The 67,089-nt window shown below is 35.6% G+C and overlaps 10 protein-coding genes and 2 pseudogenes across 25 annotated transcripts in view; 5 read left to right on the top strand and 7 right to left on the bottom strand.

Annotated features, from left to right (window-relative positions):
* Window positions 1-376, top strand: part of LOC114762460 (signaling peptide TAXIMIN 1) — a 1,011-nt gene extending 635 nt beyond the window's left edge. The window contains exon 2 of the mRNA XM_028951943.1: window positions 1-376. This exon is cut by the window's left edge and continues 166 nt beyond it. The gene's annotated coding sequence lies outside the window, so the exon portion shown is untranslated.
* A 3,831-nt stretch (window positions 377-4,207) lies between these two features.
* LOC114762466 (adenylate-forming reductase 06235-like) lies at window positions 4,208-5,868 on the top strand (annotated as a pseudogene).
* Window positions 5,869-6,371: 503 nt separating this feature from the next.
* LOC114762461 (seed biotin-containing protein SBP65-like) lies at window positions 6,372-9,385 on the bottom strand. Its single transcript, XM_028951944.1, has 5 exons — window positions 8,830-9,385; window positions 8,590-8,685; window positions 8,336-8,511; window positions 7,733-8,236; window positions 6,372-7,140 (listed from the first exon to the last, which is right to left on the bottom strand). The coding sequence occupies exons 1-5, from the start codon at window positions 9,362-9,364 to the stop codon at window positions 6,610-6,612; spliced, it is 1,842 nt and encodes a 613-aa protein (XP_028807777.1). The 5' UTR covers window positions 9,365-9,385; the 3' UTR covers window positions 6,372-6,609.
* A 2,090-nt stretch (window positions 9,386-11,475) lies between these two features.
* LOC114762464 (protein trichome birefringence-like 39) lies at window positions 11,476-15,285 on the bottom strand. The gene is made up of 5 exons (XM_028951946.1): window positions 14,881-15,285; window positions 14,183-14,354; window positions 12,667-12,842; window positions 12,362-12,520; window positions 11,476-11,993 (listed from the first exon to the last, which is right to left on the bottom strand). Exons 1-5 carry the CDS (start codon window positions 15,207-15,209, stop codon window positions 11,705-11,707), a joined length of 1,125 nt encoding a protein of 374 aa, XP_028807779.1. The 5' UTR covers window positions 15,210-15,285; the 3' UTR covers window positions 11,476-11,704.
* Window positions 15,286-23,154: 7,869 nt separating this feature from the next.
* LOC114762469 (transcription factor GTE4) lies at window positions 23,155-28,286 on the top strand. 7 transcript variants are annotated; one of them, XR_003742254.1, is made up of 7 exons: window positions 23,155-25,077; window positions 25,173-25,212; window positions 25,314-25,427; window positions 25,520-25,592; window positions 27,166-27,310; window positions 27,539-27,701; window positions 27,793-28,286. XR_003742254.1 is itself a non-coding variant. In XM_028951951.1 (5 exons), the coding sequence occupies exons 1-4, from the start codon at window positions 23,287-23,289 to the stop codon at window positions 25,576-25,578; spliced, it is 2,004 nt and encodes a 667-aa protein (XP_028807784.1). In that variant the 5' UTR covers window positions 23,155-23,286; the 3' UTR covers window positions 25,579-25,592; window positions 26,583-27,157. The 7 variants fall into 7 exon arrangements, 2 of the variants coding, with proteins under 2 accessions (XP_028807784.1, XP_028807783.1); XR_003742255.1 differs by having other exon boundaries at window positions 27,533-27,701; XR_003742256.1 differs by having other exon boundaries at window positions 25,173-25,207; window positions 25,309-25,427; window positions 27,539-28,286.
* Window positions 27,999-30,684, bottom strand: LOC114762474 (uncharacterized protein At1g03900-like). Of its 7 annotated transcripts, none has more exons than XM_028951963.1 (7): window positions 30,258-30,684; window positions 30,068-30,092; window positions 29,936-29,990; window positions 29,566-29,666; window positions 29,396-29,476; window positions 29,281-29,312; window positions 27,999-28,921 (listed from the first exon to the last, which is right to left on the bottom strand). In XM_028951963.1, exons 1-6 carry the CDS (start codon window positions 30,366-30,368, stop codon window positions 29,293-29,295), a joined length of 393 nt encoding a protein of 130 aa, XP_028807796.1. In that variant the 5' UTR covers window positions 30,369-30,684; the 3' UTR covers window positions 27,999-28,921; window positions 29,281-29,292. The 7 variants fall into 7 exon arrangements, 6 of the variants coding, with proteins under 6 accessions (XP_028807796.1, XP_028807794.1, XP_028807793.1 ...); XM_028951961.1 differs by having other exon boundaries at window positions 27,999-28,960; window positions 29,404-29,476; XM_028951960.1 differs by having other exon boundaries at window positions 29,404-29,476.
* An 803-nt stretch (window positions 30,685-31,487) lies between these two features.
* On the bottom strand, window positions 31,488-35,622 carry LOC114762470 (trans-aconitate 2-methyltransferase-like). 3 transcript variants are annotated; one of them, XM_028951952.1, is made up of 8 exons: window positions 35,299-35,622; window positions 34,668-34,780; window positions 33,920-33,969; window positions 33,066-33,299; window positions 32,808-32,960; window positions 32,433-32,528; window positions 32,305-32,325; window positions 31,488-31,877 (listed from the first exon to the last, which is right to left on the bottom strand). In XM_028951952.1, exons 1-8 carry the CDS (start codon window positions 35,562-35,564, stop codon window positions 31,710-31,712), a joined length of 1,101 nt encoding a protein of 366 aa, XP_028807785.1. In that variant the 5' UTR covers window positions 35,565-35,622; the 3' UTR covers window positions 31,488-31,709. The 3 variants fall into 3 exon arrangements, with proteins under 3 accessions (XP_028807785.1, XP_028807787.1, XP_028807786.1); XM_028951954.1 differs by having other exon boundaries at window positions 34,668-34,775; window positions 35,299-35,418; XM_028951953.1 differs by lacking the exon at window positions 33,920-33,969 and having other exon boundaries at window positions 33,066-33,295.
* A 1,293-nt stretch (window positions 35,623-36,915) lies between these two features.
* On the bottom strand, window positions 36,916-39,564 carry LOC114762473 (putative transcription factor bHLH107). Its single transcript, XM_028951957.1, has 2 exons — window positions 38,862-39,564; window positions 36,916-37,513 (listed from the first exon to the last, which is right to left on the bottom strand). Exons 1-2 carry the CDS (start codon window positions 39,156-39,158, stop codon window positions 37,040-37,042), a joined length of 771 nt encoding a protein of 256 aa, XP_028807790.1. The 5' UTR covers window positions 39,159-39,564; the 3' UTR covers window positions 36,916-37,039.
* A 10,477-nt stretch (window positions 39,565-50,041) lies between these two features.
* Window positions 50,042-53,795, top strand: LOC114762468 (inactive TPR repeat-containing thioredoxin TTL3-like; annotated as a pseudogene).
* Window positions 53,796-55,208: 1,413 nt separating this feature from the next.
* Window positions 55,209-56,298, top strand: LOC114762475 (uncharacterized). The gene is made up of 3 exons (XM_028951965.1): window positions 55,209-55,370; window positions 55,486-55,530; window positions 55,712-56,298. The coding sequence occupies exons 1-3, from the start codon at window positions 55,209-55,211 to the stop codon at window positions 56,126-56,128; spliced, it is 624 nt and encodes a 207-aa protein (XP_028807798.1). The 3' UTR covers window positions 56,129-56,298.
* A 1,160-nt stretch (window positions 56,299-57,458) lies between these two features.
* Window positions 57,459-61,761, bottom strand: LOC114762472 (14-3-3-like protein D). Of its 2 annotated transcripts, none has more exons than XM_028951955.1 (7): window positions 61,574-61,761; window positions 60,416-60,722; window positions 60,238-60,325; window positions 59,926-60,035; window positions 58,815-58,963; window positions 57,862-57,917; window positions 57,459-57,772 (listed from the first exon to the last, which is right to left on the bottom strand). In XM_028951955.1, exons 1-7 carry the CDS (start codon window positions 61,644-61,646, stop codon window positions 57,770-57,772), a joined length of 786 nt encoding a protein of 261 aa, XP_028807788.1. In that variant the 5' UTR covers window positions 61,647-61,761; the 3' UTR covers window positions 57,459-57,769. The 2 variants fall into 2 exon arrangements, with proteins under 2 accessions (XP_028807788.1, XP_028807789.1); XM_028951956.1 differs by having other exon boundaries at window positions 57,862-57,914.
* Window positions 61,762-64,636: 2,875 nt separating this feature from the next.
* LOC114762462 (heavy metal-associated isoprenylated plant protein 28) lies at window positions 64,637-65,673 on the bottom strand. The gene is given in 4 exon segments (XM_028951945.1): window positions 64,637-65,216; window positions 65,219-65,302; window positions 65,415-65,490; window positions 65,597-65,673. Coding segments are annotated over 4 exon segments (429 nt in total). The 5' UTR covers window positions 65,603-65,673; the 3' UTR covers window positions 64,637-64,953.
* Window positions 65,674-67,089: the final 1,416 nt, after the last annotated feature.

Genomic DNA, 67,089 nt, shown 5'->3' with positions numbered 1-67,089 from the left:
CTTGTTCATATATACATGTGTGTGTGTGTTTTTTTTTGGGGGGGGGGGGTTTAAGTTATTGTTGATCTTTGTGGTTTCTGGGTTTATCTGGAAAACTATTGCTTAATTCATCGAATTCCAGTAGCACAATAACGAAATTGCGGATTTCCACTTCGGTTTGTTCTGTCTGTTTTGCATTTGCCATTGCTGACCGAGGAAACAAACGGCCACAGTTTCTGTAACGAACAACTTCCGTTTGATCTTCATCACCAATACAATGATGTGAATCTGTTTCCAAGGGAAAATTGGATATTATTGTATAGAGTCTGCCTTTTTATATGTGTGGGTATATGGGTGTGTGTATAATCTTTCATAATATACGATTGCAAACAGTACATATGGTTGTGAATAGCAAGCCCCGTGCTTTGTTTCCTACTTGCAAGCTGCGCCAAGTGTGATGATATCTTATTTGGTTAAAAAAAAAAAAATCTGAGATAATTTAATTGATAAACGAGACCACGATTAAGAAATTGCTCATTTGTTGTCTAAAGGATGAGAATTATGTGCATCACTAATCGTTTTTGGATTTTCAGTCAAATTTTAAATGAGAGCTACAGAAGAGAATCTTATAAAAAGAGATAAACGACGGAAAAGTATTAAATAGAGATAAAATTAGAAAGTTGTTAAATTTTAAATGAGAGTTAATAAAAAATTTTATTAGTACATGTGAAATATGTCAAAAATAGTTTATAGGGATAATTAATCTGCAAGTCCTTATAGTTTCAACCAATTTTGAATCAGGTCCCTATAATTTTTTTTCTTTTTATCAGATCCTTATACTTTCACCTGTTTTTAATTAGGTCCTTGTATTTATTTTTCTTTTTATCAAGTCCTTATAAGATCACCTTATTTTTAAGTAAGTCCCTGAATTTTTATTCTTTATTTTATAAATTCTAATAGTACTATTTTATAAACATAAAATAGTATATATTATGTAATATTAGTTTATAAACAATAATATTCTAAAAATAATGAATTATTATAATAATTTATTTTTTTAGCAAAAAAAATTAATTGTTTTAAAAAAATTTCCTTAATTAATTAATTATATTACTTATCTTTTATTATATAATTATTAATATTTTATATTTCAGTACTAATTTATTTAATTAATAAATAAAAATTAAAACTAGATGGACCTAATTAAAATTTTAGTGAAATTATAATGACTTAATAAAAAGAAAAATAAATGTGAGGACCTAATTAAAAATAGATGAAAGTATAAGGACCTGATAAAAAGAAAAAAAACTATAAGGACCTAATTCAAAATTGGTTAAAACTATAAGGACTTCTAGATTAATTAACCCTAGTTTATAAATAAGCCCAGAGTAGTATAAGATAAGTGGGAAAACCATATTAGAGGTACTTATACTTTTTTTCAATTTTTAATTTGGTACCTATGTATTTTTTGTTCTTAACTAAATCTTTATTTTTCCTCTATTAACATCATTAATCTTTATGTAGAGACTAAAAATATCAATAGAACAAATTTATAAGAGCTAATGTTGCTAAAAAGATAAAATTAAATGTTTAATTAAAAAAAACATATAAATACTAAATTAAAAATTGAGAGAAAATATAGTTACCTTCAATATAGTTTTCCAATCGTGTTTCTATGCATTTCCTAACAAGCAGTCAAGCACGCCGGTCAGGGGGCAAAAAAGAAAAAAAGTAGTCAAGCACTGGAACCAACCAGCACGTCTTTGGAGTTTGTTAGCCAACTATCATCGTCATTCATCAATGCAACACAAATCAAAACCGAGGGGGGCCATGTTTTCGCCCATATATTGTTTTATCTCAATGACATTTGGTTTTTTTTTTGGGGGGGGTCGAAGATAAAAATAATATTGTTTAAATTTATAATACTAAGCAATCATCTACCGTATTATTTTTACATAATATTAAGTTAATCAATTCAAAATTTAAAAAATAAAATAAAATGTTAAAAAGTCTCAATGATAAAGAAGAAATTTATTTATAAATAGCAGCTTCATAAAATCAAGGGAAAATAATAAATAAAGAAGCTAGAAAATGTGATATTTCAAATCAGGAATTTAAGAGTTGAAAAATGATAGAAAAGAAAGTAATGTGTGATATAGTACTTTGTAAATATAATTAAATGACTAAAATACCTTTATATCAAAAAAATTTATTAACAAGTTTTGAAATAGTAATAATAAGTGTTGAATAACAAATGACAAGAATTATATTGACAATAAAAATTTATTTATTAACAAGTTGTAAATTGGTAATAAAGAAGTGTTAAACAATCAATAATAAAAAATATATTGATAATGACAAATGTGATAGGTTTTTTTTTCAAATTTAATACAGTAAAATTTTAGCCATTTAACTATATTTGCAAAATATCTGATTAGGTACTACTTCTTTTTCTGTTATTTTCAATTTTTAGGTGCATGAATTGAGAAATGATAATTTAAAGGTTTTTTCTGGAATTTTCCATAAAATCAATCAATATTAAAATAAAAATTGGAACAACACGCGCGCGCGCGTGCCCGCGCGAAAATGAGTGAATTATTATGCCACTGTCTTTCAAATGTCTAAAATTTTCAAACCCTGTACACACACACACATATATATATTATTTAATGTCCCTGTTCCTCTGTTTTCTTTAATATAAAACAAATATCTAAAGCAGGCAAATTGAGTTATAAACTTTAAATATGTAATAGATAGGACTTTTCCCAGTGATGCATTTGCTTAGGAAAATTAATCAGGTTGACTCATTTATTAGTGAGATTATATCTCTCCTCTAATAAGGACACTAACTGAAAATTATAATAATAAATTCTTTAAACACTAATTATTTTTTAATATATAACAACAAAACTACCCTCCCAAAATTCTCTTATACAATCCCTCCAAACCCACCAATTGACTCATGATGATTGTGCCTTGCCCCTTGAAAGTGCCATGTCTTCTCATCATCGTCCCAGTATCCTTAAAATCCTCTTTTAATGTCCCCCCAAGCAACTCACTTACCCTTTCACCTCTCAAACTTAAAGCTAATAATCTGCAATTTTTTGGTTTCATATACACATACATATAAAGAAATATGAGAGTAGCACACCTCTAAAGTAGACAGTAAAATACATAAAATAATAGTACTTCCTCCAGTCCTTGATATAAGATTTAACTTGTATTGTAATTTATGCTACAGATTAGATCTTATATTAACCATTAAGATAGTATATAAATTTCATCTTTACACCCTTCTCTTTCCCTCTCATTCTCTTCAGCAAGATGGCCTCTTGTTCAATTAAAACACACACACACACACACACCCATATGCGTGTGTATTTATCTATTAGTAGTACAGCACGTCTTGCTGACCAGTGCAGGGAGATGATTCAATAATTCAAATCATCACAATTATAATAAAGAGAAAATATAGTGTTTGTTTTCTGCTCTCAACCTGATCAATCAACGCACAGAATCTAAGCAACAAGTAGGAGGGATAAACAATAATGCATGGTGTGTATATATAAAAGTCTCTACCAGCAATATCACTATGATACTGTGGGTAGGATCCCAAGATTTGAAACATTGATCCTAACACATTCGAACGTGCAAAAATCCTTCAGTTTTTTTCTTTTTCTTCTTTTTTATTATGTACTGTAGAATTAATCTACTCACAGATTTGTCAGTATACGTATATGGAAAGCCGTAAACTAACGTGTGTTAAACATTGATTCTAAGGCTATAGTATGTAATTTCAGCTTGTAGGTGTAGTTCAATCCTTCTGATTTGTATGTTGCTGCTCAATGATCAGCCTGCAATCTATACTAGGCAAATTCCACCTAAATGAATAAGCAGATGAATATTAATTACAACGATGAATTATTTCATTATTAAGAGCTTGTTTCATCTGTAGTTTGAGTAATTAATTTGGTACTATTTTGAGTCTCTTGTTGAAATTAAACTGATATTGACATATGAATTTCCCTGATCTCTTGTAGTTGTGGAGAAGCATGTTTTTATGGCAGGAACATGTTATTTTAATGTTTTTTTCGGAGATGCCAATTTGACTAAGACTGGATACCACTTAATTCCTAATCGATCTCCTTTATTAGAGTAATCATACATGCAAAAGCAATGCAATTTAAAATTCCATACTGGACATGGAATGACCACCTGAGTAGCATCAATGGAAGGCACAGAGATGATGAAGCTTGCCAGATTCTCTAGCTGTCGTGGTGTTGCATTCGAGATCAATCCAAATAGAACCAATCCTTTTGCAATAATGGGGTTGCCGGGTCCGGCGCCGCCGCGGCCACCATCGCCAACGCAAGATAGAATCGGAGCTAACTTGACATGGCTTCCATGGAGTCGGAACAGTTCTTTCAAGATAGTCCCTCGGTCTCACTACTCAGTTAGCCCGAGTCGAAGCCGAGCCAGCAGCCACTTCTGTGACATTGAGATGGATGAAGCAGACGATGAGGTTGAGGTAGAGCTCATAGCAGAAGTTGTGGATGTAGGGACACCAGAGAAGGTTAAGATTGCACCGCCAAAGAATGAGAAAATGTCAAGGTTGTCTGTGATTCTGCTTGATCAGGGCTTCACGGCGTACAAGATCTTATTCTTGGTTTGTTTGAGCTGGAACATGGTTGCTTTGGCTCTTGCAGCTTCAGGCTATTTCCAATATGGGCGAGACAGAGCCACATTCTTCTCCATTGCCAACATTTGGGCTCTAACTTTGTGCAGAAGCGAGGCATCACTAAGATTAATCTTCTGGTTCGTTGTGAAAACTCTTGGTAGGCCCAGTGTTCCTCTCAAAGTCAAAACTTTGATCACTTCCTTACTTCAAAGCGTTGGAGGAATTCACAGTGGTTGTGGGGTTTCTTCCATAGCTTGGCTTGTCTATTCTCTGGTCCTTACAATAAAAAACAAAGAACAAACTTCCCCAGAGATTATCGGATTGGCTTTTGCGATTCTCACTCTGATTTCTCTATCTTCCCTCGCTGCCTTTCCTGTTATTCGCCATCTTCATCACAACTTGTTCGAAAGAACACATCGTTTCGCAGGGTGGATGGCTCTGATTCTTCTCTGGCTCTTCATCATCCTCTTCATGAGCTATGAGCCTAGTTCAAAAACCTACAATGTAAGCATCTCTGTGTTCATAAGAGACAAGAGTTTTGGTTCACCATAGCCATAACCATCCTCATTATCATACCTTGGTTAACTGTAAGAAAAGTTCAAGTAAAAGTGTCAGCAGCATCAAGCCATGCTTCGGTTATAAAATTTGAAGGTGGGGTTAAACCAGGACTACTAGGAAGAATCAGCCCATCTCCATTATCAGAATGGCACGCCTTTGGGATCATATCAGATGGGGAAAATGAACACATAATGCTGGCTGGTGCAGTAGGAGATTACACCACGTCTTTAATCTCAAACCCACCAAGCCACCTTTGGGTTCGAACCATGCACTTCGCTGGCTTGCCTTATCTGATAAACCTGTACCAGAGGGTGGTTTTGGTGGCTACTGGTTCAGGGATTTGTGTGTTCCTATCGTTCCTGTTACAACCATGCCCAGCAAGTGTGTTTCTAGTGTGGGTGGCTAAGGACATTGAGATGAACTTTGGGAAGGAGATTATGGAGTTTCTGGGGAGATATTCAAAAGAGAAGATGATTGTTCATGACACTGCAATTAGTGGGAGGCCTAATGTGGGAGAGATGAGTGTGAATGCCGCAATTAGATGGGATGCTGAAGTGGTAATTGTTACTAGCAATCCTGAAGGAAGTAGAGACGTTGTTAGAGCTTGCAAGAAGGCTAGGATCCCAGCTTTTGGACCTATTTGGGATTCTTGAAGGACAAATGGAAACTAAGCTAAGGCCAGTGTATACGTAATATGTTAGTATTCATTCACTTCCCCCGTCTAGATTGAACAGGGTTTGCTTCATAATAATTATTGCAAGTTTGTAGAATTGGAGCCTTTAATATATATATTACTACTAATTCCTTCATCATTTGTTCAAATTTTTTTTGTTACAATTATCACTACAGAAAATTTACAGTTATTTACTAAGTGAAGAGAAGCAAGAGGCTTTATGCTAAAAAAAAGGCGCCACTTAATACTTTTTATCCTAAATGTGATTTGTTTATATCATCAATGTTTTTATCTTTGGCTTGAAATGGTTGTTAAAAATGTACTGATAAAATAAATAAATAAGCTAAGTAAGCTCAGTTTAGAGTTTACTAAGAATAAACGTATTATACATATTGACATGCTCTTTAACACGACATAAGTAGAACACTTAAAGATACATAATTATTAGCTTATGCAATTGCATAGAGTGGCAGAGGACTACTTTCACACTACTAGTGCAATTGCTTCAGCATGGACTATGTATAACATTGCACAGACAACCCAAAACAAAAGAACATAGTTGCACACATTGAGCCAACAAAACTCAAAAGGACGAGAGGAGTTTACAAATTGACATTCTGCAATCGCCAAAGCGACTTTTATTTATTGACAAACTCCGCAAAACAAACACCAAAACATCAAACATACTGAACGTTTCTGTCTATCAAACCCAAAAAGAACGTCAGGTTTTCCGAGCTTCAGAGGTTTCTCTTCTACGCTCTTCAAGTGCGAATCCCCCTTGGTTGCCACGATCAAACTCTGATCCAATGCTCTGTTTTGAGCCTGCCTCTATTTCATTATCTCCCACAACCATCGTTTTCGTTGTCTGTGCTATTTCTGCTATGGTTTCTCCAATGGCATCGATGACCCCACTTCCTGCTTGACCCTTTGGGACTTGTTCTGAGGCTCTCTCTGCTGGTTTGATCATCGTCTGTCCGATTTCACCCACAGTTTCTCCTACAGCTTCCATAACCTCGCCTCCTCCCTGGGCTACAGTATCTAATGGCTTCTTCATTGTCTGAGCAATATCTCCCACTGTTTCTTTAGTGGATTGTGCATATTGGCCTATAGTTTCTTTAGTGGATTGGGCATATTGGCCTATAGTTTCGCCAATCCCACCACCTTCTTTTGTTTGCCCTCCTCCTTGCTGAAAGGTTCCACTGATGTTTTGGAGCATGCCTCCTTCTCCTCCTCCTCTTTGTTGACCTTGTTCCTGTCCAGATGATGGCCTCCACTCAGTTTCTCAAGTGACACAGGCATAAAGAAGTCTCAATTTTCAGCAGTTATAATTGTACGGTTTTTAATGGTATCATAGCACATTTACTAGAGAAAGGTTGCAAAAATTTTGAAGTACGAAGCCTAAATGAGAAGTGATAAAACGAAAGCTTTTACTACCATTCTCTTCACATTGTAGAAAGCAAAATAACAGAAACACACAAATGCTCATAAATTACTTCTCTTTCCCCCCAGATCCTGACATGACATTAACCTCCATTGTACACTAATTTGAAAACTTGAAGGACAGATATATCAGAGTAAATTTCCTCAGTTTGGAGAGCTGAAATATAAAATTCATAACAAAAAGTATTCTTTTTATGCCCTGAAAAATTCAATCAGAATCTATTTCACAAAAACAATAAAAAGTACTCTCTAAATTTCTTATGACTACATTTTCCAACAAAATTATCAATTCTGAAATGTTCATCACCATTTAAGAAACAAGGAGTGCATGTGAATTTGAAGCTTTAAGCTCAAGCATGCGTAATGAATATATAAATTAGGACTGCGATAAAGCGAATAAAAACCTGTGGCTGAGGCGCTTTTTTGGTCACATAATCCTTCTTTGCCTCCTCCTTCTTCCTCGCAGTATAATCCTTAGCAGTATCCCCAGCTTTAGAAGCTAACCCTTTGACAGCATCCAATGACTTCGATGCAATCTCACCGGCCACATTAGCAGCATATCCCGCCGTTCCCTGAACAATATTAGCCGCCGCTTTCGTCCCCTCCACCGTCATCTCCGTGGAATAATGCGCCGCCGTCCACCCTGCCACAGTCGCCTTGTCCTTCAGATCAGCCGCTACTTTTCCAGCATATTCAGCCGCAGTCTTACCAGTCTCCACAGTGACATCCTTAGCCTGGCCGGCTTTCTCTCCAATGTATTGCGTAGTAGTGCTACCTGCAGATTTCGCCTTCTCTGCTGCTTGAGAGGTGTAATCTGAAGCCGTCCCCGTGGCGCTTGAGATGGCGTCTTTTGCAATAGCATAGCCTTGTTGGCCTTTCTCTAATGTCACGTCTTTGGCTTGAGCAGCCTTCTCTAGTGTGTAATCCTTGGCTTGAGCAGCCATCTGTGCAGCTTGAGCAGCCTTGTCTTGTGTGACGTCTTTGGCTTGAGCAGCTTTCTCCATTGCTGTTTCCCTTGCTTTTGCAGCCTTCTCTTGAGCTGTTTGGGTTGTCGAACCGACTGTTTCACTAGCTGCCTGCTTTGCTCTCTCATACCGATCCTGTGCTGCTCTCATGGCTTCCATTGTGTTCTCTTGAACTTGGCCTCTGTATTTGGAAATATCTCCCAAGGTAGATTGCGATTCTTTCTCCTGATCGCCACCTCTTCCTCTGTTTTCTTCAAGTTTTGCTCTCTCTCTTGCTGCTTCTAATTCTCTTGCACCTCTTCCTATTTCTTCCTTCTCGCCTCCTTCGATTGTACAAGTTATAACAGCAGTAGGACCTTGAGTTTTAACTCCAACCCTTCCTTTAACTTCTCCTTCTGTGCCTCTCCCCAGTTTCTCTTCTCTTGATTCTTCTCTGATTCTAGCCTCCCCTCTGTTCTCCAAGCTTCGTCCCACTTCTGCTCCAACTTGCCCTCTGCTTTCTCTTCTTCCTTTCTCCGCTCCAACTTGCCCTCTGCTGTCTCTTCTTCCTTTCTCCGCTTCAACTTGACCTCTGCTTTCTCTTATCTGTTTCTGCACAGCGCTTTCCGTCGGTCTGCCCGTATTTACCACTCTGGTTCGACTCTCGAGTTCAGATTGATTTCTCCCTCTAGCTTCTCCAGCTGAATCCTTGTTCTCTCCAGCTTTCACTTCGAACTTGCCCACATTTGAATGAGGCGCATTGTTCCTGGCTTTAGCGGCATACGACTCTTTATTCTCCTGCTTGTCTCCCTTCACCTTATCAGCAAGAGATTCAAAATGAGGCCCTAATTCATGAGTCTCCCTTGTTTTCCCAGTCCCACCGATATCCCCAATGGCTCTCCCACCGTGCTGCTTCCTGTACTCCCCGCCCTGTAACTCCTGAATACTCCCTTGCGGAGTGTCCGATCCTTCCTTAACCTGTTCAGCCAAATGCTCGAAGTGGGTGGTCATCTTGGGGACTCGATTCTTCTCAACATGAACGTCCCTCTCGGTCGTCGTATTCTCCCTGCGAGACATTTGCTCCGACGCCATTGTTGTCAACTTCTTCTATAAAAGTGATCGCTTTGTGTTTGATGGAATACTTGTTTGACGAAATGCTTGTGTGAGATGAAACACGCAGAGAGACATGAACGTGTGGGATATAAAAGGGGAAGTGGGTATGGCGGTAGAGAGGAGGTGGGTGGTGGATGGGTATGCATGAGAGAGGACATGTGGTGGCAGAGGTGGCGGCGGTGCGACGTGGATGACGGTGGTAGCGCCATAGGGGTGACTCAGCTTTAAGTTTGCAGAAGTTAACGAGGCATGAAGATGACGATCAGTATGGGAATGATGGAAGGCTCTGTAAGGAAGACACATGGAGACTATGAACGAATGACCCGTGTAACCCCGGGGAGGGGCGAGACCGAGACATCTGGCCCCTGTTTTCTGTTCATCCACAAATCTGGCCAGCCTATTATTTATCCAGTATGATATATATGGCCTATCCAATAATTGGATTTGATTCTTTACTCGTGGAACACACTACACGTGTAGAGTAAGGTTTTTTTTGTATTACTTGGGACTCAAATAATAATTTAAAATGTTTATAAAAATATTTTATATCTAAGCTTGAATTCTTTAGTTATCATTTATCACCCAATTTATCAATTAGAACCAATCAACTTTAGCTTTGAAAAATGGAGTTCAAATGCCATTCAGAATCATCAAATTATTAAACTGAAAAATAAGTTTTTATAGTTTAGTCGTTACTTTGGTTCTACAGCAATCAAGACCACCGTAGGACTAGACGTAAAAAGTTATGGACAACTGAATTATGAAACATCCATCATCAATCAATACAACATATACAAAAGTGGATCGAGTTGCATTACTCATAAGTCACGAGTTCTGACTATCGCATGCCATTTTTCATACGCATATTGCATGGAATTAAAAACAAAAAGACAAAACTTAGATTAAGTTAATTAGCTTCCTTAGGACCATTCCTTCAATCAAAATAAGCCAGCTGGATTAAGTTTTGCCATCAGCATTTAACCCCCAAAGCACATGTTAAACACCGTTAAAGTCTGGAAGTAAGCTTTTTTTTTTTTTTTAAATAATTCCAGCCAGTCATTTTTTACATTAAGTGATGGTATTCGAAGATCAAAATCAAAAGTTAAACGTGATGCTTCCAAGTTCAAACTCTCCTGTTAGTAGCAAATTGAACCTTCATCAATCTATTGCAATCTTCTACCTAAATCAATTGCTGGGGAAATAAACCACTAAAGCCTAAATTATAAAATCAATAAAGAATTTTTGGGCTCACAATGTCACAGACAGTGAACGCAAGGGAAGAGATGGGAAGGTCTGTCTCATTATCCTCCTCGGCAGAGAGTGCCGAACAGAAGACACAAAAACATTGAAGTGTTTCTGCGGTTCCAAATAGAAGATACAATGACTTGGCCAATCCTCTCCTTGGCCTAAATTATTTCGCCGTCCTTCCCGATCGTCGCCAATCCGCTCTTCACCATCGTCCTAAAGCTAATCTTCTTTTTCAAAAAAGAAAAAAGAAGCCTTTTTAACAGGCTCTAATGGTGTTTAACGTATGCTTTGGGGTTAAACGCTGATAGGGCAACTTAATCCAGCTGGCTTATTTTGATTGGAGCAATGTACATAATAAACCTAATTAACTTGACCTAAGTTTTCTTCTTAAAAAAAAAGATAATTGCACGTCATTTTTTGAATTCTATGGAATGGTTGCCTGGTGGAGGTGAGATGGGCTGCAAACTTGCAGCATAAATAGGACTTCCTTTTCCCCCCTGAATAGTAGGGGTTTTTACATATTCCTCCGGTCTTTAATATAAGACTCATTTAACTAATTTGATTAGATTAAGGAAGTTAGGTAAATTAGTTAATTATAAGAAATGTGACACGTTTTTCCTAAAATACAATAATTATCTTTTTTAATACCTCATCTTCTTCTTCTACTTGATTATGGTTGGGAGAATATCTATAGGGATAATTTAGAAAAAATTGATAAATATGATAAATGGGTCATATATTTAGAACCAAAACCAACTTAATAATTAGTTTTTATATTAAGGACCAGAGGAGTACATATAAAGTTCTTCGCTTTATCAAGTAGGGCTTGAACGTAGACTTAATTTGAAGCAATGGACAACAATTGAGAAGGCTAATTAATTATTTGGGAACAAATGAAGGCAAGTTTATGCCAAAAATAGTGTAGCTTTACAATTTTGGAGCATAATAACACCAATGCCTTGCTGGGTTTATTAGCCCCACTTACAGAACCAAATTAAAAATCCCCCTAAGCAAAAGAAAGAGAAGGAAAAAAGAAAGGACTTACCCTGTGGAACAAACAAGTTGAAAATATTAAGAAAAGAGAGCAGCATGAAGAAGAAGATTCCAGGTATCAGGCAAGCCAGGGAGACACCAATGGCTGCAATCAGTTTCCATGACCTTACTGTAAGCTTCTGGATGCGCATCTTTCCTGTACTGAGAGAGTGTGGTCACATCCAGAAAGTATACCGGCTTCTTCATCCTGCTCAACACTTTGTTCACCACCACCCATGCCATTGGTGTCCCTGCTGGGTACTTCAGACCAAAGTATGGCTCTGTCTCCCTCATGCATGACCTTGCTGGTTCATTCCAATCTCTTCCCCTGTGTGCGCACATATAAATATTCATTCACCGTTCACTATTCTAACTCACTCACACAATACATTCTTATGACTGTTTAAAAACCCGTTTGCCTTGGTTTAAAGTAATTTAAGAGTCTTGAAAATTGCAAAAGTTCACTTTTCAATAAATTTCAAGATAGGATATGCATGAAAACTTTTCAATAGATTATAAAAATGCATTTTTTCAATAAATTTAAAGGTGGGTTAATAACTCTGTTTAGTGGTATGAAAACTTCCTTATAAGTGAGAGGTTGTGGGTTCAACATCGCTTATAATTTCTTATGATTAATGCCACATGCTCTTCTAGAGGAAAGAAATGTTTTTGAGGATGGAGAGGGGAAGGACATACTCATAATGTACAGGAGAAATGCCTAAGAAGAAGACTTTGGTCTTGGCAGGATCAACATTGAGGTTGACCCACCTAGCCCAGGTGGTGAGCCCTTTGTAGTAGGCAATGAACCTGTTCATGTCCTTGTACAGTTTCTTATCTGCCTCCATGTATTCCCACCTGCATCCTCCCAGTTAGTCTATTGTCACCAAACGTAATAACCCAACGGACAAACTTGCTTTAATTTTTCAAAGATGTTATTATTAAGGCAAGCATCATGAGCAATAATGTCACGAGATAGACAAAAGCGAGGTCATGGATCGTACGGCTGAGATGTTTCAGTGTGGGTCCACCAATGCCAGGTGTTGAACACCAGAACATCCATTCCTCTCCAGGCATCACCGCTCTTGATGGAATCAAGTTTCAGCACTCGTCCCACACTCTCACGATCAAGATCCACCAAATATGCCGTCCGGTACAGATTCAACTGTAGCCCATACTCCTGTTCACAAATTATCAACAACCCCATCATTTTTCACTTCTCACCTCACCATGTCTTTGTCCCATTTTGTGGTTCAGTTATATAAATTACACGATCTTATTGTACTTTATTAATAATTAAATTTTTAAACAAATTATTAACTTAAAAAGTTTTATGTTAATTCATATCATAAAAAAATCAACAAAAAGTAGTAGCAGTCTCACTTTGTAAGAAGAAAACTACAGATTTGGATTTCAAAAAGCATACTTATTGAAATAGTTATTCATTAACTGTTTCTTCTGACCTAAAAATGATTAATCTCTAAAAGATTCCCAGTTCCACCTTAAAAACAAAGAAGAAGAAAATTATATTGACAATGGAAAGCCTAACACAAACCCTTGAGTTTAAAAATCTCACTTCAATGCTACTATTATTGGTGAAAACTTTAATGTTAATGTATCATCCATCCCTATGCTATGCTCTTTCCTCAATTTTACGCCAACTTTCATTTTAATTAGGGTAAATCTAGGTGTAAGTACTATGATTCATTGCAGTAAATGATTTGTGAGTGTGTTACTTAAGAGTTCATTGTCCCTTCATGATCTAGCTGGAATTACTTAGGAGGACGGTGTGTGTCCAACATCAATCATTGCTAATTTTGACATTAATTTCCCTTTCAAGCATTTGGGTTCTGCCAGCCCAAACATTCAACGCAACAAAATCACGAGTTTCAAATATTTTATTGGAAAAACTATATAATAAACAAAAAAACCCTCTCACACAACTAATCCTTGTGTGCAGCTCTAATAACCAAACATTAAAAACTAATAAATCACCAATATAAAATATTGAAAAAAATATGTATAATCACACCATGCGTAAGGCATGACAAATTTACTTCTATTCAACTCGAAAGTTTGAATCAGATTTCAAGAGCAAGACCCACAAAGTGACACTGTTTTAAACTGTATATGTTTTGTGGAGTAGTATCTAATTAAATTGAGAAACAATAATAATGGGCACGTTGGAATTTGGTGGCAAAAGTGAGGGATTAATAAATTACGCAAAGCCTAAGACAGTATCATTAATTATGCATTACTATGAAAATCAGACATGTTCCCTGAAAAAGGCAAAAGCATCCCACCAATCACGTCCTTAACATTATTGCTCTCACCGTTCGTTGCTTTTCGCGCCGTAACAGACAAAAATATGCTCACCCCCAAGTTTGTATCAAAATCGGATTTTGGGGTTAACAGAAAAATATGATGAAAGTTTGATGTTATATATATGCAACTTTAGGCTGAAAAGAGGAGAAAATGAGAGAGAAAAGGAAAGAAATTTAATTAAATTAAGTAACCCACCTCAAAGGTCACTGATGTAAGAGGGCTCCCCTTGGAGAAGGTGGTCCTAGTGTTCGGCACCCAAGAGTAAATCATACAAGCCAGCGAGTTGAATTGGTTCAAACTCAGTGAGTCACCGACAAACATTATCTTCTTCCCCCTGTATTTCTCCAGGAAATTCGTAGCATTGAATCTGCTCCAAAATTATTCCCACCCACTTATTTAGTATTCACATTTACAAGCCATTGTATAATATATACATTAATATTCGAGGAAAAAAAAACAGAGACTATATAGAGAGACAGAGAGTGTGCTTTGAATTATTGCATGTGTATGTGCTTTGAAATGTGAGCAGAGATAAATTGTTTGTGGCAGAAAATGACTTTGTATAAAACAGGGGAAGAGAAGAAGAAAACAATGAAGTGTCAAGAGAGGACAACGATCCCGTAATGATCAATCTCTCTCTCATATCTCACTTTGAATGCAAAGCTGGATCTTGATAAATAAATGATCCAAATTACTAAAAAAAAAGATCTGAGTCATATTTTTCCCTTCAGAAGATAAATCCACTTTTACTCACTTACTTACTAAAAACTGAAAAAACGCATATAGATAGTAACATTCAAAACAGAGTGAATTCTTAGGCTCTGTGGTAGAAGCAGAGTAAGTGAGAATTGAGGAGGAGAAGGTTGAAGGAGAAGAAGGGAAAGTGGAGTGACCTGGGCAGGGGACATGAAAATGGCTGCCACCTGAATTTCTGGTACAGAGTGTCGGGACGGCCGTACTTTTGACAGTTAAACTGTGGATCTATGAAGGGACAAGAGGAGGGGTCGTAGAGAGGATAAGAAGCGTCGTACACCCATTTTCCTCTGAACCAGTTGCATCTTCTTCTTGCTCCTTCTCCTTCATCTGCCAGATTTCTGTCTGTTCTGTTCCTGATCCTGAGGGAATCCAATTCCTGTGCTTCTGTTTGGCAGCAGCAGGAAAGTAAAGCTAAAAACAGAGCAAGCAGGAACAGAGGTCGGAAATGGAAGGAGGAGGAATCCATTTTCTTGGGGGTTTGATCCCTCCCTGGAATCAGCTTTCCTTGAGGAGGAAATTGATGAGAAGTGAACAAGCTGCTCTGAAAACAATGCCTTATATCATGTTTCTCTTAGAGGGAGGTTTTCAAAGGAATTTCACAAGGCATGTTGAAACTTGAAAGCAATTTTTGTGCTATGGGTTCTTTTAAATGGGGCATGTGGAGTGCCCTTTTTCCGGTCATTACGTAATTATTGAATGTAATATAATTTAATAAAAAGGAAAAAAAAAGAGAGCCGAATACATAATCATAATTTTGGGTATTTATTATCATAAAAGTAAAAGAATTATATAATTACAATTAGCTTTGAAGTTATTATTTGGTGTATTTTTATGTTATAAATACATGATTGTGACCGAATTATATTTAATTACATTGATATTTTATGAATACAAAAATCATCTAAAAAGAGTTAAATTTATATATATTATACTATTATTTACTTGGATATGATATTTTTTAATTATTGGCCAAAATTATATGTCTTTTTTAATTAATTCGTAAATATTGTAATGTTGCGTTCTGAATCGGGAGTTTAGAAAGTGGGCAAACCAAGGTTGACCGCTGGTCTTCGGGGTCCCCTGGCGGTCATGCGGATGCTTAGCCTTTTGTCTATGGATTGGGGTCCTCATCACTGAGCCCTTTTCAGTTAAGTTTTAGCTTGTCATAGTTAATTATCAGATCACGATTTAATAATATTACGCGAGAAGTTGCATTTTTTTAAAAAAACATTTTAAACACCACTAAAGTATGATTTAATTATTAATATTTTTCAATTGAAGATATCAAAATTTCTTGTTTATAATATCACAAGGGTCTCTTATAATTGAGAATGATTGTGCAAAACGAAAAATAAATAAATAATGCCTTCTACTTCTTACCTTTTTCAAGCTAACATCACATTATTCAGATGATTTTAGATATAATACAGATGTAAAGAGGTTTTTGAAAAGATAGTCTTTTAACTGAAAGCTGTAAGAAAAAGATTTTTTTGTTACCCTAAAAAAAAAAATAACTTTTGTATCATTTATTATTTTCATATGTTATTTTCCAAAAAAAAAACGGGGATGCTTTTATCATGATGTACAAAATTTAAAATACGATGCCAAAAAAAGATTAAAATAAACCCCTCTATTTATAATTTATAAAAAAATACAGCTTATTATAAAGCTTATATTTTATATTAATATTGAAACTACATAGCATAAAAATATCAATCATATATATGAGAAACGTCCTCATCAAACATTAAATTGAGGACGGAAAGACAGCATGCATGCCATGCAAATTAAGGGTGTCCTACCCTACCCAAGGGGCACTTGGATATTGACATTATTAACCAAATATACTATCTCACCTATCACTATTTGTTTGTTTATTTATTTTGGAGAGATTATTTCACCTATTTGCTTGGACTGAGATTTAATAAGTCTGTAAAGTTGGTTCAACCATTTAGAGGCATATTTAAGTTTTTTGTGTGTATTGTTTTTTCTCATTGCAATAAAATTTAGTTAGGTGTTTTTAATTTTGGATTTTGCAAAACAGAAGAAATTAAAGTGATGCACGTAATCTAATCACAGTTGCATATAGTTTTCGCGGCAAAAGCGCCTTTACTAAATATTGATGTGTATGTCAGAGAAATAATACTATAATACTGAGATCCTTATCTACTCTTTCTCTTATCTTTAATTTAAGATTTAATTAACTAATTTGATTAGATTAATGATATTAGTTAAATTAATTAATATGATATATTCTTTCTAAAATATCTTATGCATTTTCATTAATCCTTTCCTTCACTCTCCTACTTAATTATTGTTCAAAAAATATCAATAGATTTAATTTTAAAAAAAATTAATAAACATATGAAGTAAGTTTTTTATAGATAAAACTAACGTCAACTTCCCAATTAGATTTTTGTATATTGACTTTAGAACTTCGCTCCTTATTTTAATTTCTTTTTCAGCGTGTGCACATATAATATAATAAAAGAATGAATAATAATTCAAAAATTGATTCGTAATAAGGAAGGAATATATACATATATATATATATATATGTGTGTGTGTGTGTACACATATACAGGCTAATATATTCCCACCAGGCATGAGGAAGATGAAGGGGGTAAAGGAGCCGCAAGGCAAGGGACCACATTCCACAAATTGGGCTGTGTATGGTACCCAAGCTGATAACGACTTTACCCGAAAAACTAATTTCATCATCAATTGTTATTCTTTCATGATCTCTCATTTCCTTTTCTAGCGCCCGCCCCCACCCCCTTCCCAAGCTAATTAAGCATCCTTAGCTTGTAAGCTTCTGCTCAATAGTCAATGCTTGTTGTTGACCCTTCACAATTGAAATAATATCCCATTACTGATGTGCGAGCTGATGATATACGCACACATATACTACCTTCCTTCGTGTAAATTACAAAAGTAAAATAAATTAGTTAATTATTATCATCTTTCTGAAATATCTCTATAATATATACTCTTTCGGTCTTTAATATAAAACTTATTTAACTAATTTGATTAGATTAAGAAAATTAGGTAAGTTAGTTAATTATAAAAAAATATAATATGTTTTTCCTAAAACACCATAATAATCTTTCTTAATATTCTCCCACCCTCTTCTACTTGATTATGTCTGAGGGAGTATCCATGAGGGTAATTATGGAAAAACTGATAAATACGAGAAATATATCTTATATTTAGAACCAAAATCAATTTAATAATTAGGTCTTATATTAAGTATTGGAGGAGTATCAATTTACAAATTACCTAAATTAACTTGAACAAATTATAAATATGAGAGATAAAGTTATTGGTTATCTAAGGGCAGGGAGTACACACACACACACGAGGATAAATGAATCTTCACTTTTGTTGTGGCCGCCACAAAGAATGGAAAAGAAGATGGTGAGCATCTGATGCATATATAGACAACAACACTAGGGTTGGCTTTATGGCTCACCCTTTTTGCTGCGAAAAAAACAAGATAAAAAAGCTAGTTGCTTACCCAGCTTATCCAGTATTGTAAACCTTACCCATTAAGCATTCAATGTTTTCGGACCCATTCCCAAACCACCCCTAACCAACCAGCCTCTCCTATTTTTGATGCAAGATGTATTGTGTAATAGCCATCACCATGCATGCCTGGATGATTCACTCTCTACCACATTTGGCTACAAATAATTTATGAGTAAGTAAGAGGATATTACCTTTAAGTGCAACCAACCCTATAAGCTGTGCGTGTGTGTGTTAGAAACGCGAGGGGAGAATATAATAGGCTAAATTCCTTCCTTAGCTTCCCCCGTTAATATTAACTCCTACTTTATTGGTTTTTAGGGCCGGGACATATTTTTATCATCAATTTTGTCTTTCACTACTACAATTGATGTCCATAATAAAGTTTTACATTAGAATTAAAAGCACGTCAATCACTTGGCATGGTATAAGAGAAGGGCAAGATTGGAAAAAATATAAACATTACATTTGTCTTATATTTTCTATCGAAAAGAACTTTGATAACTTCAACTCATCCTATAATTAGAATCCAATGAAGTACTCTTTTAGCATATTGTACATTTAATGTGCCGAATTAGTGGGCTAAGCGAAGAGGGAAAGTTTGTATAAGCTCACATGCTAATTTATTTAACTCTCACGTAAACTCTTAACTTAACCAGTATTAACATCACTTGTCTATTTTGTGAAACGAACTTCATTTTCCTTCAATGCATGATACAGAGTTTGAGCATCATGAATGAGAAGATTACATTGATGAGAGAGCTACATACTCTCAATTAAACTTTTATAATATTTGAATTAATGTGATCACATAACACTAGATAATATTTTTTTCCCCAAAAAAAGGAATATCCTGCGCATCATGGTTGTTTTAAATCATAGAAAAACACGTAGCAAGTTAAATGGTACTATTTCTGGTTCTTAATATAAGAACTGGTTGATTAATTTGAGTAAGCTAAGAAAACTAGTTAAGTTAGTTATTTGTAATAAACAGGTGTTATATTTCCTAAAATATCCTTGCTAATCAAGTGTATTGGCTAGAACTATCATTATTACATAACCATCTTGATAAAAAATAGATAAATATGGGATAGAAAATGGATTAGAATAGCATATTTAGGACCAAAATAAAAATTAAACGAAATCTTATATTTAAGATCAGAAAAGTATTAAATATGTGAATACAATAATTGATATGACATGGAAGCAATCTACAGCAGCTCAAAGAGACATGCATGTGGTTTGATGATGACATGCGGATTGGTGACTATGATGATTTCGTAGAATCTGATCTAATTAATTACTTCCATTGTGCGTTTATATATTGGTTTGCAACAAATGGAATGATTTGATAGACACATGCAGTTCTTTTTCCGCTGGTTATTATCAAAAATTAAATTTCTGACTCACATATGCTGCTTGAAGCAATCATAGAGCACAACTTCTGCCTAGCTGGTACGTAGGACCCAAACCCCATAATAATCTTGTAACATACAGTTCATAGAATTTAATGTTCCAAGGCCTCTCCATTTCATCTCTAAGGAATATATATATGTCTGTACTCATAGCTAGGGTTTATTGTTTTGTACCAGCGCATTAATTTTCTCTCACTGGATCATGACGATCACCTTGAGAAAATAATTTAAATTTACATGGTTTTCGTTTGATAAGAAAAGATGAAAAACTGTTGAATGGTAGTTTTGTTTAACACGTATGTGTATTTTAATTTATTTAATACAATTGTGAAAATTAAAAGGGGTTCTTATTAGTTGGATTCGACATCCTTTAAGACCTTTTTCTTTCTTTATGGGTGCCACCTTCTTTATCTTTTGCGCAACTTTTAAAAAGAGCTCATTTGATAACAATGAGCTAAACAAATAAAATCTCCAAGCGCACAAGTGTTCCTTTGCAAGTTTATGGCACATGGCGTGTACACATAAAAAGTGAAATTTTTTCACTAAGAAAAAGGCATGTTTATTAGTTGAGCTACAGGTGGCCGGGCTATATCTCCCACCAATATTCATATGGATTATACATTTAGAAAATTGTCATATATAAGCCACCCACGTAATTTTTTAAATTTTTTACTACGAATGAGTAATATGTATTTGTTGTCATTTTTTGTACCGAAACTTGTCATTACGTACTATTAATTTGTTGTGAAACTTTTTAGTAATTAAGTTATTTATGTGGGACTGCATAGTAATACTTTCAATCCTAAATATATAAGCTAATAAGGAGATTTATTTTAGTCTTAAATGTAATATTTTAATATACTTAGTTTGTTTTCAAACTCTCCTTATTTATTATAAATATTAAAGGGGCCGGGTTTGCCACTAAGAGAGTAAGGTATTAAAAGAGATATTTTGAGAAAATCAACACACATTTCTTGTTACAAATAACTAAATTAATTAATTTTTTTTAATTTTTATATATTAATTATCAAGCTCTCACAAAACAGTAAAATATACCAGAATGAATTTTCCTATTGACCATTTGTAAACATTGCATCTTGCCATAATTTTTTCATTTCACATTAACGATGCTAATATAATATCAATGGCCTGCATAAAAATAATACGCGCGCACACATATAATATCAACGGTAAAGTATGATTATTTATTGATTTACATGTATCAATCAAAGGGTGCCCATATTCAAGTATCCCCAAAGACACTTGTTGAGGCCCATTAGGCCATGTGGCCACTAATGTTGTATTCTTTTTGGGCCTTTCTTTTTTTTCCGCGAGATAACCCGTTACATTTTTTTTGGTACAACGGAAATAAAGACAGCAAAACAATCGAACACAAAGCAAAAAGGCTTAGCCAGGTTCGAAAAGAGTTGATTCCTGGAGTTGCTCGGGTCCAAGGATTTGTAATCCATTTGTGCCCTTCAACGCCTGTTTGGCGAGAGAATCCGCAAGGCCATAGGTAGGATATGACCCTAAAAATTGCATGGAAAAAAAAAAAAAGAATATAACCCTAAAATAAGAAATCAGGCTCCTTTTTTTAATGTTTTTTTGGGCCCGGCTGGAAGTCAGGTTTTGAGATGCGTGTGGGGGTGTGAAAAGACTGGTAGATTCCAAGTTCATAATTTTAAGAGAAAATTACATTCAAATTCCACACAAGACAATTAATTCACCAAAAATTTCTTGAAATCTCAAAATAACTCTCAAATCTTCAGGGGACTGTGTGTAATAAATTGTAATTGTGAAATTACCTATTTATTCCCATTCATTTACAACCTCAATAGTGTCTATTGACAACCCGAGGAGAAGTGGTTAACAACCTCAACAGTGCCTCTGGTATAATTGTTGAGGTTGTAAATAGATTACTGCAATAAAATTAATGAGAATAAATAGGTAATTTCATAATTTCAATTTATTATACATAGGTCTTTCGGGATTTAGAAATCATTTTGGAATTTTCAGGAATTTTTATGAATAAGTTGTCTTATGTGAGACCTATGTACAATTTTTCCTAATTTTAAAGTTACTTTCAAGGATCTGGAATGAATGGTTGTTGAATGTTGATTTCCAGAGTAGCAACTGTTTGGCAGAGGGGATCGTGGGATTTATAATCCTATTCTCGTCGGACCCAAAAGAAAATTTCAAAAAAAAAAAAAAAACCATTCTTGGTATGTTGCCACGACGCTTTTGTTCCTTTGTCTTGTTTCAATCCCGTAGGTAGAAATGTAAATCACAGATCCGCCGACAAAATAGAGCTTTCACGGAAACGTCCTCAAAAGTCAAAACTCCAAAGTTAAATAGTAACATTTTTGTTCTTACTTTTTGGTAAAGAACCCGTTTTTTTTTTGGTTCGCCAGATTTCTTGGTAAAGATTTTGGTTCATATTCCTTCCACCTTTTTTGGAAAAAAAAAAATAAATCTTCTCAAATTTTTTTGACCGGGGAAATCTCAAATTTGAATAATATAAAGCCTCTGTAAAGTATAGAAAATGCATCATAAAATAAATATAAAGATTTATAAATTTTATGACTTGCTTCAAAATTTCCATATAGATATAGATAGACAAGGATTTATTTATCGTATATATTGATACAAGTTACAAAGAAAAATCAAATACTATTAATTTATTAATTTAACTTGCTCTTTTTTCCTTAATAAAAACAGCCGGCAAGAACTTGGGGAAAGTTTTAGGCACATTACTATAGGCCGTATTTGCCGAAAATATAAACTTTGGGCTCTTGCCCTGGGTTAGGACCTACCAATTGGCCCAAAAGGGAAAAAGAAAGCAGCAGCACCGATGGCCTCCAGGCGCCGTGCCGGCGCGTGGAAATAGATCCCAACCCAGTTCCCCGCCGAGCGGGCAGGTGTATTCACGCACGATGTCTCCGACTGCGAGAACTCTTCAAATTTTCGCAAACGAAAATCCCCGCCATTAAAGCTTTCCCTCCTTTAATTCGTCGGTCATTTGCACGTTCCAGACTTCTCTCCTTCCCATTGGTGCGTGCTGTGCACATGCCACATACTCGAGTGAGTCCACACCCTTCATTCTTGGTGCTGTGATACTTCCCGGGCACGACTCTAGGAAGTAACCCAAACGCTGCGTCTGGTTCATGGTTCCGCACGAAACCCACCGTTGCCGTACACCTGGTGTCTGATAAAACGATCTCCGTTTAGAGAGAGAGAGAGCGAAAGAGGAAGACGAAGAGTTCTAGAGAGAGAGTGTGTGTAGCGAAGTAGAGAGTGCAAGATCTGATTGAAACAAGGTAGCAAGCTCGAAACCCTACTGTCTATTTTGCAGCCCTAGGTGCCTCTGTTTTGGCCTGTTTCTTCCTCGCTTCGCGCCTAGGTTGGTTGTCTTCGTCTGCAAAGGTGAAAGTCGGTGTATTCGGATTTCGCTGGAGAAGAGTCTGTGGGAGCCCTAGAAATTTAGGTTTTGGGGCTTTTTTCCGTCTTTGGGTCCATAAAACTCTAGTTTTGGTTATTTGGTTGGGATTTGAAATCGGTGTTAGTGAGGCAAGTGTGAAGAGGAAGAATTAGGGTTTTGGATGTATGGCGTCGGGGCCTATAGTGGGAGGAGATGATGGAGCTAAGGTGAAGCAGAGATATAATGAGAACAAGGTGTACACGAGGAAAGCATATAAAGGACCTAAGAACAGAGCTAATGCCTTGTCCGCTGTTGTTCCCAACGCTGCCCCAGCTACGACAACTGCCAACAAAGATGACATCAACAACAACAACAGCATGGTCAAGAACGATAATGTCGTAGAGACCGAGAAGAATGAGAACAACGAGTCGGCTCAGGAACAACCCCAGACTATATTGCCCGAGGATGGAAATTCGGCTCAGCCACTACTAAATCCGAGACCGGACGCGGTTTCAGATGACTCGTCCACCTTAAAACGTCAGCAGAATGAACCTTCTAGCCTCAACTGTCAGCTGGACGAACATTCGAGCCCCCATCATCAGCAGGACGAACCTTCGAGTTCCAATCGACAGGAGGAGGCTACTCCTAGGACTCGGGAGTTGCCATCAGGAAATGGCGCTGTAAAGTCAGGATTGGATAATCGAATTAAGATAAACTTGTCCTCAAGGTCAAAGCAAGAGGTATTGGAGCTCAAGAGGAAGCTTGAAAATGAGCTTGATACAGTGAGAAGTTTGGTCAGAAAAATTGAAGTGAAACTGGGGCAGATTGGTAAGTATGGTAAGTCAAATCCTCTGGTGAGTGATAGAATTGATAATGGCATTGTGCCAAGGCGTGTTCAGTCTGAGGGCGCATCTGTTGTTCCCCAAGAATCTATCAGGCCTTCGCACCGGTTAAATTTGTCAGTGCTAGAGAATAGTCACGGAGCCAGTGAAATAGTTGAGAAGGAAAAGAGAACGCCCAAGGCAAACCAGTTATATAGGAATTCAGAGTTCTTGCTTGGGAAAGATAAATTCCCTCCTGCAGAGAGCAATAAGAAGTCAAAATTAAATGGAAAGAAGCAGGGTGGGGGAGAAATGCGACGTGGTTTTGGGATGGGATCGAAAGTTTTCAAAAGCTGTAGTTCGTTGCTTGAGAAGTTGATGAAACACAAGCATGGTTGGGTGTTTAATGCTCCTGTTGACGTTGAGGGGCTTGGATTGCAGGATTATTTTAGCATAATCTCGCATCCAATGGACCTAGGTACTGTGAAAACTAGGCTTAATAAGAATTGGTACAAATCGCCCAAGGAATTTGCAGAGGATGTGAGACTTACATTTCGCAACGCTATGAAATATAACCCACCAGGCCAAGATGTTCATGTAATGGCAGACCTGCTATCAAAGATATTTGAGGACAAATGGGCTACAATAGAATCAGATTTCAATCGTGAGATAAGATATGCACATGATTATGGGACAGCTCTTCCTTTGCCCTCACCAATGTCTAGAAATGCTACTGGATTCCTTCCACCACCTCTTGATATGAGAAGGATTTTGGATAGATCAGAATCAATGATGCAAACCCCAAAGTCAGTGCGCATTACTCCATCAAGTAGAACCCCTGCTCCAAAGAAGCCAAAGGCAAAGGATCCTTATAAAAGAGACATGACCTATGAGGAAAAGCAGAAACTTAGCACAAACCTCCAGAGTCTCCCTCCAGAGAAGTTAGATGCCATTGTACAGATCATTAAAAAAAGAAATACAGCTCTTTCTCAACATGATGATGAGATTGAAGTGGACATTGATAGTGTTGATACCGAGACTCTTTGGGAGCTTGATAGATTTGTGACCAATTACAAGAAAAGTTTGAGCAAGAACAAGAGGAAGGCTGAACTTGCTATTCAAAGGGCAGAATCTGCAAAGAATGCCCCACAAAAGGTATAGTTTGAGTTCTGACTTGTATTTGTTGGCCTTTTTTGTTACTGATTTCTTATGATTTCTGACTGCAAGTTTATAATTTTTTGCGCGTCCAGGCATCTGATACAGTTGAGGTTCCAAAAGAAAATTTAGCAGGTAGTCTATATCTATAGTTAAGCCAAACTTGTGGTGTTTAAACTATTGTTTATTTCAACTAATTAATAATTAATTGATTGGGACATGTATTTTGTGAGCAGATGAAAGGAATGTACCCCCATCATTGCCTGCGCGAGGGTATAAACCACTGGACAATGGTAGTAGGTCAAGTAGTTCTAGCAGCTCAAGCAGTGATTCAGGCTCCTCTTCAACTGGTACTTGAATTTTTAGTCTGAATAACATACCTCTAACTTTTAATATATGCAGTTCTCGTTTCTATCTTTCTCACTGTTATGTCATTTTGCAGATTCTGATACTGAAAGCTCCTCAGCATCCGGATCTGATGCAGGATCACAAGGAACTTGAATATATTCTCTCAGGTACGATCATAGCCATTGAATTCCCTGCTTTGGATATGCTCTGTTTTTATATTCTATATTATCTGCATCTATTCATTTCCCTTTACGTATGCTCTTAAATCAAGGAGAGGAGTACGAGTGTCTATGGTTTTGGAGCTAAATTTTCTCTCAAGTATGAGTCATGTTTGAGTTGCATGTAATTTAGTAGTTGCTGCTTGATCGTGAGTTGTATGACTTATTTCATTCTTGGCGCACTTGATATTTATATTTACAAGTCGCTGGTTCTGGTCGTAAATGAACTAGGCTTAACTTTAGCTTCTTTGTATGTCCGAAGTTTTCCTCACCATATTTTAACATTATTATTTTTACCTTTCCCCCCCCCCCTTTTAGCTTTGCAATTGCAATTTGAATTTTGAGATTGCATGGTGAGTAGAAGAAATGAGGTTCAGATTCAATAGTGTTTGATACAGCATTTTATTCAATGCTGCAAAAATAAGCTGGTTTAGGTGCACGATATGTGCTGTATACTCTCTTGTTTTGCTGTAAATAATTTTCATGTGATGTCGATTAATCTAGAGGGTGAGAATGATGCCATACATATAGATGCTTCTTTCGGGCATGTTATGGCATTGTCCATGCATGTGTCTGATTGAGTGACGCATTTTTTATACCTAAAATTAGAGGCTACAGGCAGTTTCCATATTGTAAAATATGCCCATATTTTTTATACCTGTAAAATATGCCCTGTTAAAACATTTGCTTGAAGATTTTTTTTTTTATGCTTGAGGATTTATGTGCTTTTATTTTCCTTAAATTAAAGTTCTATTTAGTGGCTCCAATTTGCTGTTTATATAGGAGCCATTACAAAGTGTACATCCAATGCATCTTCAGCATTGCGGCATTGTGTTGGGTGGCATAGCTCTATTTGACCCGGAAGTTTTGTCAAATGGTTTCAGTTTAATGTGGAAACTGCCCATTGTGCTTTTAATATGCTTTCTATGTACTCTGAAGTTTGACAGATGGTTGTCACGCTAATGAACGTTCACAAGTCTGCATATATCTGTGCTGCATTTTGTCGTTGACCTTCAATGCCCCTCCCCGGGGGGGAGGAAAAAGAAAGGTTAAAGGTGCAATTGTACCCTTGAACTTATTTCTCAGCACCCAGCATTCTGATCTTTGCAGCGGTGCAATTTTACCCACAATCATATTTTTATGTGCGCAATTTTGCTCACAATCTTTTTTTTTTCTCTTTGTGCAATTTTACCCATGATGTTATTTCTCACACCTAAGAAATAACGTCAGGGTTAAAAGTGCACCTTTACTCAAAAAGAAATACTGCCTTTTGAAATGCCTTACCTCATTCAAAATATGCTGGTTCAATTTTCTCATTACCTCGGCTTTTAAGCAAGTCCCTGAGTAATTATTAGCATTTGGATGAATGTTACCCGATATAATCTTTGCCTGGAATAACCCATAAACACATCCAAATGCACCTATATCAAATTCACTGACTGACTATGAAGAATATGAGATGAACAAATTACAAGCTATAATAACCGATATTCTAACCTTTTATTTTCATTTCTTGTGGCAGTTCTCTGGTATTTAGAGTTAGATAATGATGAGATGCTTTGCCTAATTGGTGGTCTGAAGCCAAAGCTTCCATGTTACGGCTCTAAATTTTACAGCTGATGTATAGAGGAAGCATTCTCGAGGTCAACAGTGATCCTACCAATGCAGTATGGGATCTTTTTCTTGCTATTTGTTGGAACTCTTGCATCTAGCTACTCGTGGCCTTATTTGTCCTGACACAAACTTTGTATAATCTTTAGTTGAATTAGTTGAATGTTGTCGATATTAGGTAGACATAAGATGATTTTTCCTAGCATGTGCGCATTGCTAACTGCTGCTTCTCATTAAGTTCTGCTAGTGACTCGTTCTTTTGTTTTTTGCTTTTGTAGTGGCAGATTCAGGATTCTTGGTGTTGTACAAAGATATGTAATTCCAAGTGCTTGGAGCCATTAATGGTTCACATGAAATCTCATTCCATATGGTAGCCTGAGTTTGGCATTGGGCTGGTTAGAGTAACATTAGAGAGATATTATTACTTTGTTTTTACAATTAAGGAAGGTGAGTTTAATTCTCTGGTTTTGTGCAAAAGGTTTTGGAAGGTGAGCAATTCAGCAGTTAGTGAGAAGTAATAATCTTTCCTGCCTATCAGGTGGCTGAGACGATGACAGTTGTACAGTTAATGTGTTCAAGCTTACTTAGGGCCCATAGTGATGAAATAAGATTCATGAACTCTTTCCATCGAAGTGGTAAATGCTGCAGACGAAGGGCTGGTCAAGTTTTCAAAATGTTTCTTACCTCTTTTCCATGGCCAAGCCGAAGTGCTAGACGTATGCCAAAAAAAAAGGGTGATATGCATGGCGAACTGACGAAGTTTGTATTTCGCGTTTACCATCCTTGGACGATTGTTGCGTTCCAGATTTAGTAACGCGTTTTGAGGTTTCTTTGTTCTCTTTAAATTTCTGAATACAAAATAATTCAGTCGCCCAAATTTGACCTGCAGCGAAAGCTGTGGCGAGGAAATTCCGCAGGAAACTGGTCATGTGAGAAGAATTTAGTTCTTTTTCGGAGTATTTTCACTGTATGTATGGTGATCTTTCTTGATGGAATGAATTGCAATCTGGGGCAGTTGGTAAATAGAAACAATTCACTTCTAGCTTTGATGGTATTTTAGTCCTTTACTGAAAGATTCCGGTCTTAACCTGACCTCTTAAAAAAAGCGAAAAGCAAAATAATAAGAGGTAAAGAGCACGCGTTTGACCATGGCTATAACATGGAATAGGAGCATGAAATAGGCATCCGTGGACCGTGGGGCATTATAAATTCATTCAAATATGTATTGAGTAATCTTCAGCACATTTCAAGTCTCTTGGCTGTCTTGCTGGTCTCTGAATCCGATAGCCAGACTTCCCCCTAAATCATTTTTGGTGGTAGTTAGTCCGCAACTTTGAATGAGAGAAACGTATGAGTGCTAGCATATAAACAGGTCGTTATTCTAAACAAGGCTAACCAGCTGCTTGAAAGTCGCCAAAGTCGTCATCATCTGGTACGTCCACTGCAATTTGATTTTTCGGAGAACCCTGGCAATCCTGGTCTTCACTGATTGTTGGAGTGGTCTTTTCCACGCAAGTATTTTCAAGACTCAAACTTCTTGGTGAGTTCGTTGGAGACTTCAGTATTGTAGAAACAGATGAAAGCGGTGATGGAGGAGGTGGGGGTAACTTATTATTATGTCCAGGTACTTTTCCATCGCCCTTTTCTTCTGAGTTGCTGTTCAAGCCCTGCTCAAAAACTTTGAACTTCATACTGCCGCCACTTGTCTGTTGATATACTTATTATCAGCCCATGCTGAAGAACGAACGGTCACATTTAAACACGTATAGATATAAAATTCCAGAGTTTCATATATTGTTCTATACCCTGCGCAAGGAACTTTTGAGACTCATTGTTAAACACTGTTAATTCATTCATAAACAAGAAATGATTTCAGAATATTGAAGCATCTTTCAGGAAATTTCCTTTCCATTTGATGTCTTATTTTCACATTACACAACTCCAGCCTCGTGGAAAGTAGATTTCAGAAATGTCACAATCCAAAAGGGGCTGAAAACGAGAGGCATAGCAAAATACAGATGCTCACCTATGTTCTCTTTTATGCGAAGAACAAAATATCTGCACAACAAAAGTATGACTACTTAGGGATCATTGGGAATAAAGTGACAAACTGGGGAGTAGAAAGTCATCAATAGTCTCACAAAACCACCTGCTGCTGTCAATAACTGGTTCCACAGGATGTGCCTCTCCATGTCTTAAGAAAGCCCGAGCAAACAATTCACCTAGTTAAATATTTTACTTATTTCAGTTTTTTTTTTCACAAAAGAGTAACATGTATGATCTGATTAGAGAAGCTCTAATGTTATCTTGCCTGCTTTCTTATCTTCAAGCTTTATTATGCATTCCTGTCCCTTGCTAATAACTTTCAATACTCCATCACATGCCCATTTGTTGACATCCCATTCATCAGCTCTAAAACAAACTCCACGAGAGTAAATGTTGACTAATTACAAGCATAGCAGTTAATAATCAGAGAGTTTATCTGAGAGTAGGATATCAATATCAGAGAAGACATTTTCTTAATTGACTTTGAGACAAAACTTTAAAAACAAGTGCTAGTAAACTGGAAATTTCGGGTCTTGCAAGCAAGAAGTAGAAACTTGTTCAAGATTCACTAAACATATCATACGCATATTAGACAAGGAGTAGCAATTTGAAGTTGATCAGAGATCTGTAAGAACCTGCACTTTTCCTGGCGGGTATCTGCACAAATAGTGGGATACATTAGCTTGACCCCTGAATTTCTGAATTCCAGTTAGTCATTCTTTTCATTAAGTGACAGTATTCGAAGATAAAAAAATCAAAAGTCAAACCTGATCCTTTTAAGTTCGAACTCTCCTGTTAAAGCAAATTAACCCTTCGTCAGTCTATGGCAATCCTCTGCCCAAACCAATTGCTGGGGAAATAAACAGATATACACTAAAGCCCAAATTATAAAATCGATATACGCTAAAGCCCAAATTATAAAATCAATAAACTTCCAACATACGCTCAATCTTTTACCATATAAACATAGCATTCAGAAACTTGAAAAAGAACGAGTTCTAACGCCTCAGCTTGTTGGGCTTTGTCCACGCTTTCTTGAACGTCGGCTTTCTTGTCCTCCGTGTGCATTGCAACTTCGATGCCAGAAAAATGAAGAAGAGCGGAGCAGAAGCGATCAGGAACTGTACTATACGTGGATGGAAAGAAGAAGAAGTTGACAAGGCAATCGAACAATGGAGAATTTTCGGGCTCGCAATGTCAGAGAGACGGTGAACACAGGGCAAGAGATGGGAAGGGCTGTCTCGTTTTCCTTCTCAGCGAAGAATGCCAAACACGCAGACGTAAAAGCTTCGAATCCAGTTCTGTTATGTATTAGAGCGATAAGAACCGAAGGATTGGAACAGTGTCAGACTGTCAGGATCCAAGGGTCCCAAATAGAGGACACGACGGGTTGTGGGAGCATGGGATCTAGTCTAGGGTTGTTGGATCGGAATAGGAGGTGTTTTAATAATTATAATTAATTTTAGTCAATTTTATTTTTAATTTAGAAAATGCTGAGAACTATATTGGAATATTTTCAATAGAAAATTTGGATTTTTTCCCTCTGTTTTGGAGCTGAGAATGACACATCCGGGATGACAAGGCTAGCATTACAACTGGAAAAAAAAAATAGTTGTAATTTTTTATAATTCGTATAATTATATACATATCTTACAAAATTCAATAATATAATACTCCTTCGGTCCTTAATATAATACCCATTTAACTAATTTGATTAAATTAAGGAAGTTAGGTAAGTTAGTTAATTATAAGAAACGTGACACATTTTTCCTAAAACATCATAATCATCTTTTTTTAATACCCCCTCTTCCTCTTCTATTTGATTATGATTGAGGGAGTGTCTATAGGGGTAATTTAGAAAAAATTGATAAATATGATAAATGGGTTTTATATTTACAACCAAAACCAACTCAATAATTGAATCCTATATTAAGGACTGGAGGAGTACTAGTTAGGTCGTGAAAATTATGTACGTCTACTTCAATTGCATTACAAAAATCTGAGAAAACTAATCTTCTAGTCCTTGTAACTTGTTTCAGTTTTGAAGGAGGTTCTTGAACTTTTTTTTTTCCCATGAGATCCTTTAAATAAATACATTTATTAGCCCTTCTGTCAAAAATTTCCATTAGGTGGACATTACTGTCCAGTTGACGCTACTTCCCCCACCCCCCTCCAAACCCATCCAAATCCCACCAAATCTCAATCTCGTTTTCCCTATAAATTAATTCCCACACTTCTCTAAATATACTACTGGGTAATTAAGTTAGGTAGAGTACAATGCACCTATAACTATCAACTACCCAAAAAAAAAAAAAAAAAGGTTCAGTGGAACTTACATAGATATGTTCATCTGTTCATTTATAATTAGCCAAGTCTTTCTATCCTCCTAATTTTTCCCCCCTTAAATTTTCAATAGGGAACCGTTGCAGTTGCAGTCATGTGCCTTGGGTCTGTAAGAATGGATTGTATGTTGACAAAACCAGCTTGCCTCAGAGTAGCTTCCATATCAGTCAAGTAGTACTCATCAATGAACGGTTCTGTGCTCTTCAACAATGTAAATAGCACAGGGGGCAGTTCCTACAACACCAATGCCAACAACTTTGATCATGTTTCTCTAAGCTGTTCAAATAATTCTGTCACACTCAATAACAGACAGCTTAAGAAAGTGACTCTGAGTTATGTCCATTTAAAAAAGGAACATCTCTGAAGCTTATATCAACATATTACATAACATTAATTTGTGATCCCTTGAATATCTTCAACAGTTAGCATCAAATTTTAAAACTAACATCCTGCATTCAGAAAATTTCCCAGAGAAATAAGGTTACCAACACGATATGGAAGATCACCAAGGAGTTTGTGATGCTATTAGGGTCACAGAAGTTTTCAAAATGTGGATGGACATGTTGGTTGATTGTACTTATAATAAAAACTTAAGACATTTAGGTTGGAGGCTCATCATTGGTACATGATGATCGAAATAGCAGAAAAGGCAAATCCATACCTGAAGAATCTTCGATTTTGGCTGCAGAAACATCAACAATAATATGAGTGCTTATGATAACATACTCTATTATGGTAATTTAAAATAAGAAAGAAAGAAAAGAAAAGAAAAAGGTAAGAATTACATACCGAATTATCTGTCAAAGCTATGGTGCCCCCAGGTCGAAGAAGACGGAATGCTTCCTTTATCATGTTTACTATAGCTCTTTCAGGACATTCGTGAAGCTGCATAAAGTTAGTACTCAAGGAATCAAAATCCAGTCCATAAATATCACTGAATGAATGCTTGAACTTGTGAGATTCAAGAAAGGCAGAGCTTGTGGCACATGAATATTCAGGATCCATGAGCCACAAGGTCCTTAATTGCATCCGTCACTCTTAAATTTCCAAGTATCTCATCGTTGGAAGTTTTGGTTAACTAGGATAGCATAACATGCATATTGAAAATAAAAATAATCTCCAAAGCCTTTTTAGGGAAATACCAAACGGGAAGATGAGGCATACCACAAAAGAAATGGAAACAAGGTCAAAAGACTTGGAAGGCAAGCCTGTGTTTTCTCCATTTGCATGTATCCAGCTAATGGGATGTTTACGTGGTGCTCTATTCTTTTCTTTGAGTTGAGCTACAGCAAGAAAATAAGGTGACAGATCTAGACCCTGGACCAAACATATCAGTCAAAGTCAATAGCAATTTCCAAGTATAAGGCTTCTTTTATTCAGGTGTACTGAGAAAGGAAATTTATCCACTTAAGGCTCACTCACGGTGACTTTGGCATTGGGAAACTTGGCAGCAAGATGTCTTGTGCTTTCACCAACGGAGCATCCAATATCTAGAATGTCATTGATCATGGATGTTTTTGTATACTTAAGATGATGTTGTTCGATTGCTTGAAGCCAGTTGCCACGAAGTATCTGATTTGCTTCATCTACTGAAGAAGCGTCTGGAATTGCTCGTCTCACCATTGACAAAGTAGCAGCCTCTGCTTCAGCTGCTGCCTATCATATAACATAATCTAATTATGATTTCTCTCTGAAGCATATAATATAAAGAAAAAAATATAATGTTTAGAAAGCCACAACACTTTCAATGTGCTAGCATGGAGTATAACTGGCTGCCTTCTTTCATTATGTCTGTGATTCTAATTGGCTTCTTTTTCTTAATCAGTGATTGGAAGTTCAATTTTTTCTCCTCTAAATTTAGTAATTACCCTGAAGCTGGAGAAATTCTAGAAACTTAAAGAGTTCTTTGACATGCTTCTAGCTGTTAGCAATTTTTCGGTCAATAAGCATTACAGACCTTGTTATGCATCAGAATGTTAAGCAGTACATTTACGAGACTAAGGTACATTGCCCCATATAACAAATAATAGGATCTTTTAATGGTGTTCAGCCTTGTCTATATTCGAAAAAATAGTTTAAAACAAACAGCATCTGGTTTCAATATCCCCAAAATATAGAAGTTGAACTAGGGAAAGCAAGATATACAGAATGTAGAGAATACATAACAAAGAAGAACATGCTAATGTTGATTTAGTCACATTCACAAAGAGGAGTCGTCATGAAATGAAGTGATTGAGTTTCTATAGAATATGTAAAAGTTTAAAGAAGTCTCTTACCAGCCATGTGAGATTGCCCTCGTCATATCCATGGAATGGATTCAAGTAATCTGTACAGTCGGGTGGGCAAATTAATGATAACGTAAGACATTAACAAGTAAGTAATGACTATAGTATGGGCGACCATGGGAACCATTTACCAGGAGTAAAAAGTTCGTATTGAGGTATGAAAGAAAAATGGGAACATATTTACACTCTGAAAAAAAGAACATTCAAAAGTGAAAATGTTGTGGTCAAATATGTATTTCAAAATACAGAAGAGCCATGCCACAATAGAACTTGAAACTGACAGCAGAGGTAAATCTTTCTTCCCAACTTATAATGTGAGGAGTATTTCAGAATATGATCGAGTACACGGTGCGTCTACTAAACTAACAATGCGGCATTAATATAACTATTTCAATTCGAAACAAAAAACCAGTGACAGAAACAAGTTACTGAAACTCAAATCCAAAGGTTTCTGCATACCCCATGAGAAGCATAAGAAGCCTAAGGCGTAATACACGTTTCAATTTAAAAGAGGCATTTCTTCCTATAGCAGAAACATTTTCATAGATCGCTTTCCTCTTATATCAAAAATCATGTGGCTATGATGCTTCTCAGAAGAAAGAGTAGCAGAACGATTCAAGCATAATACAAACAGCATATTCATTTACAAATTTTCCTGTATTCAATTATTTGAGCAAACATATAACAATGCAAAGGAAAGTAGAAAGGTGGATTCTGAAAAATCAATGAAGAAATTTACAATCAGGGTATTCTAGGGAATGGTCTCGAATGCTTTCCAGCTCCTTATACGCGTCTGACTCTAAAATCTCTTTCGCCATTTCCCTCCAAGGTATGTTGTTCTTCTCAGCTGTGCTGTGCCCAACACATCCAAAAATCACTTCCATTGAATTAAGAACACGTTTGGCAAACGACCAACTCAAAAACACAAAAAATCATAGACGTTTCAAGGATTTCCTTATTTGATGAAACTATCAGATACAAATACGAGCCATAGACAGAACGTTTTCACATAATGTAACAGGCCATACATTAGCATCCAAGGTAACTACTAGTTTCAAGGAATCTTTCAGAACATGATCAAGTGCATGGCGCGCCTCTACACTTCTGTTCAAGATATATGGCAGGAACACGTAACCGAGTTTCAAATCCAAATGATCCCACAAGCAGTATGAGAAATTTAAGTTCAAACGCATATAATTCTATTTACAAGGGACATACTTTTTTCGCAAAAACCTGTTGACAACCAAGATGTTTTAATATAATGCAACACACCATACTTAAGAATCCAAGAATCAGGTAGTTTACATATCACAGTCAAATCAAAATATCAGACGCCCCGCAAACATAAACCAGTGGGAAGAGAAATTGACCTTATGAGGACCTGCCTCGCGCCGAGCTTGAGGATAGAGTAGAGGGGCTTGAAGGAAATAAGAGCCACGACGAGACGAGAAATAGGAGTGTGTCCAGTCCACTTGGGTCGCACCAGCCGTCCTTCTTCAAAAGTACCGATTGATGTGTCCGACGTCGCCATGTGAACCACCAAAGAAGGTCGTCTTCTGGTTCTTGAGGTGGTATTGCTAATCCCATTGGCGACAGAGGTAACAGAGAGATTCTGGAGAGATGGCGACAGAGCCATTGTGTTCTGTGGGTGGGAGAGAAGAAGGACAAGCTCCGACGATGGAGCCACTGCTGAGGGCCTGAGGCATGAGATAACGGCTACACTAACTGTAATGGCCCGCCAGATTTCCCCCCTATAGTAACACGCCATGTGGAACTATAAAGAAACACGATATCATCTTCCGTTTTTCGCCAAAAATAAAATCATTTGTAATTATGTTTTTATGTATATGTATATTTAATAATTTTAGAAAATATAGTTTATCAAAAAGGAAAATCTAATTTATTAAAGGGAAAATAATAAAATTGAGAAAATAAATATTGAAAAATAGACGGTGCAATGAGTAGGTTTGAAAAATTAAGAGAGAGTTTTGAGTGGGGGGGGGGAGCAAAGCAGACGAGCACGCAGCCAGTAGAAATGAGTAAAAATATTCTTCAAAAGTCAATGCCTTACTATGTAGTCATATAATATATGAACATAAACTTTATATATATATATATAGTCTGGTCCTTAATATAAAACATATTCAACTAATTTGATTAAATTAAGAAAGTTAAGTAAGTTAGTTAATTATAAAAAATATAACACATTTTTCCTAAAATACTATAATCATCTTTCTTAATATCCTCTCTCTCTTTTACTTGATTATGGTTGAAAAAATTGATAAATATAAGAAATAGATCTTATAGTTAGGATCAAAATCAATTCAATAATTAAGTCTTATATTAAAAACTGAAAAAGTGTGTGTGTGTAAAGAATCTTGCAGTTATGTGCCTTTTGTCAAAACAACAAAAATATTGTAAGATTATTTTCAGTCAAAAAAGCTTTTAAAATGATATCATCACTCATCCACTCATCATTTCAGGAAAGTGCAGTTTCCCAGAATCAATAAAATTAAAAATTGTAATATGATTTTCTTTGTTGGAAGTTCCTTGAACTAGAGAATGATTAACTTGATCTCTGACCCCCAAGCTTTAATTCTAGTTTAGAGCAAGGAAGGTTGAATCACCAACTGGCATCATTAATTGTTTAATATAAATATATCAAGAAAAAGGCCGAATGCCCTTTAAAACTTTAAAAGACTTGAAAACAACATAATTTACACCAGTTCTCATTCTAGGAAAGGGTATGTGTGATGAGTTTCGAGGAAGGCCTCAAACTGGAGTAACTGGAGTAACTTGAAGTTAGGTTTCTTCCTTGGGCACAGATCTCTGTTTTTTGTGTTCTGTGTTTCAAACCATACAAAGCTAGAATTTAGAAAGAATATTACTTTTTGTCTGTCTTTCTCTGCATCCATATGCTGATGTGATTTTCTATAATTGTCAAATTATCTCTAAAAGGTATCATAAGAAAAAGTTCTAAATGCAAGTTTAACCCAGATAAAATGCCTATTATATTTTCACGTGATCATGTTACAAGTTTACCTCGTTCATGGTAAATGAAACAAGTGCTGTATTTCAAATCCTCAGATACATTATTTCAAGAACTGGTGTTCACAAGAAATCTCCCAAAGGTGATGAACTGAATATAGAAAGTCTCCTTCTCTTTCTGGTTCTAAAGAGATCTTCTGAAGAAGAGAATCTATCAAGTACAGACCTAATAGCTTGATGAACAGAGACGGCAAGAAGCTGACGATATGCAGTATCTTCAATGTTGTGCTCTCTACAGCTAATTATAACAAACACATTCTTCATCCTCCCTCCCAAGGTTGCAATTTCTGCCATCATTATCTTAAGATGAAGGGCATCAAGTGCTTGTCTTAGTTCAGGCAACAACCCTGGTTTATATTCACAACATAGCGATACTTTGATTGAATAAGGGAGGCCATTTGAACCATCCTCCTGTTCTTCAACTCTTATTTCATCGCTGTCCTTTGGTATCATCAAACCCTCACATGCTTGTGCTGCATTCCTTTTCAGCTCTTTCAAATGTCTGATAACCTCGCCAAGTAATGACGCTTTGTCCATCTACAAGGTCAAAGGGAGAAAAGGACAGTTTCAGATTTTCAAACCATGACATGAGTGATTCAACATTGGTACTGCATCTCAGTTTTATAATCGAAAGCATAAGCTTAACCAGATTGGGCGCTTGATATCAGCCTCTGCTCAACCCTTAGAGAAGTAAGTTTTAAATTATGTTTATGAACATCAAGACGCAAATACAATGCAAGAAACTCAAAACCGTACCATATGGATATAATTCATATGCTGGTCCTCAAAGTCAGGATGTTTAATATCCAAGTATGGGAAGACGATTTTGATCGTATTATTGAATGCTCTATGAGGTTTAATATTCCCGTGCTTGGTTTCTTGGTCCCTTGTAAGGACCTAATCTCATACACTAATATATTAGCCCAGTTGATTGTGCATGGCGGGTTCAAAATCAATGAGCCTAGCTGTGAGGTCTATATTTTGGTGGGTTGACTGGTTTGCAAACATGGTTGATAATAGTTGGCAGATCTTATACAAAGAAAATAGGTGATTTGAGATGGGTTCTGCCGGGATTTGATGATGGCCATTGCTGTGTTAGTGGTCGTGTTTTCTGATCCTCTCCCTATGGTTGAAGCTGTTTGGCAAGAGTCTTTATGCCCAGCACAGGATTGTTGAACCATTGTGGATAACTTTGTTAATCACTAAGCAGTTATTGCTTTAAGTGGATCCAAAGAACTCAGATGCCCCCAACCCTCTTTCTCCCTTTCTGGATGCAGGATTTTAGCTTTCTGTTTTATTTCCACGGCTATGCTACTTATGGTTTTGGTTTTTGTGTTTTTTACGTGCTTTGTACTGATGACTCTGATTACGCTTTTCCGATAGTATAATCTTTGTCGGGGTAAAAAATCCAAGCAAAATGATTTCCATTGTTGAAGCACCCAACGAATATTTCCATACAATTCAACACATAGTTGGGGCAAAAAGAGAATGATATCCAAATTCGATTGTTTTAAAAGCGGAGAGCCTCAGTGCAGATGTATGCGTAAATGACTTATGCAGATCCATCAAACGATGAATTATCAAGCTACGCTTCACTGCAATAGTTAATACGAAAGAGGAAAATAAATAATAAATCGTCATACAACCTTGAGCTACCAAATATGTGATTCAAACAAATGATTTTTCTGTTGGAGTAATGAAATGGAACAACCAAATTTCAGGGCACAATTATCGGCCTAGTTCAGATGTATATTTCATAGAAGCAGAAAGCATAAGACGGGGGAGATTCAACGAGAAAGAAATCTCCCATATATCATGTTTAGTTCCTCCGAACACCATAAACTAAAGCCAGGGTAGCAACACAAGAAAGTAAGATGAAACAAACCTTCTTAGCACCCGGAACTACACTCCTAAGCGTGTCAAGATGTGCATTAATCCTTGCCCTCCTCCTCCTCTCTGCTTCGCTATGGTTCTTCAAACTTTCAACACTTCTCTCATTGGACCCACTCTTGCGCTCCAGTTTGGCTGGAGCAGCCACAAGCTCTCCCTTGTCCCTGTCCAACACCAGAGATGAAGATGAAACAAACCCTCCACCTATTTCCGCATAGTTATCCAGAAAACCATCAGGACTTGCCTCTGAGGCATTTCCCCGAACACCAGAACTCCAACAAATTGCTTCCATGGCCAAATTACGAGGTGAGGGGGTGACAAAAGGGTAGTGAGGCAGTTTCAGAAAACAAGAGGACCAGAGAGGACAAGACTTTGTGGGGACGGGACCCAGAGAAGAACAACGTTGGAAGGCGTAGCTTGAGTTGGATTGTAGTAGGCAAGGCTGTTGTGGTGGTCACTGTAATTTCCATGAGCGAAACAAGGCAAAGCCTGATTCTTTGCGAGAACTTAATGGAGGAACTGAAAAGCGAGGTGGTTTGTCATGTTGGGTTTGGATTGAACCGAGTTTTGGAATGAAAGGTGAAGAGTAGTCAAAGTGGAGAATCAGAAGGAGTCAGTGAATGCTAGTGAGGCAGGGAGACAGAGAGAGAAGGAGAAGATCGCATGAGAGGAAGAGTACGTTCTCTGTTTAGGTGGGGGACTCCGTTTTAAACTTAAAATGCCATTGCCATGCCTTCTCATCAAACTTATTTCAATTAAAAAAAGGTCATTAATTTTTTTTTTTTTAAAAAAATGGAAGTTGCACGCTTCACTATTCACAAATTGCATGACTCTGCTATGAATAAACATGAGCAAGGGAAGAGTGCTAATTATAATTTATATGGTAGTTTACATATTGGGTGTTGTTAAGTTATAATTTGTGAAGTTGATATCAATATATTTATAAGTTGGAGATGCGGCTTACCTCAAGCCCACTTTAATTTAATATAAGCATATAATAAGAGTTAGTTAGCGAGTTAAATTTGGTTTTGAATATGAGATATCAATTTACTTTGTATTTTATAGTTATCAAATAGTTCTTATGTTAATAATCGCAAAGAGAGAATACCGTTCAAATAGTATCATCTCATCTTATACTACCCCAGCTTTTTAATATAAAAGTTAGATAATTAATTTGTAAATATTAAAAAGTTAGTTAATTGTAATAAACGATGCTATTGTAATAAACGAGTGTTATCTTCTTAAAATATATTTGTTAACCGTATGCATTAGAATAAAAATCTTTTAACATATGCAAACATCATGAAACTATTTTGATTTTATATTTAGAACCAAATTGAATATCAAACTTTAACTAGTTCTTATATTGAAAATAAAAAAGTAGTACTACCTCTGTTCTTAATATAAGACCTTGTTTATTTTTATTTTGGCCCTAAATATAAGATCCCAATCTACTTTATCTCTAATATTTATGCATTTTTTCTAAAATAATCCTTTTAACAATGATAGTTCTAGCCAATACAATTGATTAGCAAAGATATTTTAGAAAAGACAACACCTATTTATTACAAATAACTAGTATAATTTCTTTTCTCAATCTCCTCAAATTATTCGACAAGTTCTTATAATCAGGAGTACTATTTATTGTGAGATTCCTATATATTCTAAAATGAGAATCATCCCATACAAGATTCCTGTTTATACGTTGTGATATGAAATCCCTCAGGTTGTTCCTCATAATTTAGGTTTAGGATTGTATTTTTTGCTTCCTTAGCCTATTTTTTAGACCAGATCATGCCGTGACTTTAGGGCCTTCCACACGTTTTCCTTAATTGTTAAACAAAACACAGATTTTGAGATGCCAAAAATGTCCCATTCACCTGAAAAAAAAGAAAGTAAACATTATTATTTTTGGAATTGACATAAGTTATTCATAGTCTCTGTTTTCACCTAAAATTGTCGTATTTTTGTAGTATTCAAATTGAACTCCATTATTATTAATTACCTAGTCTCCATAGTCTCTGTTTTCACCCGTTTAATTTAATAAGTGGCATTATTATTTTTAAAATAGGCCGCTCTTAGTTACTTCGCGCAAATTCATTAAACAGAAAAAAAGAAATTAAAAGCTGTCAGAATTGGACCATTATATTTGTCAACAAAGTTATAGTAATATTATTTTTAATTCCTGACATATAAAAATTATTTAACTAACTTAGATAAATTAAAAAACAAATAAATTGGTTAATTATAATAAATATAATATATCTGTTTATAAGTTAGATAAATTAGCTTGAGAAAAAAATAATAAATATGAAAGATTAAAAGAATAAAAATACGATCAACAAGTAAAACAAAAAATAAAAAAAAAAGTATTAAAAAAATTGCATGATTCACAAATTATAAACAAACAAGTTATACATTGAGATTTGAGCATAGTACAAGCACACGTCTAATTTACTAATAAGTAGTATTTTTTTTTAAAAAAAAAATCCATTTGCACACGTCAAATGGAAGGTCAGGGGAAGAATCTGAATGAAACAATGATAAATCATGGAAAAAAAATCAGTTGTTAGTAGGATTTAATAATAAAGCATGATGTGAAAATGAGATTTGTTAATAAGTAGAAATTGCGTGTGCGTCTCTTGGGCGTGTGGAAACGCCCGCAATACTTGAATCTTTGTTTGAGAATGGAGATTCATTGGTGGACGTTTCCTCATTAAGCAATTCCTAGCTTTTAAGTTAGGCAAAAGCCACTAACCACTTCTTCGTCTTTTTTAATTTCCTTAACTTAATGATTAATTGATGTGCTAATCACATTTGTTTGACATTAATCTTGTGAGTATGACATTAATCCATGAGCCGCGTCACTGACAACGACACAAATCGATTGTTTAATTTCCATAGTGGCCTCCACCAGCGTCTCATTCACTGAGCCTTTGTGGAAAGCGAAGCTTTTAGGTCACTGACTCGACTCAGAATCACCATAATCCTCCATTGTTACAATCTCTAACGTAAATGAAATTTATTTTTATACTCTTTGAATGAGGTTGTTAATTTATAGTTAATGAATAACAAAGTTTAAGAATTATTCTTTTTTTTTTTGCTAAAGCATAAGTATCCTTCTTTTATTGGAGGCAATCCTATTCGAGGTACTGTTGGGTACTAAATGTGGATATCTCTCTCAGAGAAGATTCGAATCTTGGTTCGCCACGTTGTGAGGGACTAGCTCATTCCGCTAAACCTAACCCCTGTTGGTTTAAGAATTATTCTTTTACTCTTATGATCTTTCATTAAGAGTCGACCAATTGAAGTAAACTACTTGCAAAGAGTTATTAACATAAATGTTGATTAGTAGGAGGCTGAGTAAAGCGTGAGTGAAGTACTTTAACGTTGAATCAATTTTGCAACGCCAACCGCTAGCTTTTAAAATATGATCCTCCAAATACTTGTGATGAGTGGAACTCAAATTTGATACAATAATACTATTTCCGGTTCTTAATATAAGAGTTAGATAATTAGGATGTAATTAAATATCTAATTAGTTTTTTTATTTAGAACCGGAGGTAGGAGTATTTAAGGTAAAACAATCACAAGTCATAAATGAATCACGAATCAGTTTGTAACGAAAGAGAATAAACAGTTTAGAATTTGGATTAATGAGTAGAAATTTCGTCTGGCTTTGTGGGCCAGATTAGATATTGATGGGAGAATGAGGACCGAGTCACTTACCGAGCGGGGAAAAAAAAAGGGCCCAAACAAGTCTGAAACAGCCAGAAGCCCACTAGGCCCAAAGCGTGCTAATAGGCTACCCCATTCTTAAATGACTTTCTTCCTCTCTTTTTTTAATACCTTGTTCTTCCGTTTGATTTCTTCAATTTGTTGTTTGTGTTCTTCAAAATTATATCACATGTTAATTCAAGAGCTACTAATTAACCATATAAGACGTTTTTTTCAATCAAAAAATACTCTTTTTAGTTATAAATGTAAATGCTATAACTAATTTATATAAAAAAAACTGATTGAATTAGTTATTTATAAAAAAAAATACATATTAATTTTTCTAAAGTACTTATCTTAATTATTTAAGAAATTTCCCTCTTGATGAAAAACTTTCTTAGTATACCCAATTAATAAAGAGGGTTTAGAGAAAAAAAAGTTATAAATTTTACTGCTTTTTAATTATGCATTAGCGTATTGATTAAATTAAATATTAGTACGTGAGAATAATTTTACCATGAGTGATGTTACAACTAATTAACTAATACTACCTCCGGTCCTAATTATAAGATCCAATTAACTAATTTAAGGAGATTAAGAAAGTAAGTTGAGTTAGTTATTTGTTCTAAATAGGTATTGTCTTTTCTAAAATATCCTTGCTAATCAAGTGTATTGACTAGAACTATAAATATTAGAAAGACTATCTTGGAAAAAATTTACTAAATATGAGAGATAAAATAGATTGGGATTTTATATTTAGGATCAAAATAAAAGTCAAACATGATTTTATATTAAAGACCAGAGGTAGTAATATAATTTAATAAGCATCGTGCAGTGATTCTTATCCATTCATCGTTATCTAAATACCGCAGTATAATATAATATATTCCTCTGATCTTAAAAAAAAAAAAAATCACTAACATATTCCAGTTCACAATTCTGCACCTGATGTTTTAAAGGCCACGAAACATTTACGCCTGAATTTAAAAGTGAGCTTTTTACGCCGCTCTTGAATCGTATGCTGCAAGCTTTATTATTATATTCAAAGTAGCTTAGAGCTCTAAAAATCCCAAGTTCCCAACAACATGAATATGCAATAACCTAAAATATTACTATTTTCGGTCCTTAATATAATACATTATTTGAGTTTTATTTTAATTCTAAATATAAGATTCTAATATATTTTATCTCTCATATTTATTTATTTTTTTCTAAGATAGTCATTCTAATAATATTAGTTGACACTAATAAACTTAATTACCAAGGATATTTTAGAAAAGACAGTATATATTTATTACAAATAACTAATTTAATTTATTTTTTTAATTTATTCAAATTAATCAATTAGTTTTTATATTTAGCATCGAAGGTAATACATGTGATATGTTCATGTGATTTATTTTTATATTATTTATTTCATTGCAAGTTTAAAGGCCTACAGCTCTAACTCTATTAAGCAACGCGTGCGTTTACACATTTGACCCCCTTTGAAGTGAACGATAACAAATTCTGCCTCGGCCTCGTTCATTTTTCCTCTCTCGAATTTTCGCGCATTCTTGTCAACTTGCGTGTACTTTCCTTTACTTTATACACAAATCACGTTTTACTATTAAAATAGAAAGACCAGTTGGCGATTATAAAACATGCTTGGAAGTTTTACCAACAATTGGTGAGTGGTTTGTCACTAGCTTCTTTTGAATGGGGTTTTGGATTCAACGATAATTCAAAAAGGTTTTTTTTTTCCCCCGCTCGTCATGGTTTGATATGATTGAAATTAAATTAAATGCGACTGTTTGAAAGCGGAAATCATATTTATTATATACTCCTCTAGTACTTAATGTATGATTTAATTGTTAAGTTAATTTTGATCCTAAGTATAAGATATATTTATCATATTTATCAATTTTTCTTAAATTATTCTTATAAATACTCCTTCAACCATAATCAAGTAAATAAGGGAGAGAAGATATTAAGAAAGATGATTATAGTATTTTAAAAAAATACCATATTTCTTATAATTAACTAACTTACTTAACTTTCATAGTATAATCAAATTAGTTAAATAGGTCTTATGTTAAAGATCGGAGGAGTATTTTTTTACATATGGATATCTTTTTAGTTGAGATAATCATATTCGAGGCATGGAGGCAATTCAGTGCGAAATATTATGCAGCACTAAATATGAACATTACTTCTTCTTAGAAATTCAAACTTTATTTGTTCCATTTGAAACTTTAACCCTTTTTGCTAGACTCTGCTCCTTTTTCATCATATTTGGTATATTTAAAATATAGAAATGGAAACTAGGTAGTGATTAGTGGGGTTCCACAACGTGTTATTTGAGGCATGTTGATGAATTAATCATGATGAATGCAGGCACGGCCTTGAGATTCCAAAATCCAAAGCAAAATAATGAAGGGGTAAAAAGAGACAAACTTGGATGAGATTTGCAAGTTGACACACTTTCAAAATTAAATAATCCCCATAGGATTTAAGTAAAATGTTGGGTTTGATATTGCAATAAGATCCCAGTATGTTTTATCTTTTGAAGTTATCTTTATTGACGGTAGAGTATATATAAAGTGGTTCTCACAAGTGGGATGATTATCAAAGGAGGTGTGTTAAAAAAATTGATATATATTTATTATAAATAACTACTCCTTTAATTGCATTTGTAATTTCTTCTGGTATGTTTTGTCCAAATCAAGAAGAATTTGAAATCTTATTAATTTTATTTTAAAATTTAATAATTTTTTAACTTTGTTCTTATCAAATACAATAAATACTTTTCAAAACACATGCATAACTTTCTATAAATTGTTTATGTAAAAAACTTTGCAAGTGTGACTAAAAACATATTTTTTTTAACATAAGAACTTCCTAGGAGGTCACCCATCTTAATAATATTTCTATCCAAAGATTAGATCCAGTGTATTAGTACTGTATTACTATACCGCGTCCTCACTAAAATATTTGTTTCCACTGGTAAATTACTCTCCACCAGAAGAGGAATTTAACTCATTTGTTTTTTTTTTTTTATAATGTTTGGATCCAGTGAAGTTGCATGATTAAAAAGTGGCCTTTATAGATGGTCTCCCTTGTATAACCGACAAATTATCTCCACCGCCATGAAAAGTTCGATACTCCAGCCTCTATAGCTATAGATGGTCTCCCTCGTATAACCCGACAAATTATCTCCACCGCCATGAAAAGTTAGATACTCCAGCCTCTATAGCCTGAATTGTTAATTGTTAATTAATAATTGAGTGCTACAAATAAAGTGGAATAAATTCACTCCCTAAGGTCAAGCCCTCGATTTTCAGCTTTGACAATTTATCACATCTGTCTCTAGGTCTAGACCGACAAAGGGCTGCTTTTTCGCCCCCTTATAAAACCAGGCAACAATTTATTTACATTAATCATAATTGCTTTTCCAGTAACACAATAAAATGATATATTTAAAACTAAAAAAAAAAGAGTATGATATACACATACGCACAGCTTGAGCCTTCGCATGTGAAATTTTCACTGAAAAATGATCCCAAATATATATATATACAATATATATTGCTAAAAATTAATTGGAACCTTGGTACACTCCAAAATTTATGAAGTTAAATTTTTTAAAAAGCAGTTACTGGTGAAAGATTTATTATGCTGATTAATCATAGCTAACAGTTTAAAAAATGATTTTGATTAAAATTATAGAAACTCAGTGGAATTAAAATGTATTGAGCTTTTTAGAATTATATCGAATTTTAAACATTATAAAAATATTTTCATCCAAAAATAATGATAATTTTAAGTTTTTTTAAATAAAACCTAGAAATTAAAATAAAGTCATTTGTAGCGTCAAAGTTTGGTTGTCTCAGAGTTGATTCAGAGTTGTCACAATCCATGCTCAAATTACACCAACATCCCCGCTCAATGAATCATTAGAGAAATGATAAAATAAATACCTTTGAACAACAAATATTTTCTCTTGGATATTCATAAAACTTAAGAATAAATTTTTTTGAAATGATTAATTTTAAATATTTTCACCCCTTAACTACAGTATAATATTTCATTCCCTTTTTTTTTCCCGGTCAACAGGTCAAACCTCTACCATTCTGTCATCCATAAAGTAAAAGGGTAAAAGCCGGGAGGGTGTTCTCAATAATTCTGTCCCTCCAAGACTTTTGCTTCCCCCTGATAAGACAATTTTTTTTTTACATTTTAGTTTATTCAGTAATGTTATTTTCTCCTTCCTTAAAAATAATGCAATTTTTCCCTAATAGATTTTTTTTTTTGCACATCGACACATCTTGATCATTTACCGCTAAAAACCATGAGTATGATTTTTTTTAAAAGAATAAATTCAATATTCTTAAGAAATAAGGGTGGTTTATTCCTATTATTAGATTTATGAGTGATGGGAAAAGTAGGTGGAAATCGGGGATAAAATGTGGAGCTTAAATTATTATGGCCACTGGGAGACAGGCACGTTTTAAAATAACTGACATGAAAAGTTGGTGTCTTGTTAGCTGAGGACATATTTACTGTTCATTATTTCCATGCACGAAAAGTCCCACAAGTTATACTCTTATGAAATGACTTTTATTCTTTTTATTTTATTTTATTTTTATTTTCAATAGTACTCTTCTCCCTCAGAAAGCAAACATGGTCTTTATTATTATTCAGCTTAATTATTTTAAAAATTTTATTTCTTGTGTGATATAGTTCTTATTGTTGATTTACAACAACCTAACGTAACAGTAACGTTATTTGATCAACACCAAACCAAATTAAATCATATATATACTCCCTCTTATTTCATTAAAATTTTCAGCAAATTGTTTTGGTTTCTATTTTCATCTTAGGAACTACTATATATATTCGAAAAGAATATCCTCCCTCTATTTCGTTTTTAAAAATTGATAAGATAGAAAATTTTAAAATAAAGTAATTAATTAATAAAAGAAAAGAATAAAGTCATTTGTATTTCCCGGAGTCTTGCAAAATGATGACTTACATTTTATACCATAAAACCCTTTTAGAATGTGACTTATTTAAAGCCCCAAACAAGAGGAGTATGATTTCATATATGGCCTAAGTAACATATTACAATTAAACAAAATATATTGATATATTGTAGCACCAGCAAATTAACACACGAGTATGTGACTCTGTGCGCGCGCACACATATATAAATAAGAAAGAAATATCAAATATATGATAAAATAAAAGGAAACTTCACCAAAAAAAATAATAAAAGGAAACAGAAGACTGAATTTTATATATTACCTCCGATTTTTAATATAAGAGCTAGTTGACTAATTTGAAGAGATTAAGAAAACTAACTAAGTTAATTATTTATAATAAATATACGTTTTTTTTAAACATCCGTGTTAATCGAGTGTGTTAGCTAGAATTACTATTATTATAAAGACTACCTTAAAAAAATATAGATAAATATAAGAGATAAAATAGATTAGAATTTTATATTTAAAACTAAAATAAAAATTAAATAAATCCTTAAATTAAGAACTGGAGGTGGCATTTGTGGTACGGAGCCAGCAATAATTGGGCCAAGTTTATATGATTAAGCATGAAGGGGACTTTGAACCGCTACTCGCCACATTCAATAATGGTAGTATTCATGGTAACTGAGTTTCTTAACTTTCACGGTTATAAGGACATGCTTCGTATCTAGGTAATTGAACCAAGGAGTTGAAATAATGTTAACTATGATGGTCCATGCAGCTCCGAAGGTCTAGAAACAGTGAAATACATACCCCAAGTAGTACGGAATCTCATGCCGGAATGCCCACCGTATTTAATTGGGGGGGTCAAGCACGCCATGAGCACATTACTCACTATAACCCTCACAATCGGCTCAATTAATACTCCTCCTCACTCAGGCCAAAACAGAAAATCTTCCTTAGCTGCTCATTATAGGGTGCTTCTTTAATTAAGCCTAATATTTAATATTATCTCTAACACTAATTATAAAACCTCTTTGTAATCTATAAATAAGATCTTGTAATTAGAGTTTAAGGTTTAGACGTAATTCAAACAAGATTTTATAATAATGATCGTATGAAGTATAAGATCTAATTTGTAATTCAATTCGAACTATAACTTATACTACCTCCAATCCTTAATATAAAAGTTTGTTTGGTTTTTATTTTAGTCCTAAATATAAGACCCTAACATACTTTGTCTCTCATATTAATTCATTTTTTTCATAATAGTTCTTACTAATATACTTGATTAGTAAGGATATTATAAGAAAGCCAACGTATCTTTATTACAAAATAACTAATTTACTAGTTTTTTTAATGTGCCCAAACTAGTTAATTAGCTCTTATATTAAGAATAGGAGGTAGTATATTAAAGATTGGAGATAGTATTTTTGTTCTTTTTATAAGATGTTTCACATGGTGAAGGAGCGTGGGCAAAAAACAAAATTGTTATGCTTGAGGAGTTATAGAAAGATCCATGCTATCGGAAAATTCAACAAAGTTTTCACCACTCGAGCTTCTAAGACAACCCTGTTTCTTTATCTGAGTTTGGGATCGCCATAGGCGAAGTTCGATATGTTTAAAAGTATTCAAATATTTTTTTCAATATAGTATCACACTTTAATATAACTAATTACAATAGTACGGTCCTTATTATATCAATTTGATATTTGGTCCTAATATAAGACCCAATCCATTGTTTCTTATATTTATGCATTTTTTTTCAAGATAATCCTTCTAATAATATAGTTTTAGCCAATAACTAATTAGCAAATATTTTAGGAATACACTTATTTATTATAAAACTTACTTCCTTAATAAATAAGTCAATATATTAGGACCAGAGGAGTAATATATTTAAAATTACTCAAATTTATAATAAATTTAATATTTTTAACAATTTTTATTAGTATATACAAAGTAGATAAAAACGACTGTCAGCGAAATTAAAAAAAAAAAAAAAAAAAGGAAAAAAAGAAAGTACCCATCGTCAAGCGCGGTGGTGGAGCAAATTTTGCACGAGCATAAAATGAAATCAAGTTAGGAGATTCGAAATTAAAAGCCTTACCTTCCCTTGACTCAAAATTTTATTATTTTCCTTGCAAATAGTCAAGTTAATGTTATCTACTCACCTGATACATTACTAATATATGGAAATACAGTCACTATTCACCTAACATAATTAATAATTTAGATTCTCAAATCTTACCCCTCTCCTTTTGCTGGCCAGGTGGCCATAAGGGGGCGGTTAAAAGTAACAATACTGAAAGTTATGGGCATATGTGGAAAAAAATGACAAATGTAGTAATCCTTCATGGGGAGGTCCGTCGTCATCATGTTTAAAAGGAAAGAGAAGAAAACGTAGAAATATCCTTAACAGCTCGGGGAGGGAAACGCGAGAGGGATAGTCAGAAAGAAAAATATAGTAATAGTACTTTTTTTCTCTCTCTCCCTCTCTTTTTCTGGCATTTGCTCTTTCTAGTCTGCCTTCATATACATTCTTTGCTTCCTCACGGGATACTATCCCCCTCTCTTTCAATCTCTCACTCTCCCAGTTCTCTCCTCATAACAAGCCGTCTCTGTTACTGAATCCCCCGTTCTTCTTCTGCCATTCTCTTCTTTTCAAGTTCTTCTTTCTAGCACATATCGGATTCGCTGTTATTTGCTTCTTCTAATAACTGGGGCTCGTGTTTCGGGGAATGATTTCTGGGGAAAAGAAAGCCACAGAATAAAGAGACAGAGAGAATGTCGCAGACTGGCAAGCCGATGCAGGGACTGGGGTTCGATTCTCTCACTACTCGATTCCGCGATTTGTTGGCTTCTGACGAGAACAAGCCTGATTTTAAAGAACTCGATCTGGGTTCTCCTGTTTCTCCATTGAAAACCCCTGCCACTGTTAATGCTGCCGGTGCCGCGCCCCCTAACACCTCAAGCTGCAGCTCGAGCAGCTCTGCCGGATCGGTTTCCGGAAGCAGACAAACCGTTGCCAAGTTGCCCTGTAAACCAGACGGGAAGCCCAGCAACAACTCCGGCGAGCTCCGTGAGACCAACTCAAACGCCTGTGAGAGCCTTCAACCGGCTTTGGCATCCCGACGCACCAAGCCGGGTCATAGGAGATCGGTTTCAGCTGGAGCTCCATTAATATACTCCGGTGGAAGTTCTAGCAGCTGGGGGAATAACGGTCATTCCAAATGGTGCGACTTCAGGGACTAATTTGCTCCCAGCCGGCAATATTTGTCCGTCAGGGAAGATCTCAAAAACAGGTTTGGCGCCTCGAACACCCAATAGAACTGATGTTTTGGGTTCAGGGACGGTAAACTATGGCCGAGGCAACATAATGCGCGGTGGCGGGAAATTGGGCAATGGAGGGCACGTCATCGTCTACGACAATGTCCCCGGGAACTCTCAGCTGGGAGGGGTTTCGGACATTGTGAAGCGAGCAATGAGTGCTTCAGATCCTGAGGAAGTGAAAAGAGCTGGAAATGAGCTATACAGAAGCGGTAACTTTGCGGAGGCATTGTCGTTGTACGATCGCGCAATTTCGATATCACCCAATAATCCTGCTTACCGGAGTAATCGGGCGGCAGCGTTGACGGCTCTGGGGAAGTTGGCTGCGGCGGCGAAGGAGTGCGAAGAGGCTGTGAAACTGGATCCTGGTTATGCCAGGGCTCATCAGAGACTGGCTTCACTTTATCTGCGGTTAGCGCTCTGTTAGTTTTGTGTTTATAAAGTTGCATCGTGTTTAACTTATATTATATCTATGCTTTTATCAGTATGGTTCTCTTGTAACTGTGTCGTTGACGGAAAAGTACTGCTTTGCTCATCTTTCATCCTTGACTTGGTTTTGATATGCGAATGATTGATCTTAGTTTTGGCATCTGTCACGTGGATTTGATGCTGGTTACTGTGAAAATTTGAACAGTTCTCATAATTTCCGGCTATAGCTTTGGAATACGAACTCTTTTTCCTTGCTTATTCATTTGATATGGTAACAAGAGTTTCTCGTTCTGTGGCAACTTTTCCTTCGTCAAGGCATGTATTAAACATTTTATACATTCGACTTTTGAAAATTCGGAATTTTTGTTGGCTCATTTGAATTTATAAGTAGATGTGGAATTTCTTCAGCTTTGGGCAGGTTGAGAATGCCCAGAGCCACCTCTGTCTCCCTGGAAAACAGGTGGATCATTCGGAACTGCACAAGCTGGGGCTATTGGAGAAGCATTTTAAACGATGTGCAGAAGCACGAAAGATCGGTGATTGGAAAAGCGCACTCAGGGAATCAGACGCAGCCATTGCTGTCGGAGCAGATTTCTCTCCCCAGGTATGCTCCACTCTTGTACATACAAACAAACAAATATATATATATATATAATTTGAATTTCTCAGTGATATTCCATAGTTTCTATTCCCTAAGTTGGGTGAGTTCTACTTGCAGCTTTTTGCTTGTAAAGCTGAAGCCTATTTGAAACTTCATCTGCTTGAGGACGCTGAGTCCACCCTCTCAAACATTCCAAAGCTGGAGGGTTGCTCTCAAACCAAGTTCTTTGGTATGGTTGGTGAAGCGTATGTTCACTTGGTTCGAGCTCAGGTTGAGATGGCCTTAGGAAGGTAAAAATCATCAACTTCCAATGCAAAAATAGGCATGAATTTTGAGTGAATGGAAAAACAGTGAACAAGAAAGATGGTTCCTTTTTTTTTTTTTTTTTTCCGGGGCAGATTTGAGAATGCAGTAGCAGAAGCAGAAAAGGCTAGTTTGGTAGACTATAGCAATGTGGAAGTTGCAAGGGTAGTAAATACCGTGAAAATGGTGGCGGGGGCTCGCTCTCGAGGCAACGATCTTTTTGGCCAAGGAAAATTTTCTGAAGCTTGCTCTGCTTATGGAGAAGGCCTCAAGATTGATAGTTCCAACTATGTCTTGTTCTGCAATAGAGCTGTTTGCTGGTCTAAACTTGGGCTGTGGGAAAAGTCTGTCGAGGACTGCAACCATGCCCTGCGAATACAACCAAACTGTACCAAGGCCCTTCTTCGTAGGGCTGTCTCAAATTCAAAGGTGAACTTTTTTGCACTGTGCCTATGTTTGTCTGTTTGTTTCTTTCTCTTTCTTTTGGAGCAGTACGGTCACAACTTTTATGGTGCTTTGTCTAATTGTGAATTCTATTTCTTGGGTGATTCTAAATGATTGCTTGACTAATAAATGATGTGTTCAGCTTGAAAGGTGGGGAGATGCTATAAGAGATTACGAGGCATTAAAGCATGAACTTTCTGGAGACAGTGAAGTTGCTGAGTCTCTCCGTCAGGCTCAGCTTGCATTGAGGAAATCTCGTGGGGAAGAATGTGGTTCAAAACTTGTTGAGGTTGAAGAGGTCTCTACATTAGATAGATTCAAAGCCGCAGTTGCTTCTTCTGGTATTTTTTTCTCCTTCCTTATTTTCTCCCCAGTAGTTTTAGTGCAGCATTTCTCTTGCCTCGTTGGTTTTGTGTAAAGCCAAAAACCTCAATTTTCAGGTATCTCAGTGGTTCATTTCAAGAAGGCATCTAATGAACGATGTCAAGAAATATCCCCCTTCATAAATACGCTCTGCATTCGATACCCAGATGTTAAATTCATCAAGGTAAAACACTAATTTATGCCTTTCTGAGAAGTATAGACATTGATGCTAACACACTGACACAGAAAACAACCAAGATATACGCATTATTATTTCATAAAATTTGAAGAATCATGTCTTGTCACACACAAACGTGATGTCCAAAATGTGTTTAGGTGGTTATCTTATACGCAAATTACACTTGGTCCTTCTTAACTTGATCCAAAATCAATTTTTCAGGTGGATTTGGAAGACTGTACAAGTGTAGGAAAAGCTGAGAGCATAAGAACTGTGCCGACCTTCAGAATATATGCAAATGGAGAGAAGGTGATGGAGATGATAAGGCCGAGTCATCAGTTATTGGAGGACTCTGTGAGGAACTGTTGTAATCTCTAGCTTCCATAATGTATACCCTTTAATTTTTTTGCAGTCATATGTAGGCGGACTGGCCAAACCCTGCCCTCTTCAGTTCAGAAAGATCAGGAGGGTCAGTTTTTGCCCTGGTACACAAAGTGCACATAAATTTTTCAGAGCTCTAGGCAGATAAACCTCAGGGAAAAATCAGCGTCTTGTTAATTAGGTTTTCAATCATAAATGTATATCTTGTTTCTTCCTTTTCTTTCTTTCCTACTATTTTGCATCATCCTCGTGCCAACTTTATCACAGCAATAACTCAAAACTCAGATCAAAACAATAAATATATTTAAAGGGTATATCAAATTGTCCAAAAAAGAACAATACAATATCTGAGATTTTTTGATTAACAATCTATCTAAAAATTTGACAGTTAGGAGAGTTTAACGTGTCGATCAATCTAGCAAATCTCACCTAAGGGAGTAAGGCTACGTTGTTGTTATCCAAAAATGAACAGGAAAAAATTGTGAATTAGGAACATGGGCATGGCAGGAAGGGAAAAGGCTGTAAAAAGTGTCGAATATTAATTATTGTCCGGTCTGTACTGCTACTTAAGAGTGAGACAGAGAAAAGAGATGATGGGGGAAGAAAATGACTAGGAGGCTTGGCTGGGGGCAATTATTTGTCATCAAGCTAGTATTTGATAATATTGGAGGACCTTCTTGGTCCTCTGAGCGTACCACCTCTTTCTTGCTCCACACGTCAGGTATGCATGGCATTTGCATAAAATTATAAACCATAATAAAATTATATTGTGGGTCTCACCATTTTCTTTTTCTGAAATTACTATCTCCTCCCCAGTGGCCCCTCTTTTCTTTTCCCCTCTCCTTTACCAACAAAACTTAATCCGAGTCTCAGCTGCTAACAATGGAGTGAGAGACTATCATAGAAGAAAGATTTTAAACTTGAATCCAAACCCTACCCCTTTTTTGTTTGGATGGGGGAAAAAATTAGGAAGAAAAACTTTCTAAAACGATAAAGACTTTTTTATTATTTTTAAAAGTTTTTAACTAGTATTTTTTTCCCTTATTTTCTTCACTTTTCTTTCAATCCAAACAGAACGGATTTCCGCTGTTTATGTTGGAGAGTTTAAAATGTTTATAATAAATTTAAGAAATATGGAATAGTTTAGAATTTTTGGAGAATTATAATTGGGCACTTCTTGTCACTATCCATACTATTATGACGTAAAAAGGCAAGGCCAAATGCCTAAACTTATTACAATTATACTCATTAATTCCATATTCTTTGAAGAGTGGTTCAATTCATATTTTAAGCGCTTGTTGAATAAGTTGTGTTTTATTTCATTGTTATCAATTATTATTTCACCAAAAAACAATTTTTGGCCAAAGGAAATTATTTTACCAAAAAGTTATGGCTTCCATTATTAATTACTACTAGTCATACCTACGAAGGAGGGGAACGCAGGAGATTACAAACTAATTACGACAAAGGAAAAAAAATATATATATTTAAAAAAGATGTAACAAACTCAACGAACTCACGTGACACGGAAGGGCTTATGAATAGGCCACATTCATTTTTGATTTCCCTCCCTTGTATGCCTTCCTCAGTTTTCACTTCTTTTGTTTTCACTCAGAGCTGCAGTGAACGACAATGGAGTCGCAATCGCAGACGCAGATCCAAACTCAAACGCAACCGAGCAAGACTAGCTCCAGAAAACGACAGGGGAAGAAAGACAAGTTATCTCTGGAGGACTACCTCGATTTCCGCCGCTCCCTTCAAACGGTTGATCTCAATATAAACCTTCTCAACCAGGTTTTCCTTTCCTCCTATTTATTTATTTCTTTATTATTATTCATTGATTAATTCCTTGTCTATTTCCGAGTTCAATTTGAAAGTTATTCATCCACGACATTGCTTCATTTTGCAGATCATCTATATCCATGGCTTCAAGAAACTGTACGGACAGACCAAGGTCATACACTCGCTCTTTGCACATGCTGGTTTTGAGTCTCTGTTTGGCTGCCGAGAAAATGGCAATGAAAGAAATGTTACTGGTTTTCTGTTTACTTAACTACTTTTTAAGAAATTCAAACTGAAATATCATGCAGAAAAATGGTAGTCCTCGATTATTGAATTTCTAATTGATTTCACAGAAAGTGTTGGTGGATGCCGTGAATACGCTTGATCTAATGGATTTGCCGAGATCCACACTCAACCAGAGTGTGTCTGCCTCCGCGACTCTCCCATTGGAGGACGTAATCGCTGATCTCAACGAACTAGGCTGGCAAGAGTGCTGTGTTACCTCTGTTTACACCCTCAGTTCTTGCCCAGAGAACTCCCTCCCTCTTGAGCAGAAACCGCAAGTCACCAAACACTTGCAGAGCAGTTCTCGAACCAAGACTTCGGAAAAGTCAATGGACGCTAATAAAATCAGTGGCGTCCTCCCTAAAGCTTCCCAAAATGGCCGGCGAGCCCCGAAAATGGCGAACAAGCGCAAGAGGATCAATGGCTGTGATGCTCTTGACTGTGCTTCGACCATGGATTCGGCCGTCTCGCTCGCCTCTAATTGAATGTGATGGTTCGTTCCCCCCCCCCCCCTGCATGTACTTCAATTTCTACTCATAATGCTGTTGCTAGATGTTTCCATTGTTAATTTGTACCTTTTTGACTTTTTCCTTATTATTTTTGCTTGGAAAAAAGTTGGATTACACAGTAGCTGGAGAATGCATCCACAACTTTATATCAATATTATTTCCATGTCCCGGTGGTCAAGCTCAAAGGGAATTGAAGTTAGGTATATGATTTAACTATTTGATTTGGTCTCAGTGACATGAATAATTTGTATACTTGCGGGTGTCTTACGGCGTGATTAAGCTACTTAATGAATATTACAGAATTTTACTTAAATTTATCCAAATGAAAATTGCCCTAGCTAAGAATGCTAGCTATTATTGGTCTTTATTTACACCAGACAAGTCATATGGGTATCATGGGCGTGGCACATGAAGTTCAATTGCGGATATTCTTAGCATGGCTTAATGAGTACTAAGAAAGTAGAAGACTAGTTAGTCAGCTTCAGTGCGTCTGTCTCTATGGTCTTGCTTAAAATTTCATGTGAATATTCACCAAGAAAGAGAACAAGGAATTTAACTTCTTTGAAGCTTGTGAATTTAAATTCCTGAAGGGTTTGAATTGGCACCCCCTGAATTGCTATTTGTTCCATGCCAGGCTACCAAAAAGAACAATGAATTTGTTTACTGGCGACGTACGAACTCTACATCAAAGATAGAGATTGGCGATGAGGACCGAGACTACCATTCCAGTGGCTTCACGTAGTGCCAGCACTGTTCTCACCCCCAAGCATTTTAACTTTCCCCATTTATAGAAAATATCCCACTATTTGCTCTCATTCTTCATCGAATAATATGAATCAATTTAGAAATAATGGAATTTCTATTTTTTTTTACTGAATCACATGAAACAGGAATAAGAGCGCGCTTAAAACCCATGTTCACTATAACTACTTTTCTTTCTCTCTTTAATGACACCACATGCAACCCAATCATAGACCATCGAGAGCCTGGAGCCTCGGACTCCACCTTTGGACTCTCGTCTTTTATAGTATCAAGGTCCTTCACTTCTTCCTCTTCCGTTGACATATATTAAAAATGCTCTGACAATTTCCTTATGATCGTGTAAATGTGCTAACCGTCAAACACATCCTCTAATGACTTGCTTAGCGATCATTTGTTATTGTTAACTTGGCACCTATTTTTAGTAAAATAAATCTACCTAAGAATCCTAGGGATTGAGATTAAAAACACGGTAACACGGTAAAAGTATTACGGAAGAATCTTCAATAGCAGCAGGCCCATATACGGCTGCAGCATTTTCCATTGGTACAAGAAATACAGCATAAACAATTCTTCTCAATAAACCCTCCCACGGAAAAGGAGGAAAAGCTTTGGGGGGATGAAATAGGCCATTTTCAAACACCACACAGAAAGGAACAGACCATAATAAGGCACAAAGTTTTTCCCCCGTTGGGAAGTGTGGCCAATCGACAAGAAACATTTAAAAAAAAAAAGGAAAAATAAATAAAAATAAAAATCGGGACCCTATCACTAGCTAATACACAGATGAGTTAACGGCGGCCCTCACGTCTCACCCCGAACACATCAACTCTTTAACGGTGCTACCTCCCATCCTCCTCACTGCACAGATGAAATGAGATAGATAAGTAAATTAGAGCAATCAAACAGAACGATCAATGATAACTGCCATGAACAAAGAAATTACTCACCTCTGCATCCTCGCCTCCGCCAACCTTGGCAGTGCCATTCACTTTCTGGGCATCTTCTGTAGCAGCAGGAACAGAAAACTCAGAGTGCTAGATAAGTAATGCCAAACAGAAAAAGATCCTCGTACTAATTGGTCAGACAAAAACTGCGCTTTACAAAAAGGAATGAGATTCCCATAACGCTAGGTCCTCAATCAGATATCAGCGAATGATGAATAGTTTATCATCACAAGGAAATGTTAAAAACTAACTCAGATTCCTCCCTGAAAACTGTCAATTATCTAGATTCTCTACCAAAATAAGTGTCCATTAATATTTCATAAACTTAATTCATCTCAGAGCATCATCATTTGAAAATTTACAGAACCCAGCTTTTTAACAAAACAAGGGAGGATAACTCACAGTTTGCAGACTAATCTACTATATTCAGGTTTTACCCGCATTTATAAGAGCCTCAATCAAAGCTCTAAAAGGACTGACCACGTGATGCACGTGTGAAACTCTTGGCAGATATCAAAACTTCAACAACAGTGTATCTTTATATATTTGATTTCCAACCAACGGCAGAAGCTAAGAATCATGGAAACTAACACAAAACAAGTGCGGCCAAATCTGAAGAGTTCAGTGGTTTCTTCCAAGTGTTCCACCACGTATGTCAAAGGCATGTGGAGCACAGACTTGACAAAGCGCTTTTTCGGAACATGAACATAACAGATACTTTATGACTATAAAGAATACAAGGCAGATCAAATGATAAACACTACCTAAAAGATAAGGAATGTATATGCATGCTAGCACTTTCAAGCAACTGAAGGACATCAAAAAGCTACGATAATTAAAGCATAATAGATGATTTCAGAAATTTAATCAATAAATTGGAAATAAAAAGAATGAAAAAGAAAAAAAGAAAAAAAAAAGAAAAGAAGAGTGAATTATAGGCCTTTCAAATCGATCACCTCCATCTTCTGGGATGTCAGAAGTCCAAAGGGTAAGGTTGTCCCTGAGAAGCTGCATGATCAATGTGCTATCTTTGTATGACTCCTCATTCAAGGTGTCAAGCTCAGAGATAGCTTCATCAAAAGCTTGCTTCGCAAGATGACAGGCCCTGGAAGAATAAAAACACAATATCCCACATGAAACACAATAACATTAAGAGTGTGTTTGGATGAAACCAAACCATGGTTTGGAGAATAGCTTCTGGAGAATATATTCTGAAAAAAATAGATTTTGGAAATAATAGATTTTGTGAAAAAGTGATTTTGAGAAGTGTGAGTGTTTGGATAGTTGTTATTAGAAGTACTTTTTATATATACAAATTGGCATAAATTAATATGATAATTATAGAAAAAATATATTTTATGATATATTTTAATTTGAAGGAATAAAATTGTTAATAATATATTTTTTATTAACATATATTAATAATATATAAAATACTCCCTCTGTTCCTTATTATAAGAGACAAATAACCGAAATACGTTGATAAAAAAAAATAGTTAAAATTAGTTAAGAACAATTAATGTGTAAAAAGTATAATTTTTTTCCAAAAATGCCCTCATTAATAAGGAGAGAGAACATGAGAGAGAATAATTAAATTATTAAAAGAAAGAGAAGTGAGAGGGAGAGAGAGTGTGAGTTGGAGATAATAAATATGGGTAAAATAGTAAATCAACACATAAAAGTAGAAACAACTTGTAAATGTCTCTTATATATAGGAACATGCCATAAACATCAAATGTCTCTTATAATAAGGAACGGAGAGAGTAATATAATTAATAAATAATTAATATGTATATATATATTTATAAGATATAAGATTAAATATATTTATAAAAAATATGTTTATAAGAAAAACAACAAGATACATATCCTATAGGCTCTCACACTCTCCCCCTTTACCTCCAAAAGTAAAAAATTTCTGCTTTTCTCAAAACCATGGTTTTGAATCCAAACCATGGTTTTGATTTTTTTAAGGGTGTTTGGCTAACATTTTTTCCAAACCATGGTTTGGGGTGCTTGCCAAACACACCCTAAGTAGCATTACAGAAAGAAATCATATCCACAAACCTTTCAGGTGAATTCATGATCTCATAGTAGAAAACTGAGAAATTTAGAGCCAGCCCCAATCGGATGGGGTGCGTCGGGGGCAATTCAGCCTCTGCTGCTGCGGTAGCAGCCTACAATGGAACAAAACCATATCACTGGTTGAAGATAAATGGAATAAAGGACACAACCAAAATGGGGGGAAAATAAGAAAAATTTCTCATGGTTCTGAGCAATATTAAACAGGTATAACTTACCTTAACTGAACTCAGCAAATAATAATATATACTATCATGTAAAACGCAAACATAATAGATCAGAGAATTTGAATTGCACCTCATATGCTTTCATAGACTGATCAGCAGCCTCTTTCTTTTCGTTGCCTGATTTGAATTCTGCAAGATAACGATAATAATCCCCTTTCCTGCAACCAGAAACATGCCATAATTTTCCTATAGGAAACAAATTATAATACACTAACATATTCAGGAGGGAATGAGGCATGAGCGCTCACATCTTATAGAAAAACACAGTTGATTCACCAACAGTAGCAGAAGGTATGAGGTGCTCATCAATCACCGTCATAACATCATTACAGATGTTTGAAAGCTCTGCTTCAACTTTGTGCCTATATTCCTTAATCCGTCTGGCATTTACTTCATTCCCTTTTGTTTCTTCTTTTTGCTCTATTGAGGACAGTATCCTCCATGATGCTCTGCGAGCACCAATTACATTCTTGTAACCAACAGAAAGTAAATTTCTCTCTTCAACGGTCAGCTCAACATCTAGATTTGCAACCTTCTTCATAGCATCCACCATCTCTGTTACAAATGGAGGCAGGAACAATATATTGTAAGTCAAAATTTGTAAGTTACAAGTTAACCGCCGAAATCTGAAGTCAAAATAAACATACCCAAACGCACTCCCTGCTGATAGGGGGAGAAAAAAGAAAATTCGTTGGCAAAAATACTTGTTATAACAGAAATACTTCAAGTGTCATGCCAAAACCTACATGCAGTTCCCCAAAATCCCACGCTTCCAAGGAATTTAAAGCAGTTCAGGCTGAAACCGAAGCTCTGTTTGTTGAGGTCAGTTCAGGCTGAAACTAAAGCTCTGTTTGTTGAGGTTATAAAACTTAAAAGACTTCCCAGGATAATTTAAACCTTTTAGCCTAGATAAACTAATTGGTGTATTGTTCAGGGAAGTTGCTCAAAAACATTCCGCAAGTTTCATCGAAGTAACCAAATCTGACGAATTTTTTTCAACCCAAAAAAATAAAAAAAGTCCTGCTTGGACCGATGGATGATTGAATTGGACTCCCATTACCTAACTCAAAGGCGAAAAACTCAAATCTCAGAAAAAAGTTTTAGAGTTAGATTTCCCACGACTTTCAATTAAAAACAACCATATCCAAATCAAATTACTACTCAACACCAAATTTGAAGCATCAAAACAAAACCACAGGACGAAATTAGCAGAGAATTAAACGGGATCAAGCTTCATAGTGACAAAGAGGGAGGTGGAAAAAAGCAGACGGATATACACTCATCAGACTGAAATCGAAGCAAAGCCCGTAGCTTTAATCTATGAGAAAACAAAACGAAGACATTATATGATCCAAAATCAAGTCGATTAGCAAAATAAAGGAGAAACACTAAGATGAAGCCCTAACCATCGTATCGCTCGGCCTGCTCAGCAAGCTTGGCGACATACACGAAATTCTCGCGCTCTTTGGAGGAAGCCATGGCCGATCTCCTGGAGATTAGGGTTGGGGGATTCGGGCAATCGGGGCTCCGCTCAGCGAAATCTCAGCCCTTTGTTCTTGTAGCTGAGGCCTTTGGAAGCTCTGCGAGACAACTGAAAAAGAGAGTGTCGCTGTCGTAACAAAAAAGCCGATTTGTGTGAAATGTCAAATACCCCCTTCCTTTTTCCTCTTTTTTCCCCCATCTTCACACATCTTGTCTTTCTCGAAATTCCCCGCAACAATTCCTAATTTTGTTTTTTTTAAAATGATATATAATCTATAATAATGCTATTAGTACTAATTAATTCAACTACAGCTTGGCCAAAATGTTTAATTATAATTTATTTGTACCCAACTACGCACTATATATTATTGAAAAATTAGATAAAAATTTAAGAAATTAAACTTCCATTTGATTTATTTTTTCGTATTAATTTTTTACTTATTTTCTTTCGCAAAAGGAAGTAGAAATACGGTAAACTTCAACAAGAAGCGATTAATTTTTGACTTTGTCTCTAAATTTATTGAAAACATGACATTTATGTTCGGTAGTAACATAGGCTTGTAGGGAAGATAAGGCAAAATAAAATTACCTTAAAAAATAAAAATTTAAGCATAATATAATAGATGGATATTATAAGTAAAATAAAATGTTTTTCTCCTATTATAACGGTTTTCATCTGAGTTTTTGTTAATTACTCTCATCTCTTTGATGAGGCTTGAACACGAACTCTTACGAAACAGTAGTAAATAATTACGGAAGTTCTGTTGATATTTTTTTTTTAAAAAAATGGATCGCTTACAAAATCATTATAATTACAAAAACGATATATACACCAATCAGTGGTGCCCACGTCAACGGACAAACAAATAAACTCAAAAGTGGAACGAATTGAAACGTGACACGTTATGCCCTTGGCCAATAGGAATATGATTCTTGGGTAGGGTCGATAAGAACCGGGTTGGTCCGGTCCACGCATCCGATACCTTGGATGGCCAGGTCTTATATGCTTCGCTTGGCTTGACTTTTATTTCTTTTTTTATCTTTTTAATTATTCTTTGGACTAATCTTTAAAAATAAAATAATTCGGTTCCTTCAAATATAAGCATCAAGTTGACCCAAAATACACAAGCATCAAAGTTTATTCACTGGATATGTTTTAGTCCACGATTTAAATGCTTTCTTTAATCAATAGATAAGGATATTCACTTATTCAATTATAAGAGAGAATATAAGAAAGATGTTCCCATATTGATCACTATGCTTATAAAGCAACCATTAACACAAATTAATAGGATTTGAAGCCGCCCAAATTGAAAGATCAGAACGCAATTCCTGTCTAATAAATATGGGTGAATTTCCATTTTTTATTTCAATATTATATTAAATTATAAGAGGGGTTCTGAAATAATAATAATAAAATTACTGTCATGTGACTTGATGATGTTCAAATTCTCAAAACAGTCCCTCTTTAATGCTTGAGAAGTAATTAATTAGAAGTCAGATTAATAAAGCATTAATATTTATATTACATTTTAAAATATATTTTTTTGAAAAAAATAATATGTGAAATTAGTTTCCAAAATACTGATATAATGGTAAAAACAAACGGGAAAATTAAAAAAAAAAGCCGTTCGCCTGTACAGATAATTGTAGCAGTTATAACAGAGAAACCGCATTGTTTTGTTATTATTGTTGTTGTTATTATTATTATAATAAAGGGTTCAATAGAAAGAGACAACATAACGGGCTATGGCGTAGATGTAGAGGAATAGTGAGGTCAATAAGTATGGAAAACTCCTCAGTCTTAGCTTCGAAATCATCATTCAGAAGTTGGTCCCAACAATTTAAAAAAAAAAAAAAAGATGATATCATCACGGAAAAAACTACCAACCAGCCAATTATTGCCATCATTTTGTGAGCGTGGGCGTGCGTGGGGTCCGGTTGGCGTTCTGAGATTCCTCTCGTCGGAGTTAGGCTCACAAATTGGGCTTCACAAAATGGGTTTTATTGGACTCTCTTATGTCCAAAATGGTTCTTGCTCTTTATGGATAGCTGTTTGCAAGAAGACTTGGAAAACGCTAATAGCGTAATAGCCCAAGGGCATTAAGGGGGTGTTTGGTAACCTCCAAATCATAGTTTCAGAAGCACTTTTCTATAAAACGAGACAAATTCCTCCACATATTTGCTTCGTAAACCGTAAAAGCACTTCTGAAACCATGGTTTAGTTTCTATCCAAACACCTCCTAATACTCTTACGTAAGCGAAAGTTCGTGGATTTAGTCCAGCCTATAGCTTCAAATTGTTTGTACCTACCCTTTTTAATTGCTAAAAAAAATAGAGACCAGAAAAACCATTTGATTGTTTTCTTATTTTATAATACTTCCGGTCTTAATTATAAGAGCTAGTTGACTAATTTAAGGAGATTAAGGAAATAAGTTAAGTTAGTTATTTGTAACGAATAGGTAATGTCTTTTCTAAAATAACCTTGCTAATCAAATATCTTGGTTAGAACTATCATTATTAGAAAGACTTCCTTAGTAAAAAAAAATACATAAATATGAAAGACAAAATAAATTAGAGTTTTATATTTAGGAATAAAATAAAAGTCAAATAAAGTCTTATATTAAGGATCGATGGCAGTATTAGTTATTACATCCTCCTATTACAGGCATATTCGGAGGGTACTAAATTTTGTGCATTCTACCTAATAAAGATTTAAAAATTGATTTATCACATTGTGAAGAAATAGTCACATTTGTTAAACTTGATCCTCCATAATTAGATTGTTTTTCTTCGCCCGCAGATTGTTTCTCTTTTGATCCCGAGTAAGGAGGTGGTATTATTATTGAAGAGTTGAATTTAAGTTAATCGTGATGGTTCAAAAGAAAACTCACATGCTTAAAAGCATATACCAAAGTAATTGCAAACACATTATAGAACTAGCCTTCACATGCAAATTTTGTAGTGATTTGCTCCCCCAGATAAAATTAACCAAAACAAGTTTCTCATCGATCCTTCCATTCAATCAACTGAACATTAACTAAAACAACAATTCACTTTGGTGTGTGCAATTAATAGCAAAGACCTTGATACATTGTTGTACGCACCGCTGAAACTAAAAAACAGAGGCGGTACATATACACAAACCATTCACAATTACCCTATGCAGAAACTGAAGAACTAGGTACTGCAGATTGATTAATTCTGGTACTGATCCCTATTTCAGCATTAAATCATCAAGTAAAATGGAAAGCAACGTTAATCAGTTTTGGAGATTCAAAGTACGAGGCTGGAAGATGAAGGATCACATAATGGAGCAGGCGTGAGGGTTGTCGTCACTGAAAGCAGCACCAGCTTGATGGCCAATGACAGAAGAATGAGAAGGATACTGATAATAACGAGGATCGCAGCTATCATAGCCATGCTTGTAGTAGTTATAGGACGAACTTGGCTGAGAGGTGTATAAGTTCACTGGTCCATTACAATGGTGCTGCTGAAAGAATTGCCCTTCATGAAACTCCGTCGTGTACGGCAGCTGCCACACCTCCGCCCTCCGCCCCGTCTTCTCACCGCCTTCAGAACTTTCTTCTGATCCGCCCACCCCGTCACCGTCACCTTCTGTAACTTCATGTCTATCTCCACCTCGTCCACACCTGAACAAACACACAATCATCCATATATAATTAGGGCTTCCATTTTTCATCATCATGCTCGATCAAGCGTATGTTCTCCCATCTTCAAGTTCGTCTCAGATTATATATATACCTTTAAGCTTTTCAAGTGTACTTTTGACCTTGCTTTCACATCCTGCGCAATCCATGTGCACTCTCATCTCTATGATCTGAACGCGAAAGAATAAGAAAATGTTTCACAAAATTCCTCATGCATATATGTATATATAGAACAAATATAGAACCAAATGAAACTAAGAATTGTTATTGATGTACCGTCATGATTTTGGTAGCGATGAATTGTTTCCTGAGAAGTTGTTGCAGATACGGTTTTTGAGCGTTGTGGATTATTATGAGGAGAAGAGCCTCAGCATATATAGGAGAGGGGGCTTGTTTCCTCGGGATAAGGATGCTTCATTATTTTTGAAGTATGAATTAAATATAAGGGCTTGACCTCACCGACTTTTAGCAGTTTGAAGGAAAATAAAAATGAGAGCTGAAGGAAAGGGGTCCAATCGATGCCCTTGTTGATGGATCAGAAACAGAAGAGGGAGCAGGAGAAATGCAAGCACATGCGTTGCCTTGCTTTAATATATAATCCATTCACTTAATAATTTATTACCCTCTAATTATTATAATTAATTGTGCGGTTTTGACTTTCTGTCTCTGCTTAAATGGAGGAATAAATTGAACATATCTCTTTGCAGGGATGAAGGGGCATGTATGGACATGATTAACGGACTTACATGTTAGTCTCAGTTTTCTCATATGTTATTTGAAATTTAAGAAATAAGAGTTACACTTTTCATGATGTATGAATAAACTGTGATATGATTTTCAGACTTGTGAGCTTTTCTTGAGTAAACCTCTTAATTATCAGCTTAAATTAGTGACTTATGAGCCTTTTTACAATCCTAAATGACAGGGACAAATACAATTTTAATCACTCTGTAATAGCAAAATTGCATGGAAATTATAGTTCCAATTAATTTTTAAAAAAAGAATTAAATATAATAAAATAAAATAAATTTAAATTTTGAAAAGCTATGTTATAATTATAAAGGAACGTTAAGTTGACTACTAGAGGCAATGCACTGATGCACATGCGCAGAAGCGAGACTTTAGGGATCCCAAGTTATTCAATGCTTTAAGCCGACTCACTGCAGTTATACATTTCTGATTGTCAACGTCCAACAAAGTATAGTGCCCATTTAGGTCTCTCTTTTTTTTAAAAAAAAAACATAATACTCCTCCGATCCTTAATATAAGACCTATTTAACTAATTTGATTAGATTATGAAAGTTAGATAAGTTAGTTAATTATAATAAATGTGACACGTTTTTTCTAAAATACTATAGTCATCTTTCTTAATACCCCTTCTTTCTCTTCTACTTGATTATGGTTAAGGAAGTATCTATAAGGGTAATTTAGAGAAAATTGATAAATAAATAAATGGGTCTTATATTTAGGGCTAAAACCAACTCAACTATTGAGTCCTATATTAAGGACCGGAGGAGTAAATCAGTTGCAAATGATTTGATGTATGGGACTCAAATTTTGGCTAATTTTGATGTGTTGGGTTGTTTTTTTGCCTTCTAGTTGAAATTTTATGTTTTATTTGTTTATAATACTACTGCCTTCTCTGTGGTAGTGTTAGTCTGTTATAATGTGTTTTTATTTTTTAGACTCTAACTTACTATGGTTTTATGTTTTATTATGCATATATCTATGCCTAAGGTAATTAATAGTGCGATTTTTTTTAAATCTTA

The sequence above is a fragment of the Neltuma alba genome, unplaced genomic scaffold (genome assembly GCF_004799145.2).
Source record: "Neltuma alba isolate B1F8T4 unplaced genomic scaffold, ASM479914v2 tig00011215_pilon, whole genome shotgun sequence".
Taxonomy (NCBI): domain Eukaryota; kingdom Viridiplantae; phylum Streptophyta; class Magnoliopsida; order Fabales; family Fabaceae; genus Neltuma; species Neltuma alba.
The sequence above is the reverse complement of the archived record's forward strand: the minus strand, read 5'-3'. Positions and strand labels throughout refer to the sequence as shown.

What these genes read in the sequence shown, in the direction of transcription:
- LOC114762461 (XM_028951944.1), bottom strand. Translation starts at nt 9,364, where the DNA reads ATGGCGTCGGAGCAAATGTCTCGCAGGGAGAATACGACGACCGAGAGG. An exon ending in GGAGAAAGGAAGAAGAGACA is followed by an intron (nt 8,686 to 8,829) that starts GCAGAGGGCAAG and finishes GAGGCACAGAAG; the next exon opens with GAGAAGTTAAAGGAAGGGTT. An exon ending in CTGCAAAAGCAAGGGAAACA is followed by an intron (nt 8,237 to 8,335) that starts GCAATGGAGAAA and finishes ACACTAGAGAAG; the next exon opens with GCTGCTCAAGCCAAAGACGT.
- LOC114762464 (XM_028951946.1), bottom strand. Translation starts at nt 15,209, where the DNA reads ATGGATTCCTCCTCCTTCCATTTCCGACCTCTGTTCCTGCTTGCTCTG. An exon ending in TTTTCATGTCCCCTGCCCAG is followed by an intron (nt 14,355 to 14,880) that starts GTCACTCCACTT and finishes ATTTTGGAGCAG; the next exon opens with ATTCAATGCTACGAATTTCC. An exon ending in ATTTCTCCTGTACATTATGA is followed by an intron (nt 11,994 to 12,361) that starts GTATGTCCTTCC and finishes GTGCGCACACAG; the next exon opens with GGGAAGAGATTGGAATGAAC.
- LOC114762469 (XM_028951951.1), top strand. Translation starts at nt 23,287, where the DNA reads ATGGCGTCGGGGCCTATAGTGGGAGGAGATGATGGAGCTAAGGTGAAG. An exon ending in TCCAAAAGAAAATTTAGCAG is followed by an intron (nt 25,213 to 25,313) that starts GTAGTCTATATC and finishes TTTTGTGAGCAG; the next exon opens with ATGAAAGGAATGTACCCCCA. An exon ending in TTCAGGCTCCTCTTCAACTG is followed by an intron (nt 25,428 to 25,519) that starts GTACTTGAATTT and finishes GTCATTTTGCAG; the next exon opens with ATTCTGATACTGAAAGCTCC.
- LOC114762474 (XM_028951959.1), bottom strand. Translation starts at nt 30,368, where the DNA reads ATGCACACGGAGGACAAGAAAGCCGACGTTCAAGAAAGCGTGGACAAA. An exon ending in CTGAATGCTATGTTTATATG is followed by an intron (nt 30,093 to 30,257) that starts GTAAAAGATTGA and finishes TTGCTTTAACAG; the next exon opens with GAGAGTTCGAACTTAAAAGG. An exon ending in TTCGAACTTAAAAGGATCAG is followed by an intron (nt 29,991 to 30,067) that starts GTTTGACTTTTG and finishes TCAGAAATTCAG; the next exon opens with GGGTCAAGCTAATGTATCCC.
- LOC114762470 (XM_028951952.1), bottom strand. Translation starts at nt 35,564, where the DNA reads ATGGCTCTGTCGCCATCTCTCCAGAATCTCTCTGTTACCTCTGTCGCC. An exon ending in TTGTTTCCATTTCTTTTGTG is followed by an intron (nt 32,529 to 32,807) that starts GTATGCCTCATC and finishes AACTTTATGCAG; the next exon opens with CTTCACGAATGTCCTGAAAG. An exon ending in CAAAATCGAAGATTCTTCAG is followed by an intron (nt 31,878 to 32,304) that starts GTATGGATTTGC and finishes TTGGTGTTGTAG; the next exon opens with GAACTGCCCCCTGTGCTATT.
- LOC114762473 (XM_028951957.1), bottom strand. Translation starts at nt 39,158, where the DNA reads ATGGAAGCAATTTGTTGGAGTTCTGGTGTTCGGGGAAATGCCTCAGAG. An exon ending in TAGTTCCGGGTGCTAAGAAG is followed by an intron (nt 37,514 to 38,861) that starts GTTTGTTTCATC and finishes TTGACCTTGTAG; the next exon opens with ATGGACAAAGCGTCATTACT.
- LOC114762475 (XM_028951965.1), top strand. Translation starts at nt 55,209, where the DNA reads ATGGAGTCGCAATCGCAGACGCAGATCCAAACTCAAACGCAACCGAGC. An exon ending in ATATAAACCTTCTCAACCAG is followed by an intron (nt 55,371 to 55,485) that starts GTTTTCCTTTCC and finishes TTCATTTTGCAG; the next exon opens with ATCATCTATATCCATGGCTT. An exon ending in AACTGTACGGACAGACCAAG is followed by an intron (nt 55,531 to 55,711) that starts GTCATACACTCG and finishes TTGATTTCACAG; the next exon opens with AAAGTGTTGGTGGATGCCGT.
- LOC114762472 (XM_028951955.1), bottom strand. Translation starts at nt 61,646, where the DNA reads ATGGCTTCCTCCAAAGAGCGCGAGAATTTCGTGTATGTCGCCAAGCTT. An exon ending in GCAGGCCGAGCGATACGATG is followed by an intron (nt 60,723 to 61,573) that starts GTTAGGGCTTCA and finishes CATTTGTAACAG; the next exon opens with AGATGGTGGATGCTATGAAG. An exon ending in TGACATCCCAGAAGATGGAG is followed by an intron (nt 57,918 to 58,814) that starts GTGATCGATTTG and finishes CTGCTGCTACAG; the next exon opens with AAGATGCCCAGAAAGTGAAT.